Source organism: Furipterus horrens, unplaced genomic scaffold, assembly GCF_987537825.1.
Source record: "Furipterus horrens unplaced genomic scaffold, mFurHor1.1.pri manual_scaffold_12, whole genome shotgun sequence".
Lineage (NCBI taxonomy): Eukaryota > Metazoa > Chordata > Mammalia > Chiroptera > Furipteridae > Furipterus > Furipterus horrens.
This window is the reverse complement of record NW_028327182.1, coordinates 36386381-36458469: the sequence shown is the minus strand read 5'-3', so window position 1 is coordinate 36458469 and position 72089 is coordinate 36386381. Positions and strand designations below refer to the sequence as shown.

General features: G+C 35.6%; 2 pseudogenes; one reads left to right on the top strand and one right to left on the bottom strand.

The window, feature by feature from the left end:
- Positions 1-46400: 46400 nt before the first annotated feature.
- On the top strand, positions 46401-47354 carry LOC149996024 (glyceraldehyde-3-phosphate dehydrogenase pseudogene; annotated as a pseudogene).
- An 825-nt stretch (positions 47355-48179) lies between these two features.
- On the bottom strand, positions 48180-48816 carry LOC149996023 (large ribosomal subunit protein uL1 pseudogene; annotated as a pseudogene).
- Between the last annotated feature and the right edge of the window lie 23273 nt (positions 48817-72089).

Below are 72089 nucleotides of genomic sequence, written 5' to 3'. Positions count from 1 at the left end.
TAACTATTTGCATCCAGCTTCAAACCTCATTCACTCAGAGGGCACAGAGATGTCTGTCAGTCATGGCTCCCTTCTCATTTCCTGGGATGGCCAGCGGGAGGTAACCTGGAACTGAAGTAACTGAGTCTGTTACCACATGAAGCTTTTCCCAAGAATTTTAAAACCATTCGGTCTTTTTCCTCCTCTCCATTGTATTTGATTTTTTTTTCTACCTCACCTTGATTTTATTTTTACAAAATCCAGGAAGCACAGAGAGTTCCAGGTGAGCTGGACCCAGAGGGGACCACACCAAGACACATCATGATGAAAATGCCGAAGTTGAAGGATAAAGAGAGAATCTTAAAAGCAGCAAGAGAGAAGCAGAGCATTGCCTACAAAGGGGCACCTATAAGACTGTCAGCTGATTTCTCAAAAGACACTTTGCAGGCAGGAAGGGACTGGCAGGCAGTATTCAATGTGATGAAAAACAAGGACCTACAATCAAGATTACTCTACCCATCGAAGCTATCATTTAGAATGGAGGGGCAGATAAAGTGCTTCCCAGACAAGGTAAAACTAAAGGAGTTCATTATCACCAAGCCACTATTATGTGAAATGTCAAAGGGACTTACTTAAGAAAAAGAAGATGAAAACTATGAACACTAAAATGACAACAAACTCACAACTATCAGCAACTGAATCTAAAAAATGGAAACAAAATCCAACTAAGCAAACCAGAATAGGAACAGAATCGTAGGTATGGAAATCATTTGGAGAGTTATCAGCTGGGAGGGGGGAGGGGGAGAAATGGGGAAATGGTGCAGGGATTAAGAAGCATAATCAGTTGGTACAAAACAGACAGGGGCAAGTTAAGAATAATATAGGAAAGGGTGAAGTCAAAGAACTTATATGCACGACCCATGGACATGAACTAAGAGGGGTGGAATTGCAGGAGGGAAGCGTGGCACTGGGCATAGGGGAGCAAAGGGGAAAAAATTGGGACTACTGTAACAAGATATTCAATAAATTATACTTAAAAATAAATAAATAATACAAGTTAAACAGAAACGAAGTGCTAAACCATTTTTACTTTTTTGAAAACCTGAAAAGATGTGTCAGATAAGTTGCTTTGTCTCTCCAAAAGAGATTCTTCCTGCAGTAATTGTTTTTTGCTAAATAATATGAAAAGGAAAAAATTATGATGATATGAGAATTTTTAAACAGTACATTGACTGGTAAAAGGATGAATTTTCACTTGTCAGAGTGCTTTTATAATGAAAATGCTTTACCTTAAACATTACCAAAATGTGAATAAAGATGGTCATAGTGAGGGAGTTTGAATAGTAATTTTAGAAATTGGTATAGATGCAAACTTCTGTTTTGAACTAGGTTTATTGAAGCAATGCATAGTCTTATGAAAGCTTCATCTTTCCCTATGTATTTTATTTTATATTTAATATCTATAAAATAATATGTGATCATTATAACTAGTGAGAATGTTATTATGGTAATATTTAGGAAATCATCAAATAGGGACTGAAACTATGGACACAACACCATGTAAATTTTTTTTTAATGTGTGACAAACAGATTACAACATTTTATCAAAAGATGGAGGATCAGGATCCTCTCAACATTTCATGAAAGATAAGCTAGAAGTACTCTTGGAAATTAGAAAAGTTATCTAACAAGTCACTTAGTGTAAATCATTTTATGTATAGATGTTATTTTGGCTATTATTGTTGACTTTATTATTGTGTATGGGTTATGGAAAATATTTTTGTTTGTTTGCTTTTATCTCAACTAAAGCCAAAGAGTTAATTTAAATTTCCAATGTCTATATTTTTATACAAGAAAGATAAAAAGCAAAAGAAAAGAAAAATTGAGGTAAATAAAAACTTTTTTTTCTTATGACTTAAAGAGAAAGCTGGTAGGGCTTGTAAGAAGCTCAGCTCTAAGTCCTAATTACTGAGGGAATATATCAAATTGGGCGTCCAAGAAACATTGGATCACCAAAGACACCGACTTTGAAGGAGAAGTTGAATATTGTTTGGCAGCTGTATTTGACAGGAAATGAAAAGCACATCAATTTCTATGTCTGGCAGTCTTAGAAACATAGAAAGACCTGGCTCAGAGAGGACATATATTCGAAAGGCTCCGTCAACCCAAAATCACACATATAAAAGAAAAATGATCAATTTCTTTCTAGCACCTCTCCCCTCCATTCCCTGAGGCAGATAATATTAACAGCCAGAACTTTTTAAATACATTTTTTCAAAATAAAATATGTACAAGTATATGTATTATAAATATGTATTTATAAGACTCTGGTTTGCCTTAACAAAAAGGATAATATTGTAAAGATTATGCTGCAACTTGCATTTTTAAAAATAACATTATTCTGGTACATTTTTAGCTTCCCAGAACAATTTGAAGAAAATACACAGTTCCCAAATATCTCACACCCAGTTTCCTCTATTATTAATATTTCACATTATTATGCTACACTTGTCACAACTAATGAACCATGACTCATACATTGCTATTAACTAAAGTCTACACTTCATTCTGATTTCTTTAGTTTCCCCCTAATGTCCTCTGTCTGTTCCATGATAGCATCTGAGACACTTTGCATTACATTAAGTTCTCATGCCTCCTTAACCACCTCTTGGCAGTGCAAGTTTCTCAGACTTTCCCTGTTCTCAATGACATTAACAGTTTAAAAGATTACTGGTCATGCATTTTGTAGAATGTCTCTCAACTGGAATTTTATGGGTTTGTTCTTTGATTAGACATTTCATGATCAGTATTATAGAGTAGGACACTAAGACAGGACAACGTGAGTTGCAGTCCCGGTTTGCCACTAAATAATTATTGAATCGTGAGCAAGTTTCTATTATTTATTATTATATGTAACTATTTTATAACCTGAAAAATATATGTATATATGCAGGTGTATATATATATACATATTTGTGCATGTATATACACACACACATACACATGTGTCTAATTAAAATACTTATAGCATTGTCATTTTATTTACTGTGAACTCTTCAGAGTTGAGACAGCTTTTTATTTCATTTCTGAATCCCTGATTACTTATCAGTTTGGCTCATGACCTATAGAAAATTCTAAATTCTCAGTTTTAGAAAATATCTTCATTTCATGCATTATTAATCATAAAAGAATAAGCTTAAGACTAAACAACAGAAGCTTCTGGTAAACACATAAATCTTATAAAGAATTTCTAACAATATTATCTTTATTAATATAGAATGTGCAACCTGAAAAGATTGGATAAAGTCATAAATGCAGATGTCCAAAATAAGCTGTGTTAATGATTGGTGAGGACTTATGGCTGGCAAACTAAATGGGAGGTTGTACTCAACAGCCTAAGATATCTTCCAAATGAGTGATTCTGGTGAAAAAAAAAAAGCACATTGTAAGACCAAACACATTATTTTCAAAGCTATAGTCCCCATGAATTTTGAACTAATGAGAACTACTATAAATCAGTTTCAGTGGAGTTTAGCTATGTATATTCAATGCCTGTGATGTGTTCAGCAGTGCCCTGAGCACCAGAGGGATAAAATGAAGAAAGATGAAAGATTTTTCCTCAAGTTCATTGAAAAAATAAAGACAGCTATATGAAACAGATGAAATATTGTAATATTAGAGCTCCAATAATAGTACAGAAAAATAAAGCTATTTCTCCAGGGTGTTACCTCAAAGCCACTATTGTTCTAAACTTGAGTCATCTGAGAAAAAGCATGTCCAATTACTCATTTAATGAATATACACTCAAAGAAATTTCAAGGCATTTAAAAGCTGACAATTAGAAAATTGGAAATTTATAGATAACTTGATAAATTATGGGTAGTTCTATATTTTATACCCTACTTACATGTTTCTATTTATTTATGTAATATAAAATTAAGGTGAGATATATGTGTTTTAACTGTGATGTATTTTTCAAAAGAGGCACGCATTAATTTATTTTTCAAGTACGTAATTGTGAAACCTTCTATTATGTTATTTATTAATTTATTTTTATTGTTTATGCAGTTACAGTTGTTTCTGCCTTTCCTCTTTTTCCCCACCTCCTCCCAGCCTTACCCTCTCTTCTCACTACGTTAATCCCCATATTGTTGTGAGTGTTCATGGGTCATCCATACATGCTTTTGGTTAATTCCTTTACCATCTTGCATCTAGTTTCTGCCCCATCTCTGGATTCTGTCAGTTTATGTATGTGTGCTACTGTTCATGTTTTGTGCATTAGTTTATTTTGTGCATTAGATTGCACATATAAATGAGATCATGTAGTAAATGTCTTTTACTGACTGACTGGCTCATTTTGCTTAGCATAATATTGTCCAGACCCATCCATGCTGTCACAAAAGGTAAGGGTTTCTTCTTCTTTACTGCTGCATAATATTCCACTGTGTAAATGTACTAGAGCTCTTTTATCCACTGACAGGCACTTAGGTTGCTTCCAGATCTTGGCTATTGTAAGTTGCACTACTATGAACATATTTTTTTTTTTTGTATTGGTGTTTTGGAATTCTAAGGATTAATTTCCTGAATTGGAATCACTGGGTCAAAGGGAAGTTCCATTTTTAATCTTTTGAGGAAACTCCATATTGTTTTCCACAATGGCTGTATCAGAGTGTATTCTTACCAACAGTGCACTAGGGTTCCCTTTTCTCCACATCCTCACCAGCACTTATTTTTGTTGATTTATTGACAGTAGCCATTTTTAAATAAAAACTGTAATATAATTAATAAACATATAAAAATAAATGTAACAGTCATAAGAAATTTTAATTTTTATCTATGAAATGATAAATTAGTGAAGGTTAGACAATTCTTGATTTCATATCCAGTAAAACTGACATTTATAAAAAAGTTGCTCTAATTATGTTGTTTAAATTGAGGATTTTGTCTTTTATATCTATTTTTTCTGAATTCTGATTAAAATTGAGACAATACACCACCCATTTAAGAAGTTACTAAGTACAATTTTAAAGTTCATAGGTGTACATTTAAGCATCTCTTCTGAACTCTTAAAGAAGTAGGTAAAATTGAAGTACATGAAAGTTTGGAACTCATTTTCACACAAGTAAATTGACATACTTAAATTGCATTTTCAAAGCGTGATTCATTTTGTTGCTTAGTTCAAATTTTATAGTAATTTTCCAACTACAGAATTTGTAAGAACTGTATAATTCTCTTACCAGCAGTGGGTGTTACTAAGACCATATTTTTGTTCTGGCAGTGATGGATCTCCTATGATCAGTGGAAGACCTATAATTTGCAAAGCGAATGACAGGCAGCATTGAAAATGCACCACAGCATCCTTTTCTTGGTGAATTGGAAGCTTGTGGTATGAGAGTTTTCTCTCTTTAAGTTGTGTTTAATTTTAGTCTTTACATCAGGTTTGACATTCAGATTCAGAAGGTATAAATGAGATCTTTGTGTTTTGAACTAAAATAAATTCTTCAAGTGTTAGAGTAGTAAACATTTTTATTTTTCAAAGGATGGTAAGACATTTAATCAGGATACAGTTTCATCCTCATCCACCCTAGCTCAAGCCTTGGTCTTTCTCAATTGAAATTTGTATCATTTTTTTCTATTTGATGTATCTGGAAAACTGAAAAAAGAAGAAAAAGGAAGAAAGAAATGAAGAAAAAAAGCAAAGAGAAAGAAAGAACTGAAAAAGAAGGAAAATTTCAGCATATCATAAGAAGCAACATTTATTTTATTATTTTTCTTCCATAGGAAAAGTTAATTATTCTCTAACCTAAAATTGAGCTTCTCTTCCTTCTGTAACTGTTCAATTTTCAAGATGCAGCACAGGTTTGATATTCCTATGGACCTTCTACTGAGGAAAAAACCCTACCAAATCTCTACTCTTTTAACTTCTACAATGTATCTATTATTAAGTTGTAAATTGATAAACTGTTTTGCTCAGCTGGGTAATTTCATAAATAGTACATAATTAAATTATTAATTAAAATCAAAATACCATTATGATTACATTATAAAACTACTAGCTAAACCTAATCCTGGACTGACTTAGCTATTTAATTTTCCCATGCATAGATGTGTTTTCCCAGATGGATGCTGAACTCCCAAGAGTAAGGAGAGATGTTCAATACATCTATGTATTACAGATAGCAAATTAAATGTATTATACTTAAAGCTTCTTGTAGAGCCTACACAGTACTAGGCCTACTTAGTAGAATACCTACCAGAAGCTGATATATGGTTAATATTTAACAGTAAAAACAGCTGCATACACTATTATTAAAAATATTAGCAAACAACAGAAAGTATGTAACACAAAACATTAATTCCAAACTGCTGTGTTAATTTGCATTGGCAAAACATAATATACCCCCAAGCAGCTTTTATGACTTGACAGATGTGTCCCTGATTTGAGTGGAACATTTCTATAATGTAGGACATGTGAGTACTATTTTAAATTGCTTTGTTCTAGACCCTGGAGCAGTCATAATTTTTAGTTACTCTGGTTTCTCCAGGTCAAAATATGAGTAGCAATTCCTGTCATATGTGCAACTTATAGTCATATGATGATCTTAATAAACTAAGTCACGTCTGTGAAGACCTTAATTGCTATTACAATTGTTCAATATACAGAACAATAGTCCTGTATCATTTTCTGTTTGGGTCCTAGACTAAGAAGTTAAACTTACCTACCAGTCATTGACTGATTCAACTAATAAATATTGACTACCACTGCATGACTTGCTGTACAAATAGATGACTCTCAGATAACTCACATAGGTATTATATTGTAGGAACATAAAAAGTGCAATAAATGCACAGATAATGAAGCTATATAACACAGGGGAACAATTTTTAACATAATTCGAGTTGAGTTTGATTTTTCAGCTGTTTTAGATGTAAATAGGCATGCTGATTTCAAAACTGCAGTTAGTTTTCTTCTATCATGTCAAGTTATTTTCTGTACAGCTTATCTTAATACAACCACGCTAGGCTGAATCAAGCCTGGATCGAGGGACACACTAGTGCTCTCTTATGAGCTGAGAGTAAACCTCCCTCAAGTGGGGAGAGGTGGGGGATGACCTTGGACACCAGCGACAGGTTCATACTTGTCTAAGCTATTCAGTTACACATGAGACAGTGTGGTGAGAGGTTGTGTGCTGCTCTATATACTGAATTGCATTCTCAAGTATAGTCCAAGTTCCTGTCTGTATACAAGGAGTTAGCAGAATTAACTTTTTTATTTACATATGTACTTATTTCCTTTCCTTCAGATCATGTCTGCTCCTGCTATTTCTTGTCCTAAGTGCCTAAACAACCCTGATTTGTTTTGTTATATCTGTGACAGTTTCACCATTCCCAAAGAACAAACATCAGTGCTTTGGTCAGGCAAGTCTATTTCGCATATTTTAAAGTGAAACTTGGTGATCAAGATGTCTTGGGCCCATCACAAAGTATGGAAGCCGTGTGTTGAGAGTTTAAAAATGTGGACAAAGGGTACACGTGATAAATTGCAATTTGGTATACCTATGGTTCGGCGAGAGCCCAGAGATCATTCACGTGACTATTACTTTTGTATAGTGAAAATGTCAGGATATAACAATAAAAATAAGTGTAAAACAGAGTATCCTAGTCTACCATCAGCGAAGATACCAGTGCCTCATTCAGCTGAAATCCTGGTGCCAGTTTTCATTGAACTACCCTCTTTTGAAAAAAGGAGTATGGTGAAGAACTAAATGACAGCAACTATGAAGATTTTCAAATTGAAGATGACTCAATTCATAAGGGATTTGATCTGCATGGGTTGAATGATTTGTCACAGGATTTGGGACTATCCAAAAAGGCTTCAGAACTCCTAACATGAAGATTGCATGAGAAAAACTTGCTTGAAAAAGTAACAAAGATATCCTACTTTCAATCAGAGAAAGTGCATTTCTGCAGTACTTTTAAAGAGACAGTGGCTTTGTATATTGCCATAATACACATGGTTTAATGGAGGAATTGGAAATTCCAAACTAGAATGCAACTAAATGGTGACTGTTCATCGATAGCTCAAAGCAGAGCTTGAAATGTGTCCTCCTCCACAATGGTAATTTGTTTGGTGCAGTCGCAATTGACCATTCAGTTTGTTTTTGTGAAGAATATGAAAACATAAATAGTCATTGATCTGTTGTAATATCATAAGCACAATTGGATCACCTGTGTTGACCTTAAAATGGCCTGCTTCCTTCTTGGTCAGCAACACAGATACACCAAGTATCCCTGTTTTCTGTGTATGTGGGACAGCAGAGCTCATGAGAAGCATTGTGTGGAGTTGAATTGGCCTCCAAGATCTGACCTCAAACCTGGTGATCCAAACATTCTACATGAGCCACTTTTTGACAGAAAGAACATTATTTTCCCATCTATGCACATAAAACTGGGTCTCATTAAGCAATTTGTTAAAGCTTTGCCAACTGAAGGAGACTGTTTCAAGTATCTCATTTTGGCATTTCTTAGCCTGTCATTTGAAAAGATAAAAAAATACCTTAATATGTTTGTTTGGTAGCAGAGCTTTACTACTTGTACACAATTTGACTTACAGTAACATTAGATAGCCTTTATGTGAATAAAATAACTCTAAATAAAGTCTATTCAGGTAATTTTTTTCTTTATTTTCCTTTGTATGTACATTTTTTAATGACTTTTGGAACAAATGGAGGGTATCTTGTACCTTAAAAGTTCGACGTGATAGAGAAAAACTGCGGTCATTTTTGTATTCAGATGCCAAAAGTTAGTCAAAAACAAATGTCATATCTAACTCACCAAAAATTGTGTTTCCCAGTGTAATTATTCTGGGGGAAATTAGTAAACAGACTTTATTATGCATTACATTTTCAGAAAATCATTATAAATGCATACATGACTGCTTGATTATAAATGTTGAATATACCAGTAACTTGAGTGATAGCAGAGAAAGGGAAAATCATACTTGGTTTAACATTCTCATGTAAACAATTAGGCAATAGAAATCTCCAGTAGGGTGCTACAAGGATTTACGCTCTTCTAGAGTTTATCATTTTTGTTTTGGGAATTGATGGCAAGGTATCCAGTCTTATGCAATCTGTAGATGACAGAAAACTAGGAACTATTAAATATATTTTTGAGACAGAATTAACACTAAGCATTACAATAAAGACTAAAACAATAGACTGAAATCAACCAGAGGAAATTTAATAGAGATAAAAATCTCCATAACATAAGATTAAAAGTATCTGACTACTATATTTATAGCTAAATCACCATGGATGAGTTAGATGAAGAAAAATCTTAATGTGACCCTAAGCATTGGTGTGTTTCTGAAAAATCATTATGAACACAAATTTTAGTTGTACATATCATCCTGGGAATGAGATATATTTATTATCTAGTGTACATGTGCATATTGTATATCTATAAAATTTGCTTTTGGTAAGCTACAGTTTAAAAACATCTCTAACAAATTTGGAAGGGCACTAAAGGAGGATATAAAAAGAATGACGATGAAGTAGTTTGGGAATCATGGTGCCTCACATAAAGATAATGGTTGGTGATGGCATTTAAAACTGTGTCAAACAAAATACAATTAAAGAAACTGCATATTTCTAACAGGAAGAGAAGGAGATTAAAGGGAAACATGACAACTGCTTTCAGATATTTCAAAGGTTATTATGTTGCAGAGATTATTTGTTAACTATTGCTACAAAAGGCAGAGAGAACAAAAAATATAGAGTTAGTTAAGAGGTTAACTCTATATATTAAATGTTACAGGTGAAATAGTTTTATATTTTAGTCATTAGTCTAGCCCAAAAGAACCCAAAAATTATATATATTTTTAATTTTTATGTATTTATTGTTTTTCTATTACAGTTGTCTTACTTCTTCCCCCGTGGCACCCCACCCACCCCACCCCTTCTCCCACAGTCAATCCGCACCCCATTGTTCATGTCCATGGGTCATTTATACTAACAAACACTATTGAATACATGAATGAATGAAGAGATAAAGTATAAAAGTTTGATCTGATGAAAAACAGAATGAGGTATCTCAATAAGTAGATGAGATTCCTATGAAATATTACTGGTGTCAGAAAGTGGCAATTGGAGTGATTTTACTCTAAAAAAAGGAAATCAAATTTCCTAGTGAAGAATGAAAAAAAAAAAAGTATATTAGGATTTGTCTTAAAATTTAAATTACCAAAGTAGAAATTTTAGCTGATAGTCAACAAATTTTAAACTGGAGAAAGTATAAGCTAGTTTAGAATAAATCAAGTGTTGGCACATTTTGGATGTGTATGCAATTTTTCTAATACAATTATATAAAGATATTTTTTAGGTCATGTTTGACTGATAATATGATCATGAAAAGGATCATTTTTGAAAATACTGTACACTCTATCAACTACTCCAGGCTACTTTCTTAATTCTTTGATATTCAGATTATTCTCTTTGGAAGTGTTCAGAATGTTATACATTTTTTAAAAATATCACTTCTTTAAAAGTTAACTTGTTTAAACTTTCCAATTCTCATTTGTAAAGGCTTTGCACATATCAAGCATTCTTTATTATCTCTTTCATCTTTTTTTTTTTTTGGTATAAAATACTACACTTTTTGCAATACTTGTATTTAACTTCACAACCAATTTCCAATATGTTTTAAAGTGTGATCAGTTTGTCCAATATTTGACAATCAACAAAAACATTGTTTGATATAGAAGTTATTGTTATGCTGGAAATGATTGGGAACAATTTTATAAATTATATGTGCTTACTCACCTAGAAGTGATCAGTGAATTTTATAATGCTATGATAAATTTTATCTTCCTACACAACTTTAGACGAAAGGCATCCAAATAACATTTGTATAGGGAAGATCTTTACTAAAATAAGAATTAGTTAACCATTAATCAGGAGGAAATATCTATATTAGTAAGAAGTTTAACTTAATATAAAATTCTTTTAAACTTTAAGTTTGACCTTGCAACAGACACACATGTGCTATGCTTGAGTCAATTTTACCACTTGGTAACTGTATAGTTTGGTTAATACCACTAAATGTATTAAATGAGAGTTATTCAATTGCTTCTATTGTGTTAGATTTAATCTGTTGTGCTTGACTATTTATTTTGATGTTGTGATTCTAATACATAATTTATTAGTTAAATCTTTCAAATTGATGGCATTCAAAATTTTGAGCAAGTAGTACTAAAGGCATAAACATAAACTCTACTTAGAAATTTCTCCACTAATTAATATCAATCTATATTTAAAAACACCTAGAAGTTTATGTTTTTGCTATTATTCATGCTGATATTTTATATGTGGCAATAATATTAGTAGATATAGTTATTAGTTGTCAAATACCTATGTTTCAGACATCATGACTATTTCCAACAGCTACAACATATATACAAGATGTTTAATGTTATCGTCATTTTAAAAACTAAGAATATGAAAAGTCAAGAGTTAAGTAACAGGAAATTATCTCCCAATTACAAAATGCCAGAATCAGGATTCTAATCTGGTTCTGCCAGGTTTTAAATTTGTTTCTTTCGCTTTAGTATATCACCCCTTTGTGCCTCCAATGCTAAATTTTTTTCTCTTACACTATGTCTTTCCACATATTTTCAGGACTTAATATCTTAGAACTAAATTTAGTCTATCACATCCAACAGGAACCTTGCTGCTACTGTACATGGATTCATTGTATGTTAGACTCAATGTCTCTTTTGTGGTGTATCAAGACATTTCCATTTGAAAAAGACATGCCATTAAACATTTTATTTATACTTTTGGCAGTTGGATCTTTAGCTAACTGCCTGTGCTGTCTTTTTGTTTCATTTATAGCATAACAGAAAGGACAATGGGGCACCTGGGCAAGCGCCCACATTTTGGGATTGTGTTCTGTGCACAGCTTTTCTGCTGCCATTTTGGATAAAGAAAGGGACTTATTACAATAGTTATGACAGCAGATGTGATTTTTATGTGGTGGCAGCACCATTATATTTGTAGAGGTAAGTAATATCTAAGTTGATGCTAAAAATGCAAAAAGTACCATAATAATACAGAATATACAATTTCTAAAATTCCTTCTAATGTATTGTAAAGAAAGCTTCAGAGAATTAAGATAAAGTAATAAACATTTAATTTAGAAAGCAATACTTCACTGATAACTAAGTAAAAAATTATATCAAAACAGGTAGAGAATATATATAGTAAGCAAAGTAACCAGCCATAACTTTATTCTCTGTATATCCTTTCCTCATTGAAAGACATGAAAATTGTTTTTATTTCTATCATTCAGTACCATTTACGGAACATTTTATGTAAAAGTCACTGTACCGAAGGCTGTGAGAATTAAGAATTTGACTGTGATACAGATTCCTCTCAAGGGAAGACATAGTTTACATTCTAGAAGAGAACTTAGATATTGATTCTTATATGACAACATGTGCAATGTATAGCATAAAAGTGCATGCTCCACAGGAAGACTTCGGAAGGAGAATTGAGAGAAATTTATTTTTTTGTTTTAGTTCTTTGAGATATGAATGGAAACTGGTAAAAAGAATATACAAAGTCTGTCCAGAAAGTATCCATCCATGTACTATGAAAAACAGATACATTTATTGATGATAATACAATATACAAGAAACAGTGTTCATAAAACAATGATGCCTCAGTCCACTTCAAAGCAGGCATCTTGGGACGTCACACAGTTCTCCCAATAGCCATCAGCTGCCCCATCATATTTTCCTGAATGTCATCAATGGTCTGAAGTCTCTTCCCTTTCAAAAGTAATTTGAGTTTTGAAAAAAGCCAGACGTTTCAGGGTGCCTAACCAGGACTATCATGGGGATGACTTACCTGGGCAATTTAATGTTTCACAAAAAGCTGCACAAGATGTGATGCATGAGCAGGTACGTGTGTCATGATGAAGCTGCCAATCACCAGTTGCCCACAGCTGTGGCCTTATGAATCATCCAAATAGTTTCTGCAGAAGAATTTTCAGGCTTAACACATTTGATGCAGATTCATTGTCCTACTCAATCAGTCATTTTGAATGTGCTGAGCACACAGTAAACATGCTCACTCAATGGCTTCTACCATGCCCACTGACTAGTACAGTGAAGTCATCATTGTTCACACATGCACATTCCAGTCCACTTTCCTTGGCTGCCAGATTACATCAATGCTGCACAAACCATTCTTGTTATATTAACAATAGTGGGCCTTTTCAGACAGACCTCACTGAGAAAAGTGAAAAATGATATTTAGATATAGGAGTTAGTTGGCTAATTGACTATTTGGGTAGTTGAGGAAAATGGAAATGAGAAGAACAGATAGAAAATGAAATTGGAAGTGTAAGTTTGTGCCACTATAAACGAATTTGAGTGAAAGGTGAGTGTATTTTTTATTTAATAATTAAGAGATATTAAAGGTTTTAAAGCAAGTGATCTAATGGTCTATATTTGAAAAAATAACAGTAATAACTAATTAGTCTAGTATTTTAATTAGAAAAATGGACCCAGAGGTTATTTTGTCTTGACTCATATTGTCACCCACATGGTAGCTGTGTCATCTAGGAAATGTACCTTTCTTTTACATTTCTTTTTCTGTGTTATGTAAGATCAAGAGAATATTAATTGTATACCCACCTCACTGTAGTGCTATTGAGAATTACTTGAAAAGAATAAGGGGGTTCATTGGTAATGGGGGAAAATACAAGAAATAAATAAAGAAATAAAGAAAGAAAGGAAGGAAGAAAGAAAGAAAATGCATACATGTTGATTTATATAGAATGAGTACTCTAAAAATTGGCTGTAATTGGTATTTTTCATGTAATGTTTTACTAAGGTTTCTAGATATTTTTAGATAATGTGAGTGGGAGATATTTAAAAAAGAGATGAGACATTGGAAATAATTGAAAAGGTCTAAGGTTACTGTAGTTATAGGCCATGAGAACACATAGGAGATGTCAAATTTGCAGTTACAATACAGTCATGGGGGTGTAAAGTACAGACAGGGAATACAGTCAATAATGTGCTATGACATTACTTTTAGTATCAAATTATATACTTTATTAAATATGATTTTTACTAAGAAATAGTTCATGTACATGGTATAATTTTAGGAGATCCAGTAAATTATATCTCTTGTCCTTATCAATATTTGGAACAAAATAAGAGATGGACATAGAAGTTAAAAAAATAAATAAATTTATTCATTAAAAAATATTTACATAACTCTTACTCATACTTGATTCTCTTAAAGAAACTGGTGGTAAAGCAATGAATGAAACAAAAATTGCTTTGCTCCTGGAACTTATAGTCTGAAGAGGAGGGCTGGTGTCAAATGCTATGGGAGACACAAAGATACACTAGTCAAAACCTATTTCAAGACAGAACATGCTGCACTGCCCAGCTCTGAGGATGATGGCCAGATGCTAGTCCTAGGCATTGGCTGATTCAGGCCTGGGTATGCTTCAGCTTTAAAACCAAGTTCACTTCTGCAGAGCAGACACCAGCCATGCCTAAACAATGGCCTGACTGTTTCTGCCCACTGGATGACTGGCTCACTTAATGGGCTCACTTGGGATTTTCAGAAATGGTCTCAAGTCTGTATGGGTGTAAGAGAGTTCCAACTGTCCAATCCTGCAACCACATTTCTTTTAGAAGTATTGTGCACTCAAAAATCTGTTGCACTCCTAATTCAGTGACAATATCCCTTCCTGGAGGACTACCACTAAACAAATAAAGATAAAATATTTTACTGTTATATAGAAGAAAAACTATTGGTTAATGTAGTTTCAGATATGGGGCCAAGGGGGCTTCTTTACTCTTCACCAGTAAGTACACAGTCTTATGCACACAGTCTCAGGCAGTACGGACAATTGTAGGGACAGCTCTCACTGAAGTGTGGATAATATATACTGAGCATCAAGAAGATTAATAAAATAAATATAACCCAAGATTCACCACCAAAGAATCCACTTCTTCCACAGGGTTGGTGAGTAATGGGTGGAAAGAGGTAAGCAGTGCTACTTCAGTTGAAATCTATCCACATGAAAACATGATGCCAGAGGAAATGAGACTGTCTATTTACAAACCCATGAGGAGTTATCATTCCCCGTTCAAAATTACAAAAATAAAGTTTAAAAACATAAAGTCACTTGTCAGAAATTATGTAAACAGTCAATCTTGAAGCATGAAACTTTTATATATTTGAACATCTTTCACACATCAACACAAAGTATAGGGTATAGAGAAGTCACCACCTTTGCCCTTAAGATATGTCAATTAAGCGAGAGAGCCAAACATTTTGGTTGATTTCAATGTAGTGTTGTCTATATGATGTTTAATCAAGGATACCAAGGGAAGACTAAAGTATCATTGTCAACAATAGGTTGATGAAAGATTGTGTGTGGCTTCCCAGAAGAGGGGAGAGTGAGTTGAATCTTGAAGCATAGTAAGACCCAGCCTTATGAGTGCAGTAGGAGATGAGAGATGGAAGGCAATTCTGAGTAAAAGGAGCTGAGGCTTAGAAATAGGAGAGAGCACAGAATGTTGCAGGGTTGCAAATGCTTCCAAAAGACCAATGAATGTAGCACACATGAGGAAGTGATAAAATACAGGACTGTAATGCAGATAGTGACACTTATTCAATCAAGGACTTACTACATGCCAGACAGAGTATTGTGTGACCATATAACAGTGATGAATAAAACAAATGATTTCTAGGTCCTAAGATGATACCACATAATTGTGTTCTGGTTGGTGAAGGGTGTGTTTGTCTTGGGGCACAGTAAGCAGCATCTACTTTACCCTAGATGGCACGTAAATTGCTTCCTAGCAGAAGAAACATTTAACCTGAGAAACAAAGTGTGAGCAGGGTTTTACCAAGACTAATGTAGGAAAGAAAAATCCCAAAGAGAGGAAATAGGATGATCAAAAAAACAAAATAAAAGAGACTAGGGTATATCTTATGAACTGAAGAACACTGGAAAACAAACTGTGGAGCAAGAATGTATATTCAGTGGAATAATGATGTTCTGAGAAAAAACATATATAATCTATAGTACTTTTAGTAAATGTTAATTCTATAGTCATCACTTGTAAAATCTGTGACTATCTGAGAATTTTCCTTCCTAATTTACCAGGCCAAAAGACCACAAGAAGGGCCAATAACTTGACTATTCATATAGTTGTTTGGAGGATGCTTAATCAACCCCAATTTGAGAGTGATCATATAAACACCTCAAATTTCATGACTGTACTTTAATTCAACTGACTGTCGACATTTTTTAAAATTGTCAAAATGCAAATGTCTCTAGTATTCTAATATTTTAACCTTACTGATATTTGTAGCATAGAAGAAATAGACTAGTTATACTTAATGGAGATAGAGAGTGAACACATAAAATTTGACATGGTGCACCTGCTCTAATTTGTCAGAGCTGAGTAAGTGTAATTTTTCTTCAGAAAATAAGACCAGTAATAGGTACATGTGTTGGGCTTGCAAATCATATTATTAGCAAGAAGACTTCAAAACTAACCTCAGAGATGTAGGGTTTTTTTTCAGCTGTTTTCTTACATATTTACAAAAATTTTGTTTCAACATGTAAGCTAAATCTGACATGGTTTTTTTTGATGTCTTAGAATTAAATTTGAAGTCCTGTGAAAACATTTATTATGTACATAAATATTTTAAATACATATATCATATTTAAAAGATAAAATGTTAGAATGTTTTTCTAAAATAGAATGTAATTTATAAGGGGTTATATGTTATGTTTTAGTATGATATACTTAGAGGAAATCTCAATTCTCATATATAAAATGGTCTGTGAAGTAAAACAAAACTATGAGAGTAGGACAAAGAAAATAAAATACTGTTCTACATGTTAAAAGAAAACCATTTCAAAATATAGAATCATCAGCATTAAATTTTTGCTCTAAATCAGCTATACTCAATTTTTAATGATGCTCAGAATAGCAGCAACCCAGCTTCTTGTTTTGTTTTGTTTATGTGATGTTGTTATTTCACCATTATTTTGACAAGTGGAGTTCAGAGGGAGTTCACTTGGAGTTAACCACGTCTTTTGGAAGATGCAAGGCTGGCACTGGAAGCCACTGGGGACTCTATGCCTCAGTCAGGATATGAACATGCTTAGAACAATTTGAAATTTTCTATTTCATGTCCTACCCCTAGCTATCTTATTCGTTGGAACCTGTGATCAGATTATAGAAAGATTACACATTTACCTACATTTAATCTAAACTAAATAGATAGCAGAAGCCACATTAAGAAATTCGATTTCGTTGCTTTTAAGAGCCAGGTGAAAGGTAGGGTTGTATTTTGGTATATTAAATGTTGCCAAGCAACATAACATTGTTTTAATATAGTTTATATCTTTGAAGGGTAAAAGTAAGTAGTTCTTTCATTTCAAGGGGATACTTTCTATGAAATTTGCTCTGCAGATACTAGCATCTCGATGGGCAAGAGGTCAAGAAGAATTATAACAAAATGTGTGTTGGATAAAATCTTAGGGGAAAATATATTACTCCTAAAAGACATTTAAAAGTGTGAGACATTGCAACCCTGTCCTTTTTAATACAATGGTTACAATTTTTGTAACAGTAAAGTTAAACGTCATTCTATCTTTTTCAAGTCTTGTTCTTTTCATTACTATTTGAGGCCAGTAATTTTACAATATGTTGTAAGTAAGCTGATGATTAATGAGCATTTACAATTTAACAGACCTGGTTGTACTCTGTTTATTATTTCCAGGCTTCATAAAGGTCCACACATTTTTATACGACTTCCCTTAAGCACCATGGTGATGAAGAAACATAAAAGACTTTGTGATCTTTGTGACTATGTGAAAGAATAATTTTTTCTTTGTTATATAAATCACAATACAACCTTTAATTTGATTTTCATATTACATAGGAATTAGTTAGAGCAATATCACTTATATTACAAACTGTAGAACATGTTATGGAGTCCTAGAGATTCAATTTTTCACTTATGCTGATATGTTTCAGGTCTTACAAGAAAACATGGAGGTTGCAGGGGTTGGTTTTGTATTGTTTTGTTGTTTACAGACTGTTCTACAATAAATTAAATAGCACATGTTACAAATAAAAACAATGGTAGAAAAAAATTGGAAAACATGTAACGGCACAAAGACTGCCACAAGTGTAAGGTGAAACTGTTCCCATTTTAACTTTGACATTTTTTCATTCTTTTATTTGAGTAAGTAATTGAAGTGAAATGTTAATAAAATTTAATTAACTACACAATGAACTGTCTTTACTGTCTACTCTTGAATAATTTCTTTTTTACATAATATGTTTTTTCTTTGTTTAAAACACAGGAGAGCAATTAATCTTCCTTTTAGAATAAAAAGAAAAGGTATACAGAAGCTTTATATACCTTCAGTATAGAGTTGGAGGATTACAGGCATTTATTTATTTATTTATTTGGTGAAGGGGAACAACCCTCTTCTAAATTGACACCTGCAAGAGGCTTTTGTTTGGGCTATTGGAAGCCATTCTACGGCTGCATTCCTGGAGAGTATATAAAACTAACACTGCTATGTAGTTCCACTGACAGACACGCACCCATGCAAAGCAAGATGGATGGGATGTCGGCTTTTTCTATCATGAGATCTCCATTTAGTGACCCAGGTGAGGACTGAGAGAACTTGTCTCACAAGCTTGACAGGGCCAGATAGGGCTTTAAATGGAGCTTCAAATCTCATATAGATTTGAAGTCTCTGCTAGAGCACAAAATTTGTCATAAAAGACTTGTCAGTACAGAGTTCATTAAGGTAAAAGATGATAGTACTTTATCTGAACACAGTTGAGCTCTTCGCTGGTGGCCTGAGCTTTAGTCATAAGAGAGTCATGTTTTGTTTTCCCTTCTTAATGACCTTTTAAAATAATTTCATTAAGTTTTTTCTTATTCTTTAATCCTAACTCGAAAGTTTCTTACAGCATTTTCTCCCCAATTTTATTTCTTTGTTAAATTTGTAGGTGTGTTTGTGATGTCAATTCACAGTCACTTGGGACTTGACTGAGTCTTGAGGTGAGGTGTTAAAGCTACCAGGGCAGAATTGTAACAGGTTAAGGTGAAAGACAAGGCTTTAATCACCTGCACTGTGACTGCCACACTAGAAGTTCCATGGTCAACACTGAATTTTCTTTTACTCAGAGTGCAGAGATCAATAAAAGTATTCAGAAACACAAGGCTGTCTGGGGTTTAACTGAAACCCCGATGTTACAAATTCATGAAGAATATAATATCCAATCACAAATAAGTTTGCAAGAAGTTAAGTCTACCGTTCAAAATATATTATTTGATAGCAATTCATTACTGTTAATTTCAGCATAATTCAGATTTATTATGTCTTCATCAAAGACCATTAAAATTGTTAGGTCTGTTGGCATTTTTCTTTCTTTTTTTAATCTAAGGAGCATACCGTGAGGTCATCAGGAGAACAGCTCCTATTTTTTGTCATCTTACAGATGGGAAAAACAAAGAAAAAAATTAAAATTAGCTTTTCTTGTTTTAGAATGCTAGAAAATGGTGACAGATTTACTCTGTATTCCCAATTCCCAGCTTAATGTATTTAGCTTAAAATATAACCAAATATTAAATGACAAATCATGAACATGGTTATTCTTTATTCGGTCCGATGTCAGCCCTCGGTTGATAGCCTTCTCCAGGCATTGTCCCTTCCTAGTGTAGCCAGCATCCAGTGAATGGTCTCTGCAGGGGAGACCACACCATAACTCAGGACATTTAAAGTGTCACTTTAACTTAGAGTTTACCATGGACCAGCTGAAGTTTCTGTTGAGATTACATAGCAGTGTAAGTTCTCATTCTGCTGCATTCATTCTGCTTCCTTCCATTCCCCTCGGGTTTTGGCCCCAAGAGCACCGTACAATAATCTCCCTGCACCCACACTTTGTCTGAGTCTGCTTCCCAGTAAATCTGACCTATGGCATATTTAGAGCTTATGGAGATGGGAGTTGTGGCTCACCAATATTTAGTGCTTCCACTTTTCATCTCAATGCTTCTGAAGTACATTTATCTTTTTTTTTCTTTTAGAACATTGTTTTCAAATAGCTTTTGACAGAAACAGTATAAGGGTTTTCTTATTGAAGGTGACAATAAAAATAATAATATCAATTTGTAAATAAGCAAATGATAATGCTTTCCTATGTCATTTTAAATATTAATTAATAACAACTTTTTAAGGTAGTCATATTAAGTGCACATTGAAAAAGAGTAAGTAGCTTCACTCAGTAGATAGAACCACCATTCAGGCTTTACTCTAAGACAGCAATTTTTCAACCACTGTGCCGCAAGATGCACACTGGTGTGCCGCAAGAGTTTTTAAAAAGGGACAATACCTGACTAGTCAGGGGCACTGGCTTCTTTTCTCCTAGACTGTCAAATTAAAAAAGTGACAACAGCCAACACAACAATAGCTGTCCAGTGTGAATGAATCAAAATTATATCTATTTTTTTTATCAGATCAGCAATATATATATTTTTCTTAGTGTGCCACAAAATTTTGGTAATTAGTTTATGTATGCCATGAGGTGAAAAGGTTGAAAATTTCTGCTCCAAAACCATGAACTTGGGTCTCCTTTCATGTGTTTTATTCCCCCAGAGGAATGGTTCCTTCTATCAGATGCCCATTACTAAATGCTTATTGACTCAGAATTTTGCTCATGTTGTTTTAGTTTAGCGCAATGTATCCACTTTCTATTGCTGTGCAACAAATTTTACAAATTTAGAAGCTTGAAACAACATATATTTTTTACTCAGTTTCCATGAGTCCAGAGCAGAGCCTGACTCAGTCATCTTCTCAGGCTCTCAGCAAGGCTGTGTTCAGTGCATCAGGCAGCTGGGTCATCATCTGGAAGCTCAGCCAGGGAAGGATCTCTTTCTAAACTCCATCATGTTGTTGGCATAATTCATCTCTACAGGAGAATTCATTGCAGGTTCCTTCTACAAAGTCAAAGAAAGGAGAGAGACAGAGAGACAAAGAGACAGAGAGAGATGTTCTGCTTCCAGACTCTGACTTTTAGATCCTCTATAAAAGAGCTTGTTTGATTAGGACAGGCCACCCAGGATGATTTGCTTTTTGATTAATTTAAAGTAAATTGATAAAGACTTAAATTATATCAACAAATCCTTTTACCTTTGCTATTTTCTACTGGTTAGAAGCAAATTCCAGGTGTCATCACTCTCAAAGCAAGAGGATTATAAATGTCTGAGTCATTGACAGTCATCTTAGAATTTGGCTTACCATATGAAACAGAATTATATTTGTTATAAAGCCAAGGACAGTAATTTTTATGTTACAAATTATTATAAGGTTTTTAAATTTGATTCTTAAATTAGAGGTAACTACAGTTTAATAGAAAAAAAGCACATTTCAGTTAAGGAAGAGTCCAAGATCTCGATTTTATTACCCCGACATTGGAGCTCAACTAATTATAAGTTCAGGTTTTCATTGCCTCACTCTTTGACTTTCCATTTCAATTTTTTTATATGCTTTATTATGTTGTTACAGTTTCCCAATTTTCTTTCCCTTTGTTCTCCTCCACCCAGTGACCTCCCTCCCTCCAGTTGCCCCCCTTTAGTCCATGTCCGTTGGTTGTGCATATAGTTCTTCTCAACATCTTCCTGTCTACTCCACTCCCTCCTACTATGCTTCTTAATTCCTGTACCATCTCCCTTCCTTTCTCCCCCTTCCCCCTCCCTGCTAACCTCCCCCCATAATGTTCCCCATACCTATAATTCTTTTCACACTCTCGTTGCTTGCTTAATTTGCCTTTCTTTCAGTTCCTTAGCTTCTATTGTAGGTTGTTGTGATACAGTTTTCATTTTAATGTTCATTAGTTTTGATCCTCTTTCTCCTAAAGAAGTCCCTTTAACATTTCATATAACGGTGATTTGGAACTGATGAACTCTTTCAGTTTTACTTTGTCCTGGAAGCACTTTCTATGCCCTTCTATTCTGAATGACAGCTTCACTGGATAGAGTAATTGTGACTGTAGGTTTTTGCTTTTCATTACTTTGAATATTTCTTGACAGTCCCTTCTTGCCTGCAGAGTTTCTTTTGAGAGATCAGCTGATAGTTTTATTGGGACCCCTTTGTACATAATTCTCTTCTTCTCTCTTGCTGCTTTTAAGATTCTCTCTTTATCCTTAATTTTATACATTTCAATTATAATGTGTCTTGGTGTGGTTCTCCCTGGGTCCAGTTGTTTTGAAACTCTCTGTGCTTCCTGGACCTGTATATCTATTTCCTTCCCCAGTTAGGGAAGTTCTGCTTCATTATTTTTTCTCATAATTTTTCAATTTCTAGTTTTTCTTCTTCACCGTTTGGCAACCCTATGATTTGCATGTTGGCCCACTTATTGCTGTCTCATAGGTTTCTGAGCCTCTTCTTATTTTCCTCACTTTTCATTTCCTCTTCTCCACTGGTTGACTGTTTGTTCCTTCCCTATGTTCCAATTTGTTGATTTAATCCATGGTTTTCTTTCCCTCACCACTTATTTCCTATGTGTTTTGTTCATTTCAGCAGGACTAGCCTTCATTCCTTCCACATCTTGTTTAAGATCTGCTGTTAGGTCTGTAAGCATTTTTATAACAAAAGCTCTGAACTGTGCTTCAGAAAGATTTCCTATTTGCTGAGCCATTAGATTAGATATTTGCTGGCTGGTCAGCTGTGTCACTGGGATCTCTATCATGATCTGTGCCATCCTGACAGTTTTGTGTTTACCTTTGCTTCCTGGACAGGACTGTCACACCTTCTACAGGTAGTGGAGGTATGTGCACTAGTCACTACTGGGTGACCATCTTACCACACTGTGGCATTTTGTATGGGGGCGGGAGTCCAAGATGGATTCCTGCCATTCACTCTCTACTGAAAGACTGGGAGCCTCCTTCTTCATCCCCACCCTCTCTGGCCTCACAGTCCAAGGCAATGAGGGTCAGCTTTCCCCAGCATTGGAATCGCAAGCTGACGGGTCTGGTCTGCAGCTGGGGTGCACCCCAGATGCTTCTCACCTGCCCTTAAATATGGGTGCCTGTGCTTACCGCCATCCTGCCACCATTGCCACTGTGTCCACCGCCAGCACAGCTTGACCTCTTTGCCTTGGCTTTGCCCCTCCTACCAGTCCAGATGAGTACCACTTCTTTATAATTTCATTCACTGGACTTCCATTTATTTTCTGGAACTTCTGGTTATTTCTGGTTTTGCAGTAGTTGTATTCTTTCTTAGTTGTGGAGGGAGATGGAGCATATCAGTCTAGGCCTCCATCTTGGCTGGAAGTCTCCTGTGTGTGTTTTTTCTCTGTTTCAATTTTTATGTGATTCTACTCCCAGAGTAGGCAGTGCCCCAAATATGTTTCCTAGAGAAACACATTCATCTTGTTCTGTGTCACACATTTCTTTAACCCTTCTATTTTCTCTTACCTAGGTGAGCAATTGTTTTGCATATTGCTGGCTCAGAGTCAATCGTTCCTTCTTAGAGAAGACTGACCAAGTTTCTTTCTTTTTCATCCTTTGAAATGGTAATATAGTTGTACTTGTGGTTTATTGGACTAAAGTGCATGCTTCCTTTAATGCCCTAAAGAGGGCGGGGGTTATTTTAATGGATTGGTCATTGATCTTGGGCTTGGACACATGATGAACTTTGACCAAAGGAAAGGTATTGGATGTATCAGGAGTAGAAGCCCTTGGATCACCCCCTTGACTTCCTGCCATTCATCATGGGAAGAATTTGCTTCTAGTAGACACTGAACTGAGGTGGAAGAGAGAAAATTGGAGACAGCCTACACTCAACACATACCAGGAAGCCAAGTCAAGGTGATTGGCACACACCTTAAAGTGGAGCCATCCAGCATAATGCAGTCTATGTTGGCTTAACAATAACAGACCCATAGTCAAGTTAGGTGAGCATGAGAATAAAGGTGTGTGATTTAAGCCACTAAATTTTGCAATGGTTTGTTAAGCAGCATTATTGCAGCAATGGTTGAGTAAAACTTTATCAGCTCTTTATTAATTTACATATATATACATGAAGTTTCATTACTATATTGAATACATTATAATATAAGGAAAAGGATACCTAATAATTACTTATTATACTAATTCTAACATCAGGTGCTAATGTTTATATTAACATGGCTTAATGAATAGAGAACCTTGTCCCTAAGTAAATTCTATTAATCTATTAAATCTACACACAAGCATTACCTCCTCTGTGACTCTTCCACTAGCTTTTTTTCCCCCAAGTGTTATAGATTTAAGGATATTATGTTTATTCAGCTAGACTGAGTTTCTTTCTGTGCTTATGGTTAACAATGGTATTAGGGCAAGTATTGTCATTTACTATATTTGTTCTCTAGTAGGGCACTATTTCAGTGAATGCTATCTATGCATTAGTTCATTAAATATTTGAGAGCCTACTATGGGCAAGGTGCCATTCCAAATAAAGTGTTATTACTTACTCTACTCTGATGATAGAACTTCTTGACTCAAAACTTATTGTTAGTGATCACAGATCCACCTATGCTGTAAAGATTGCTAATGCCTATAAGACATTTTCAAGTATTGTGTATATCTATAAAATATTTTTAAAAAAATATAAAATTTTATGTTTTCTGTTGGCATAATCAGTAATAAAGATGTATTAAATGATAAAATAACTGAGTAATAAATAAAACGCAACAAAGATAGTATGTATTTTGTACTTTTTCTATTCCAAGTACTTTTCAAAACACTTTGCATGTACTTGATCACTTAATTATTACAGTAAAATCATTATCCTTGTGAAGCCCAATAAAATTGCTTAAAAACAAATAAATGAATAAGTTATGGAGCCAGTAAAACTTCTATTCTAGAGGAAAAATAAAAAATGAATATGTAGGATGCATATATTATAAAGGTGTCAATATAACATGCTAGGGAAGAAGTTAGATTTTAGAACCAGGCTATTTAGGATCAAATCTTAGTTTTTACTTATTTGCTGAGTGACCATGCACAATTTAACTCAATTACCTCATCTGTTAAATGTAAAGAATAGCATTAGCTATCTAATTTTTATGTAAAGATTAAGTAAGATATAATTACCTTAGAACAGTGCTCCTAGCAAACAAAGAAGAGCTGAATAATTCCAGCAATTACTATTATTTCATGGTCTTCTCAAAATTAATTGAGTGAATCAGTAGTCATTATAGACACTACATGGAAAAAAGAAATAAACATGCTCATGTGACAAAATAACCAATTATAGAGCAATACTTGCCAACAACAGTGCTTGAGAATTTCAGTGTGAGACTCACCAGGATTACACTATCTGGTCATACAATGTCATACCTGTGACATATTTCTCCTAATTGTCACACCACCCTTTTGTTCTTCAGTTGCATTTACACTCATAGATGATGATTGTACAGAAAATAATGAACTTACATTGTACAGCACTGTTTTAGCTCTGATCAACAACCTTATATTGTATTACCCCATTTTGTAGGTTGAAAACTGAGGGGAAAATGGTAAAACAATTTACCCAAATGTAGAAGAAATAGATCTGAATCATAGAATTTGTTGTGCTGATCTCCTCAAGAAGTTTATTCTTAATTTATGTTCCACAAATTATATTTTAAAACTAATTGATTTAATTTTTTATGAGTTTTATGTTCTTCACCCTCTACTTGCTACCCCAAACACACCTCCACAAAGTTTCTCAAATTATTGACATCTTGCCTTAGTATAACACTTTTGTTACAACTGATGAACCAATATTGATACATTATTATTAAAGACCATATTTGCAATAGGGTTCACTTTTTGTGTTGTGCATTCTATGGATTTTGACAACTGTATAATGATATATAGCCAGCATACAGTATCATAAAGAAGAGTGTCACCACTGTAAAAGTCCCCTGTGCTTATTTATTTACTGCCCCCCCCACTCTCTTCACACAGGGCAAGTGCTGATATTCTTACAGTCTTAAATTTTTTTTTCCTTTTCCAGAAGTCATAGAGTTGAAATCACAGTATATAGCTTTCCAGATTTGCTTCTTTCCTTTAACAATATACATTTAAGGTTCCTCTATGTCTTTCTGTGGCTTGGTATCTTAATTCTTTTTATCATTGAATAACATCCCATTTTATGATTATGCCACAGTTTATCCATTCACCTAACAAAGGCCATCTTGGTTGTTTCTAAGTTTTGGCAATTATGAATAAGCCTACTATAAATATTTGAGTTCAGGATTTTGAGTGGACATATCTTCAGCTCACTTGAGTAAATACTTAGGAATGCGATTGCTGGATTGTATGGTAAGAGGATGTTTAGTTTTGTAAATAACTTACAACCTGTTTTCCAAAGTGGCTGTGCCACTCTGACTGGTGTGTTCAGTGGGTTGGGCATGATTCTGCAAACCAAAAGGACACTATTTTGATTCTCAGTTGGGTGAGAGGCAACTTCTCACAACAGTTTTTTTCTCCCTTCCTTTCTCCCTCTTCGCCCCTCTCTCTCAATATAAATAAAGAAAATCTGTAAAGTGGCTGTACAATTTTACATTCCTACCAAAACTGTACGTGTGCTCCTATTGCTCCACTTCCTCACCAGCATTTGGTGTTGTCAGTGTTCTGAATTTAACCTTTCTAAGGGGTGTCTAGTGATATATCATTGCATTGATTTGCAGTTATCTAATGACATATGTGAAGTACTTTTTCATAGGCTTATTTGCCACCTATATATCTTCTTTGGTAAATTAGCTGTTCAGATCTTTTTTTTCTATTTTTAGCTGGGTAATTCTGGTCTCTTATTGTTGAGTTTTAAGATTTTTTTTTGAATAGTTAAGTAAATTTTTATCAGATATATCTTTTGCAAAACCTTACTCAGAGTCTGTAGTTTGACTTTTCACTCTCTTAGCCATAACTTTGTGGAGCACAACTTTTTAATTTTGATGAAATCCAACTTAGTTATTTTTCTTTTTTATAAATCATGTTTTTTGTGTTGTATTTAAAGAGTCATCACTGAATCCAAGATCACCTAGATTTTTCTCTGGTGCTATCTCTTAGATTTGTAGTTTTGCATTTTTCTTTTAGGTCTATAAAATGTATGAAGTAATATATGTACAAGATATATAATGTCTATATTTAGATTAATTTTTTTATATGTAGACATTCAATTATTCCAGCACCTTTGGTTGCAAAAGTTTACCTTCCTCCATTGAATTTTCTTGATCATTCCAGATTGAATTTTTAATCCTACATATAAATTACCATTTGAGCTAAGTGTATAAAGATACTCTTTATATTTGGTTAATGTCCATATAACTGTTTTGTATAATGCAAAACAGATATAGCATAATTTAATTTCTATAAATTTTTTAAAATGTGGTAAAAGTTTGTCTGCTTCAATATATAGTATTGTGGCATATGGGGAAAAAGAAAAGATCCATCTCTATATAAAGCATACTCAAGAATAAATTCTGAAAATATTAATTATGTGTGAATTTTTTAATAATCAAAACAAACTCTACTGAACCTACTTTAATTACAGAATATCTGATATTATATTTTTTATTTATTATGCTCTATATTCAATATTTATTAACATTGTATTGTGTGTCACTGTGCTAAAAAAGCAGGTGAGAAATAAATAAAATGTAAGAAAAAGAAAGTAGAGTAAGCTTCCTCATAAAGTTTTACAAGCTACTGAGCAAAACAAACATTAATTTTAAATCCCACAAATATATATTCAAAACCTTTAATACAGAATGTATAAGTGCATTTTTTTCATTGTTCTACAATTAAATTACATATCAAATCTTTACTACCTCTAATGCATAAAAATGAACTACACCTATCTGGGTAAATCTAATCATTTACTTCTCTTTTTTTCTTGAATTAATTTCAAGGTTTTTAGTTCTATTTTTTCCTTTCCTTGGTGTAGAGCCTTAAATAGGTGCGTGGGGGAGCTTCACTCTTATATTTTTGGAATCAACCATTACCTATCATTGTTTACTTGTCCCGTCACTCCTGGCACTCCCTGAGCTTTAGTCATGTCTTAGTTTGATCCCTAGTTTAACATTCTCTCCACCACCCTCTGCTAACATCCTTGAAGGTTCATCAGCTGACTTACAAGCTTTACAGATCACTGGGATAAATGAAAATGTGTTAACAAAAAAGGAAATATGTTAAGAACCTAGAAATTAAAGAAGAAAGGGTCTAGAAGCACATAACAGAGGAACCTGTTCTTTACTGAAGAATCAAGAAAAGTTTCCTTAAAATATCTGTGCTAGAAGTGCCATCTGAAGAATGAGTGTTTGCTAGCCCTAAGAGAGAGAGAAAGGAGATATGCAACATTCTTAGGGAGGAGAAACCATGCATGGCACATGCAAAGGAAGGAAGAGGAATCCTTGAGTTTAGAATTGTGAGTTTCCAGTGTGAGAGTGGGGTTATATTTGAGCATGCTGAGAATAAAAGTCTGCATGTTTTCTTTAAAGATCTTCTAAAAGAGATGGACAGTTTTATATAAATTAATCTCTGGCCTTTTTGTCTCTTCAACAGTAACTATTAATTGTTTATGAATAAGCGGTTCTGAGTTCTAACTCTCAGATGTTGACAACTATATTTTGGTAATGCTCACTTGTGGAAAGTTAATACAGGTCTTTTTTGAAGAACAGCATCTAGTCTTAAAATTTTCAATGCTCTTTCTGAAAGTGTGATTTAAAGACATCAGTTTATGAGGTTTCCAATTATATACCTTTTAAACCAGAAAAAGCAACACTTGAGCATCTTTTTTCTACATTAATGATGTAAAGTCAACCCCAAAAGGCCCCATAATTACGACACTGCCAAGTCCAAGTCAGCAACATGAGAACACATTAGGTGGCTAGCAAAATAATAATAATAATAATAATAATAATAATAATAATAGTTATCTCTTTGTGTACTATTGCATAATATCAACATACAAAATCATCAGTGATGGTTCCTGCTTTTATTAAGACTCGTGAAATATTTTGACATTGACAGCTAATATATCTCTAAAAACATGTTAATTGTTCTTTCAGTCAAAAGCAATCAGCTATTTAAAAAAGTTTTCTTTTAAGTATCCTACTGGATAGTTTTTAGGAAACTGATGCTTTGCCATGAAGTATTAGTCATCATGACTAGAAAGAGTTAAAAGAATCTCTAAGAAATATAAAGTTTTATTCCAAGAAGGAGTCTGTGCACTGAAAGACTGTAGCTTATGAAAAGAGCAAAAATAAGAAATCTTTTGTGGTTCTTAATTACCTTAATTTAAATTTAACACTTTCTTTGGTGTCCTTATTCCTGCTAAAGTCTCTCAGAAGCTGAAGTATATCATAATTAACAGTTTTATTCATGCATTTCATGTGTTTTCATTGTATGAATAAAGCCCTAAAGTTTCTAATTAGATGAATACAGTCTTTCCAACTGGTGAATTTGGAATGGCTCTTCTATTTGAGATGGCATTATAATTCTTAATAATAATATTAGCCATAATCACCATATTGCTCAATACCAGCATGTGATTCTTTTTAGTAACATCAAATAGTCTAACTTTTCCCATTTTCTACATAAAAACATTGATATTTTTACTGCCAACCATAATAGACCACGTATTTGGAACATCACATTTCTAGGACTGATGCCTGCATGTCATTATCATCTTGTATCCTTGTCCCTAATAAATGTTTCCCTTTGGGAGCCACATGGCACTCAATGCTGCCTGCAGTCTTTCCAAGAGGCAAATAATTAGCCACAAAAATAATTCATTTTCAGGGGGAATTCAAATTAGCTACTTTTCTCATTCATTTTTCAATGAGAATGTATACTAAGTCAAACTGAAGCAGTTTGACTCAGTTCCGAGCCTTCTTTTACTGCTTCAGGCATAAAAGATGGTCTTACCCTGGGATCAGATGGATTCATCCAGGTTCACTGATTTTGCCTTAAAAACTATTCTAAAGTAAGTTACACTCAACTTTTAAAGACAAAGAGCATATTAGATTAATTCATGGACCAATTATTATACAATTATATTAACAAGTAGTCAAATTATATATATAAACGTGAATTATATGTAAACTCTCCAGTAAGTTGATGCTTCCTTTTCCTACTTGTGGACTAATTTGGTATTTAAATCTATTTTTTGTGGGTTTTTTTTGCTCACTTTATGATGTTCTATATTATTCTTATTTCATCTACTGGCTAAATTGATCTTATCTTTTGTAGAGACACTGCCAATGATAGGATATATTGTAGCCCTTTAAATACTCTCTCAGAACATGATTGATTAGATGTTTCTTGCTATGATTACAATATTTGCAGTGTTTGGTTAAATCTTCAAGAACCTATTGGTCTACTTTTAACTTTCTTTCTTTTAAATTATTCTTTTCCTATCTCCCAGACCTAATTTTTCCACTTTTTGATATCTGTGCACTGTGTACTCTTTACTACCTTGACTTTTGCTGCCATTGGGTTCTTACCTTCCTCTCAGCAACTTTGGGTCCTCTATCATGGATGTGACTATCTTTTTTATTGCATCAGTAGCTTCTTTGTTGGGAAAGAACTCTCTTTATGATTCATTCTGATGCCTTATGTCTTTCCAAAGCTTTTTCTCTGTCCTTCACTGTTACAGGATAAATTATTTATCTAGCCCATAAGAAAATCTATTTTTGGGGGGTATAAAACAGCTAGCTTCTGTGTAGCTCTACAAGAAGATAGTTCTCATCAAGAAACTAAGAAAAACATGTATTTATATGCTTTCTGCTTCTTTAAATCAAAGTAGCCATATATCAAAGGCTATTGGCTGGCAGAAAAAAAGGAGAAATATTCTCTTAGCACTTTTATCTTTAAGTCACTACTGTCCATTAAATATAAGCAATAGGATTCTACAGGAAGCCATACAAAATGGAAAAATCACATGTATATGAGAATAATGAATATAAAGTTAAATTTTATTTTGAAATTCTGTATTTTCTGTTATACTTTTATTAACTTTTTTACAGTTTATTTCACTGAGGTGTTTTTGTTTGTGTGTTTGTATTTTCTTAGATGAACCTGCAGGCAAGGTAGTATTAATGTTGTAATAAATACTAAGGGAAGTTGAACTAATTAAAAGACAAATTTCAATGAGAGACCTGCAATTACCCTACAAGTAATAAATTACTATCAGTAAAAAATATATGATCAAATGTCTTATTGCTTGCCTGCCTTCCTCCCTTATCCTTCTTTTCTTAGCTTATAAGTGTGGGAGTCATTAATTCTGCTCATAATACCTCCAAGTGCTTGTTCTTCTAGGTCCGTGCTAGGAAGAATGGCTCATCTCCATGCCCACTGAACTTGGCAATGGCTCTGAGATCTGCTTTGACCATGCTTAACTTCTGGACATACTTAAAAGAGCTAATGGGATAATCTGCCATGTAATTTTTTTCTCTGTTAACGCACAAAGGAACAGAACCATTCAAAATGGTAGCTTTTCCATGAGTCCAGGACATGGAATAATGAAGGTAATTTGCAGCAAAGGCTCCAATTGATCTTCGATGGTTGAAAGTCAAGATAAACACTAAAAGAAGAAAATAAAAATAACTCATAATGAAAACACCACAGATAATCATTATCAATAATAGATTATATAAGCATTGTATTCACACAATCTCTTCTCTCTCTCACTGTCCCTCTCAATGAATAATAACAAAATGGCTTACCTTTTTATTTAGTAAGAACATCTTTCCAAAGAATTAAAATTATTCTACAATATAACATTAATAAAGGTCTTGCATTACATTAATAAATAAATGTGTGTGTGTGTATATATACACATATATACATACACATATATATGTATATATACATGTATATATGTGTGTGTATATACAGTAGTCCTGCTCTATATAGCAGTTCACTTATTGCGACATCACTGCATCACAGAAATACAAAAAATATTATATTTAATTATTTATCATGCATTTTCCACTATATCGTGGGATTTTGAGGTACTGTATACATATGTTGTTGAAGTTATGTAGGTTTAAGAGTGTAGAATTAATGTAAGGTTCCTACTTCGCAGAGGGGTCTAGAATGTAATACCTGCGATAAGCGAGGGAATACTGTATATGTATATATACACACATACACACATATTTTCACCCGAGGACATGCTAATTGATTTAAGAGAGAGGGGAAGGGAAGGAGAGAGAAAAGGAGGGAAACATAGATGGGAGAAAGAAATATTGATTGGTTGCTTCTCACATACACCCCAACCCAGCACTAAACCCACAACCCAGGCATGTGCCCTGACTGTGAATTGAACCTTGTAACCTTTCAGTTTATGGCACATTGACCCAACCAAGTCAGACCAGCCAGGGCCATTCTCCTAGATTTTAATAACTATTTATTTAATAATTATTTATTCTTGGTTTTTATTTGAACCTGTTTAAGTTTTTTAAACATTTGTGATAATAAACAACCATTGATAAGCATCCTAGCTTCAAAATATTTACAAAAAGCATAATTACTTTCTCTAATGATAAACTTCTACATGTAGTGTTTCTGAGACAATGCATTGAGGCTGAGCTGACTCCAACACCCCAATTTGGTTGGAAACTTCTCTGTCCAGCAGAGGTTTCAGGACCATTGTGGAACAACTTTATCCAGGACACTGTATTTTGTCTTGGGGGAATGGGAGTTGGCTATTTCCTCTAGTGAAGATAGCACAAGACCTCTGGTCCTCATGCCTTTTATCGAGAAAGGTATGTATGGGAGATACAAAGTCAAAATTCATAAATCATCAATTATGTTTTAGGCACCTGGATTACAGTTGACAGTTACTGATTATAGGTATCAATATAGAGGGCACAGTGACCAGTCTGTGTTAGGGTCTATTAAACATCTTGACACCACACTAGCATTAAGCGCAAGGTTTCATATATTCTTTGCTACAGATTGTTTATAGTTAACTAAGAGATAAGAAAAGCAGAGCAATCTCTAAAGTATAATATGCATTCTTTAAACTCAATTCCCATGGGAACCCTCTGAGTGGCCTTTGGTCCTGTCTGCCTCAGTCTTCCAGTTTTCTGTTGAGACTTAGAGGCCTCAAAGGGGGGCCTGGCTCATGGCTTGGGCTGCAACTCCCCAAACCACAAGGAGTGGTCCCCCACAATACATATGCAAAATGACATTTTCTTACATATAAACATATTTTCAAAAATTAAAAATTTTCACTTGTACTAACTACATGAGGATCTAAGTTTTTCTATACTTTGCTAAAAACAGGGAATTAGTTTTCCTTAGTTATTACGACTAAACATCAACATTGTGGCTCTACAGGAGACCCGGTTGGCCGACAATGGAACTATCAGAGAAACCAACTACACCTTCTACTGGCAAGGGAAGTCTCCGGACCAACCAAGACAGCACGGTGTTGGGTTCGCTGTGAAGAACACGCTTGTTAACTCCATAGAGCCACCCACAGGAGGCACAGAGAGATTACTTACCCTCCGATTGTCAACAACTTTTGGCCCAGTCAGCATTCTTAGCGCGTATGCCCCAACCCTCTGCGCCACCACTGAAGAGAAAGAACAGTTCTACCATGCACTGGACGAAGCGTTATCCAAGATCCCCAGAAGTAACGCTCTTTATCTCCTTGGAGACTTCAACGCAAGAGTAGGAGCCAACCACATGGCCTGGCCCACCTGCCTCAGAAACTTTGGGAGAGGAAAGATCAATGAGAATGGTCAGCGACTGCTTGAGCTTTTGTGTCACCACGGCCTGTGCGTGACAAACACATTCTTCAAGTGCAAAGAGATCCACCAGGTGTCATGGAGGCACCCCCACTCCCGCCACTGGCACCAGCTTGACCTCGTCATCACCAGAAGAACGGATATTGGCAGCACCCTCCTCACCCGCAGCTACCACAGTGCAGACTGCGACACGGACCATGCCCTCGTGGTAAGCAAGGTGCGCATAATGCCGAAGAGGTTGCACCACTCCAAGATGAAGGGCCGCCCACGCATCAACACCAGTTGTGCCAGCAACCCAGTTAAGACCCAGCAATTCATCAACAGGATGGAAGATGCACTCGGCGAGGGAATGGCGGCAGACAACATTATCGAATCCAATTGGTCACGTCTCCGCGACGCCATATACAACTCTGCCATTATTGCTTACGGGAAGAAAGAGCGGAAGAACGCTGACTGGTACGAGGCTCACTGGGAAGAAATGGAACCCGTGATCGAGGCTAAGAGGAAGGCCCTACTGGCTTACAAGGCCACGCCCACTCCCAGTACACTTCAAGCTCTACGGGCTGCCAGGAACAAAGTCCAGAAGACCGCCCGCCACTGTGCCAACACCTATTGGCTAAACCTGTGCAGAACCATCCAGGAAGCTGCCGATATAGGCAACGCACGAGGAATGTATGAGGGTATCAAGAAGGCAACAGGCCCAATCCCCTCCAAGATCGCCCCCCTTAAGTCCAAGACAGGTGAGGTCATCACTGACCAGGAACAGCAAATGCGGCGGTGGACCGAGCACTACCTCGAGCTGTACGCAACGAGGAACACCATAACAGACACTGCTCTTAACGCCATCCCAGACCTACCAGTCATGGAGGAGCTAGACACCCCACCTACTGCGGCAGAGCTCAGCAAAGCCATCGACCGCCTCGCTTGCGGGAAAGCACCAGGAAGCGACGGAATCCCTCCATAAATCCTAAAGAGTGGGAAACCAGTCCTGCTACAGCTGCTCCACCATCTACTCTGTCTCTGCTGGAAGGAGGGTTACATCCCCCAGGATATGAGAGACGCCAACATTATCACCATGTACAAGAACAAAGGAGACCGCAGCGACTGCAACAACTACCGGGGCATCTCTCTCTTCTGCGTCGTCGGCAAAGTATTCGCCCGGGTCGCTCTTGCCCGCCTGCAGACCCTTGCTTCCCGCGTCTACCCAGAGTCCCAGTGTGGCTTCAGAGCTGGCCGATCAACAGTGGACATGATCTTCTCCCTACGCCAGCTGCAGGAGAAGTGTCACGAGCAGCATAAACCACTCTACCTCGCCTTTATCGACCTCACGAAGGCGTTTGATCTGGTCAGTCGAAGCGGACTCTTCAGCTTGCTACGGAAGATTGGCTGTCCACCACATCTGCTTGCTGTGGTCATGTCCTTTCACGACAACATGCACAGCACGGTGTCCTACAACGGCGCAACCTCTGAGGCCTTCCCAGTCAGCAGCAGAGTAAAGCAGGGCTGCGTCCTCGCGCCTACGCTGTTCGGAATCTTCTTCTCCATGCTCCTCCAATACGCCTTTAAGGACTGCAGCAAGGGTGTCTTCATTCACACCAGATCCGATGGCAAGCTCTACAACCTGGCCCGTCTACGAGCCAAGACCAAAGTCAAAGAGGTGCTCATCCGTGAGATGCTCTTCGCCGACGACGCAGCCTTGACATCACACTCCGAAGAGGGACTCCAGCAGCTAGTCACTTGCCTTTCCCACGCATGCAAGGAGTTCGGACTAGCCATCAGCCTGACGAAGACGAACGTTATGGCTCAAGGCACGGGGACTCCCCCATGCATCACCATCGACGGATACACCCTGGAGGTTGTCAACGACTTCACTTACCTCAGGTCCACCATCTCGAGCTCTCTGTCAGTTGACTTGGAGGTCAACCGGAGAATCGCCAGGGCAGCCACAGTTATGGCCAAACTGAACCGGCGAGTGTGGAACAATTCCAGCCTCACTGAGAAAACCAGACTGCGCATCTACCAAGCCTGCGTACTCAGCACTCTCCTCTATGGCAGCGAGACGTGGACCACCTACGCAAGGCACGAAAGGAAACTCAACAGCTTCCACATGAGGTGCCTGCGACGCGTCCTGCATGTCGCCTGGCAGGATAAGGTCCCCAACATCGAGGTGCTGAAGCGAGCCAACATGAGCAGTTTGCATGCAGTTCTTAGTGAGAGACGCCTCAGGTGGCTCGGCCATGTCAAAAGAATGGATGCAGGCCGTATTACCAAAGACCTCCTCTACGGCGAGCTAGCAGAAGGCCAGAGGATGACAGGGCGCCCAAAACTGCGGTTCAAAGACATCTGCAAAAAGGACATGACACAATGCTCCATCAATCTCAACACATGGGAAGTTCAAGCAGACGACCGCCTAGCCTGGAGGCTCACGGTCAGACAAGGTACGTCACTCTCAGAGGCTGCGCGCAACGAGGAGGCAGTCCAGAAAAGATCGAGGCGGAAGCAGCGTCAACAGCAGCAACAACAGCCATCTGCCTTCACCTGTAACAAGTGCGGCAGGGATTGTCACTCCCGAGTCGGACTGCACAGCCATTCTCGGCGGTGCAGATAGACTCTCAAGAAGTTACGCCATCGTCTCTCGAGACGGACGGCTGCCGATGACGATGAGTTATTACTAATTTCATTAATAAATCAGTTTTAGATTGTTAAATTTATTTGCATTTGTTTAAATAATGGTTTGACATATGCATTTTTTTATATTTGCATTTCTCATTTGTTTTGTATTTTATCTACAATAGGCATTTTTGTTATGTTTTTGCAAGTATAATAATGTATAACACCACTTTCCTAGGGTGAGCTGGTAAGAGGAAAATTTCTTCTTTTTAGAAAGAAAATACTGAACATGAAAGTGAAGTTACTTAATTATATTATCTCTATGCTAATGCAATATAAACAACAACTTCTCCCTTTAGGCTATAAAATGAAGACAATATAAATTGTGTTTTCACTAATATATCTTTTAACTGTCTCCAAGAGATTTTCTGAAGACAAAAATGGTTTACATTTTTACGATTGCTGGTAGTGTCATATTTTTATTTGCTCAAAACCAGTATTAAATTATCAAAGCAAAATGAATTTGTTTTAATTTTTATAATTAAATTTAGTAACAGAGAACTATTTTCTGTCCAGAGAAAGAAATCACAACTATAAAGCTGCCACAGTGTTATTTAATAAAATTCAAAGCTGCTCATTTTCACTATATCATTAGGCATAGTATCAAATAAAGTTATAAGAATAACTAAATTGTGACAATGATTCTTAGAAATCTAGGTTTTAATAATATGATTCTTTTTTATGTGTGGCTATAATATAAACAGAAAATGTAAGTTGAAGAAAAATTTTAAAAATTGAAGTAAATTTGGGTAAATTGCTTGTATTTTCAAAGCTGTTTTGAGCAAGATAAATAAAACAAAAACATAAGTCACAAAAAAAATTTTGTCTGAACCATGAGTAAACAAGAGAGACCAGGATACTTATATATTATGAACTATAGCTACATCTCAATTCTGTATCTTGATCAAAAGATCACAGCCTCAAATTGTAAATTAATTTCATAGTGACTACTTATTTAAATGAATCGAATTCCATAAGTAGCAGATAGAGATGCAAACATATTTATATAGAAATATAGATATAATCTTTTCATTCTCAATTACTTCTTTTATGAAGTACAGCCATGCTAACACTTGTTATACTATGCATCCCTGAAAATCACTGCCCAAGCCCTGGTCTAGTATATCTCTTTGACTTTCTCCATCCTTCTTTCTGCTTTTTCTGTACTTCAATGCTAGAAATAACTTGTTTCTCAGGAAAGGATCTGGGTCAGATTTAAGGTAGGGGAAGAAACTGATTAGGCCAAGTCAGAATCCTCTTTTGCAGATGGGTCACAGAAGCCATTCATAATGGCTGTTCTGTATTAGTATATTATATTCCTTTAATTGTGAAAGAGCGTGATTATAATTTTATACCCAAGGAGATCTCTAAATATTGTCATATAAAAAGACAGAATAACTATTTTACCTTCTACCTTGAGAGTTCAAAATGTGCTTTCATATCAAAGGCCATGAATCAGAATGGGAATAGGAAAGCTAATAACTTCTATAGAGTATGTACAAAATGGTAAGCAAACGAGGAAAAAAGCATTTCAGAAACTAAATCTCCTCATCTGTCTTCATTATCTTGTTAACATTTAGAATTTAACACATCTATAGGAGAATATGTGAGAATTAAAATAATTATGCAGAAAAATAAGTAAAAATTAAATAAAATGTTGTTATTAGTATATTAGTTGAAAAGAAATAAACTAAGCAAAAATAACCAGCAAGCTGTATATCTTTTTAAAAAATCTTTTAAAAAGGTTTATTTCTTACTCACACAGAATCTGCGGCAGTCTGGGGACTTTGGATCCATGTACTGACGCAGAGACCCAGGATTCTTCTTTCATGGCTTCATCACTCCACAAACACAAAAGTGAAGAATTTGAAAGATATTTCTTTTCTTTATCATGGACATAAAGCACATATTTCCTGTTCACATTTCATTGGCCAGAGCTAATCTCTTCGCCTCATCTAATTCAAGAAGGTAATAAAGTATAATTTTCTATGTGTAAACAATGAATAAATATAAAATAATTTGTGGTGCATATCTAGCACAAGTTCAGCCCAAATGGAAAAATTGTTTAATTAAAGTGAGGATTTATGCATTCATAAAAATATCAAACTACCTAAAATATATGGAAAACAATACTTAGAATTATTTACTAAAATATCAACAATGACTCTGGATGGAAGAATTGTTTTTTATTTGTTTTTTATTTCAAACTATTTTTGCACAGTATTTTAGAATTTTCAAATAGAAACAACTGTAATATATACAGATACATTTGAAATGTGCACATAATTATTTATATATATGTATCTGTGTAAAAAGAAAGCATGCCTTTATTTTAATCTCTCTGTTTAATTTATTAAATAAGAATGTGAACAAATGCTTTTACTTATTTTGATTTATTCTGGACAATTGCCTTTCAAATATATAGTGGCTTATAAAAATTACAATTTTGCTATCTATGAACTACTTAATTCATTCATTTGTTCAGTTACATTTATAAATGTCTTCTTTATGCCAAGCATTATTCTTATACTGAGGATTTAACAGTGGGAGAAAAATTGAATGTCCATGGAATTCACATTCTAGTGAGAAAATGTCAAAACATAAATGAGAAAAATCAGCCCTGGCTGCTGTGGCTCAGTGGATTGAGCATTGGCCTGTGAACCAGGTGTCACTAGCTCAATTCCCAGTCAGGGCACATGACCAGGTTGCATGCCAGGTCCCAAGTTGGGGACACATGATAGGCAACAACACATTGATGTTTCTCTCCTCTCTTTCTCCTTTCCCCTCTCTCTAAAAGAACAGATTAAAAATTAATTAATTAATTAATTAAATTTTTAAAAAGAAAAAAGAAAAGTCAGTAAAATATATGGAATGTTAAAGATGAACTTTGATCTCTGTTATCATAAAACAGGCAATAGAGATAGATGTGCAAAGGTAGTAGAGGGAGGTAATTCAATGTTAAGTTGTTTGATGAGGAAAGTTCTTTTTATTAAGTTGATTTCTGACTAAAGAATTTAAGATTATAAGGAAGTCAAGCCATATGAATGTCTTTGGAGAAAGCATTGCTGACAGAGAGACCAACAGGAAAAAAAATACCCTGAGTCAGAACAGAGATGAATGTTTTAGGAATAGGAATGAGACAGGTGAGCCCAGAGGAGTGCCCTGGAATCAGAGGTCAGGCATGCAGTGGTATATTATCTGCGATCTTGAGTTTAGCTTTTTGAGTTGAAAAGTTCTAAAAGTATTTTAAGAAGAAGAGATTATATGTATTCTGGATCACTCTGGCTGCTGTGTGGAAATGTAAAGAGGACCAAGAGCAGAAGCAGATGATCAATTAGGAGCAAGAATCCAGACAGTCAATGATAATCACACCAACTAGAGTAGTGGCATTGGAGGTGGTGAAAAGTGGTCAGATTATTGTTTCATTTTGAAGGCTCAGTCCAAAGGGCTTGCTGATGTATCAGATTTAGAATATGAGAGAAATATTTGTTCACATGAAAGAACAGAATTTTCACTTACTTCGAAGAGGAAGACTGTGAGGACAGGCTTGAGGCAACAAGGGGTATTTTGCATAAGCTAAGTTTGGAGTTATTATAAAACAACCAAGTGAACATGTTCAAAAAGCAACTAAATACACTAGTCTTCAGTTTCATGAGAAAAGAATTGCCCTAATACTGCAATAGTAGTATGAATTAATATATTTATTAGACTTATTATACACCAGAAACTGTTTTTTGTTATGTGTATGAGTTATTTATTTCATATAAAATTCGTATAAGGTGGAGGCCATATTATTATCAACATTGAAAATGACACAATTGAGACATATAGAAGTTAAGTATTTGTATCAAGGACAAAAATCTAGTAATGTTTAATAATAGACTGTTTCTATTAGCCCTACTGCCTGGCTATCCAACTCTCTTGGTAATAATTATATAGCTAGTGTTTAAAGCCATCTAAATGGATGAGATCCTAATAAAGTCAGGCAAGAATGGAATACATCCAAAACCTGAGCCCTAGAGCACTCTAGAATTAAAAGTTAAGGATGTTGAGAAAAAATATTGGCACTAAAGGTAAAAATAAAGAGCATTTTATAGAAAAACAAGTTGTACTGTCTTGGAAGTAAAGATGTAAGCAATTAGATCACAATATACTGATAAATCAAATAAGAACAATTTAAAATTGAATTTTTGATTTAGTAACATGGAGAAAATTGGGAACTTTGACAAGATTACATCTAGTGAAAAGATAAGAGAGAACTTCAGAGGGAAAGTAAGTGAAGACAGGGAATGTAGAGAAATTTTTTGAAGTTGTGTGTAAAGAAGAACAAATAGAAGGGATATTAGGGTCAAGAAAAGAACTTCTGCTTGTTTGGTTTTCAAGTTAGGAGAATAAGCCACTATCTCTATACATTCCTGGGGTGGCAAATACAAAGAGTTGTCAGAAGTGGAGGAAGTTATCATGATACTTTGACTCATCATCTAAGAATAATTCAGAGCTGAAGATACAGAAAAAAGAATGAGTGGGTGAGAGAATAGACTGGGGTTCTCTACTCTTTGAAAGCTGGACAACATTTTCGATCAACCTCACTCCTAAAAGAAGTAATATAAATTATACTACTCAGAAATGCCACTCACAATCTAACAGATGAAAAGTTTGACCTTAAATTATTTGGGGGAGGCCATGAGAAAAACAAACTCACCCATGCTTTGCCAAAACATAATTTTTAAAAAAGGTACAATTCTAACGAAGAGTAATAATACCAGTATTAAAAAAATAATATATGCATTCAGCTTTTGACCCAGCAAGTCCACTTCTAGAAAATATTGCCAAAAATATTAAAAATCCCATGCATATGGTTATTTATTTTTGTCCTGTCTGAGGCCACCTGGCATGAGTTATGAAGAAATCTTCAGATGGCTTCTATTTGTGATAGTCTTAAGGTGCCCAGGATAGGCCAAGCTTCAAACTAAGGTCAGCTGCCATTAGTGCTGTGCTTGCAAATGCATAGTGACATGTTCAGGGCATGCTGAGGCCAGACACTTCTTGTTTGAGAGATTTTAGGAAAGACCAGCCATTTATATGGGAAAATCACTAGAAACAGCTTAGGTGGGCCTAAAAGTTGGTTGTGGCAGGGTCTCAGAGAATCACCAAGGTAAGGAGAACAGTATTAGCCAGATTAATGGAGACACAGATATGGTGCTAGCCTGTTGGCTTTGTGGGGGAAGAACTCAGAAAAGGAGCAATGTCCTCCACCAGCACTTTTGTCTGGGAAAAAGCTACTCCTCCCGGTCTCATCCTGATGCTAGGCAATTCAGTTCCTCTTCATATGTCCCTCATGCCTTTTGAGCTGATACCCCAGCTCTGTAACTCAGAGTGAATGAGTCTGAATTAGTCTATATGAGTCCCTTAAAAATAGTATCTAGGTCTCCAATAGCACTACCTTTCACTTAGCCACAATTGTGATAATTTTTAGAGCCAGAAGTTATGGGGACTTCTCTTCCTAATACTTGTACCCTGGACTGGGGGCCTGATGTGGCCCTGGGACCCCTCAATCCTCAGGGGACTTCCATAGACAAGTTACCCTTCCTGATTTTTATCCACTACAAATAAATGGGGGACCAACTCATTCAGTGTCTCTGCCCTTCTACCAGTCTCAGTGTGGCTTCTTTTCTATATCTTTAGTTATTGGACTTCTGTTCAGCTAGATTGCACATGGTTCTGAATGATGGTTGTTCTGTAGTGTAGTTGCAATTTTAATGTCTTCGTGGGAACTTCGGAGTGCCGCGTTTTTCTATACCACCATCTTAACTGGAATCTTCTATTTATTTTTCTTATAAAATTTTAGTTTTTATTTCTATTATGGCAAAAGTGTTTTCTTATATATACAGGTCCTTTTCATGTGTTTTAAATGTGATACAGTTATTTGTTCCTTGTGCCAATTTTTCTGTCATGCAGTGGTCTTGATTTTTAGGAGTTCTTCTTATAGTAGATATATTGGCCTCTGTCTGTTGCATACAGTGCAAATTTTTCCCCACCAGGTTATTTGCTTTGTAACTTTGCGTGCGTTTATTTGTTTGTTTAAATTTTTATTGCTGCCAGTTTTTTTAGTCATACTTAGGAAGCTCTTTTCTATGCTCAGATTTTAAAGTAATTAATTTATATTCTCTTCTAGTCTCTTTATGGTCTCTCTCTCTCTCCTACTCTAGCTGTTTGCACTCTCTCTCTCTTTTGCGCTTTCTCTTTCACTTGTTCTTTCTTGCTTCCTTCCAACTGACAAAGCAAAAATTGCACCTGCCAAAGTTAAACAGACAAGGATGATTTTTTCAAAGCAATTCAATAGGAAAGAGAAGCTCACTTCCACTAAAACAAACAGCTAGAAAGTGTCTAAGAATGTAAGTGAAGGATCATAGGCCATCTGTATGTACTAACTGACCTTAACAATACATAAGAGGGAGGTAGGCATTAATAAAGGTATTTATAATATACAAAAATTTAAAGAATTAAATGATGATATGAAGTTATTTAAGTTTTTAAATATGCTTTTCTCCTAAAAATTATTTCTTGCTTTGCCTCTAATGATAGTTTTAATTGATATATCAAAACATCATCCTTTCTTTTATATTTTTATAAAGGTCAATAAAAAGACAAATAAGTTAAATGCAAAATTTATGTTTATGTTGCTGAGAAATAAAATAGCTAATTAGTAATTATACGCTACTGTTGATCTGTCCAACCACATTTTTAATTTTTAAGCATCAATCAAAAAAATGAGAAAAGTTATAGCTTTTTCTGTATGAAAATTGAGACAGATTTACCTGAATAAAAAGGGCAAGCCCTTATCTTTCTGCATAGGTGATTTGAAGGAAAAACTCAAAAAAAGAATAATCAGATATGTAATGGATGTGGTTCTCTGAATATTTGCTGTCTTTAAATTATAATGAATCTATAGAAATTAAATTACTAACACATCTTAATTTATTGTGTAAAATAAAATTAATATAGTCAAACAAAATAAATAACAATAAGAGGTAATAATAACCATATATTTAAAAATATGGAATTGCTTTGGTCCATTTTCTTCTTGTCTACAAATAATCCAAGCTAATATTCACACGTGAAAAAGCTGATGTGCGTTTGTGTGTTCAGTGTTTTAAAAAAGAAAAAAAAAATACTGCTGAGCAAGTGCAGAACATCATTTTTAGTGTTTAGAAACTACATTTATTTAAGAGACACAGTAGTCAACTTAAGGGAGAACCTGTTGACCGTCATCGTCGTCGTCGGCAGCCGTCCGTCTCGAGAGACGATGGTGTAGCTTCTTAAGAGTCTATCTGCACCGCCGAGAATGGTTGTGCAGTCCGACTCGGGAGTGACACGGTATCTGTCTCCTCCCGTGTTGAATCGACATCTTGCGATGACGCTGGAGTGTCCTCTCCAGTGAAGCTGAAGCTACAGAGCCTCGAGAGACGATGGTGTAGCTTCTTAAGAGTCTATCTGCACCGCCGAGAATGGCTGTGCAGTCCGACTCGGGAGTGACACGGTATCTGTCTCCTCCCGTGTTGAATCGACATCTTGCGATGACGCTGGAGTGTCCTCTCCAGTGAAGCTGAAGCTACAGAGCCTGGGAAGGGTGATATGGAGGGTCTGCTGTTGCCCATGCAGCAGACCCCCCCCCTCTCTTCGCAGCTGAAGGATCCAAGGGAAAGACGGAGTCAATACAGCTTGGCTTCAGGTGCGCCGCAGGATTTGCCGGTGTTGACTACAACGTCAAACTGCCTTAGGGACTCCGGCTCCGGATTTTCTGTCGGGGTTTACTCCCTTAGCCTTTCCCCTGAAGAGGTATGCCGCAAGGCAGCGGAGGTTTTTTGGAATCAGAGTTTTCCTTCTCTGATGTGCCCTGACTGGAAGATCGAACCAGCGACACTTAGCTCACAGGCCGACGCTCAATCCACTGAGCCAAACCAGCCAGGGGAACCTGTTGACCAACGATGAGATAATTTGAGCATAAATAAAATAATGAATCCAATTGATTGAAACACGTTGACTAAAAATAAACTAAAAAAGACCTGGGATGTAAGGAAAAAAAATAAACTAACAAGTAAAATAGAATCAGAGGCACAGAAACAAGGAATAGGCTAACAGCTGGAAAAGGGGTGGGAGTAGATTGGGACTGGTTGAAAGAAAGTGAAAAGATTAGACAAAGAACATACATGCATGACCCATGGATATGGACAATGGTGTGGAGATTGACTGTGGGGAGAGGTGAGCAACGAGGAAAAATTGGGACAACTATAATAGCATAAACAATAAAAATAAATTAATTAAAAAAGAGAACACTGATGTTCTAGTTAAGTTCGATGAAGAGAGCTGATAATTTAAGGCAATGTGTGATCCTTGATGTAATAGAATTTAAATGGCCACAACATATTTGTCCCTCTTCCTTTCTATAAGTAATGAAGTTTTCTTTTTTCTTTTTCCCTTTCCCATGAACCTTGTGAATTTCTTTGAACAACAGACTGCAGCAGAAGTAAGATCGTATCTGTTCGCAGGCAAGGCGTTTGGCTTGAATTTTAGTTTCCTCAGCCAGGAACCTTCTGCTTATGCCCTTGAATCTCAACAGCCATGTTATAAGAAAGTACAAACTAGACTCCCAAATGATTAATGACCACATGGAAGAAGTTCCTATGAGGTTAGAGACCATTTTGGATAGTCCAGTCTCAGTTAATATCCCAGCTGAATGCAACCATATGAGTGAATTCGGCGTGCGTTATATACAGCAAACGGACCAACCAGATGAGCTTTGGCCAAATTCCAAACCTACAGAATCATGTAAAATAGTAAATTGTTGTTGCTTTTAGCATCAACATATTAAAATATTTTATGTATCAAAAGATAAAACATCTTATGATCTATACAAATGAACAAATCAAAAACAATTTTAAACAATATTGTTCCGACGCTGGGTCAATTTGAATGTTGACTGTCTATATAGAAATCATATAAAAATTTTTTAAATTTGAATAAATTTTATTAGTATTATACATATGTAGGATAATATTTTTATATCTAGGAGATCTTTGCTTGAAGATTAAAAATTTAAGTGCCTTACTCTCTGTAACTTATTTCCAAATAGTTCAGACAAAAAGGAAAGTATATATATACTTCAAACAGAAAAAGAAAGCAAATGTGTCACATGCCAAAGTGTTAAACATTGATGATTCTAGGTAAAAATTCAGAGGATATTCATTCTGTTATGCTTTTAGCTATTCTGAAGTTTTATTTTTTTTTCAAAAAAAAAGGAGAAAATATGAATGAACAATGAATATATTTCAATGTAAAAGAGCATCTATTAGTGAATTTTTTAATATTGCATATTTCCCTTTTCTGATTTATTTGTTGTTATAAAACACTGTAATGTGACAACCTACATTTTCTTATATATTGTTATTATGCATGTTTTATTTACAATATACTTACATATTATTTTCATTCCTTACTCCTGCCAAATCATAAGCTCTAAAGGAACAGAATTTAGCAGCTGATACATATCAAGTACTTAGTAAATGTTTATTGAATTAATACATATTGACCTTAAAGAGTCTATTTAATAGTAACAATACAATTCTGTTAGAATAATAATTGATTTTAAAATATTCTAGATTATAGAATAAATAATATTTGTTTTTGAATGTCTATCATGTCAGGATTATCTAAGATATTTTATATATAATTTTTTATATCACTCAATAGCAAGCAACAATACCATTTTATAATAAAGAAACAGGCTCAGGAATTTTATGTGGCCCAAAGTCATCTAGATAATAGAAAAACATCTAAGCACTATTCTTCATTCCTCCAATAATATTTTTTTAGTTCTTATTTAGACACGATGGTGAAAGTCAGAGTGAACTGTTTTGGCCATATTGGATGCCTGGTCACCAGGGCTGCTTTTAACTCTGGCAAAGTGATTATTGTCACTATGAATGACCTCCTCACTGATCTCAATTACATGGTCTATATATTCCAATATGATTCTGCTCATGGAAAGTTTGAAGGCACAGTCAAGAGTGAGAATGGGAAGCTTGTCATCAACGGAGAGTTCATCTCCATTTTCCAGGAGTGGGACCCACACGAACATCAAATGAGGCAATGCTGGTTATCAATATGTTGGGCAGCCCATCGGTGTTTTCTCTACCTTGAAGAAGACTGGGGCTCCCTTGAAGGGTAGTACCAGAGGGTCATCATCTCTTCCCCTTCTGCAGATTCCCCCATGTTTATGAGGGGTGTAAGCCATGACAAGTGTGACAACTCCTTCTGTACCAACTTCTTTGCTGCCACAGCTAACGTCATCCATACAACTTTGGCATCATGGAGAGACTCATGGCAACAGTCCATGTCATCACTGCCACCAGAAGACCATTGATGGCCCCTCTAAGATACTGTGGCATATTGGCCAAGAGGCTTCCCAGAATATCATCCCTGCTTCTAATAGCATTGTCAAGGCTGTGGACAAGATCACCTCTGAACTAAATTAGAAGTTCACTGGGATGGCTTTCTGTGTCCCCACTCCCAGTGTGTTGGCTGTGGATATGACCTGCCACCAGAAGAAAGTTGCCAAATACAATGACATCAAGAATGTAGTGAAGCAGGCATCAGAGAGTCCCCTCAAGGGCATCCTGAGCTATACTAAGGACCAAGCTGTCTCTTGAGAATTTAACAGTGACACATACTATTCTGTCTTTGATGACTGCATAGAAGTCAAGCTCATTTATAGTATGGCAATAAATTTGTCTTCAGAAACAGGGTGGTGGACTTTATGGTCTACATGGCCTCCAAGAAGTAAGAGCTTCCTGGACCACTAGCTCCAGCAAGAGGAAGAGAAGTCCTCAGCTGCTGGAAATTTCTAGCCACAAATAAATGCCCCAACACACTATGAATCTTCTGACCTCCACAATTTCTATCTCAGACTCCCTGAAGAAGTAGAGGAGCTTAGGGACCCCTACCTTGTTGTGCACCATCAATAAAGTTCACTGTACCCAGCAGGAAAAAAAAAAGTTAGGTGACAAAATGTATAAAGCTGATTATATAGAATCTAATTTGTAATATTACCACAGCATGTAAGGATTGAAAATATATTATTTGTCATTCTACATTTCTGCATTTCACTTCAAATTTTATTAAAATATTCTAATTCAAAAAGGAGTTCTAGGGAAAAAAGGTATGGTTTTGTAAAACAAAACAAAACAAAACACATATGTACTGCTAGTCTGATATCCACTCAAAATACTGATTCACATGAACAAAGCAATCGCAAATAAAGAAGCCAAGATGACAAGAAATGAATAATAGAATTAAATGAGAAAAAAGTCTTTTTTTAGCAAGAGAGATTAGTCCTTGACAAAAGCAAGATGCTACTAAAAAAATGTCTTAGTTGTTGGAGGCAGAACAATTACCTCAACTAAATAATTTGGAAAAGTTGCTTAAAAATAATCTAAGCAATTGAAAACTTAACCTTTAATGTTATCAACAAATATTACTTTTCAAAAATATGGTCATAAAATATGTCATAATTTCTACAATGATACAACAATTTACACATATAAGTATTATTATTATTATTATTTAATGGTAGCAGTATGGTTTATTAAGCTGTACCTTAGTACAGGTGTTAGAGCTTGCCCATGGTGCTTTTGATGTGCAAAGTCTGGAAATTCTTTCAGTTCTTTTTTGAACAATGACACCAGGGAATTGACAGCTAAGTAGATATTGAACACAAGCTCATCATCTATCATCTTCACATGGCCAACAGCCACCACTAAACGTAGCACCTTCTTAATCTAAAACTTGATTGTGTATTTCACTTCACTGACTTTGGCCACCGTGTTCTCATTGTGAGCCAACAGGTAAGGGAACTTGCCAGACTTATTCAGGCCAGGGCCCAAAATTTGTGGAATCTGCTTGATCAAAGGCTCTGAAACTAGAAATCATATTTCTTGGTCAGCTTTTTGGCCAGTTTCTTATTCTGGTTGAGTTTCTTCAGCACCTCAGTGTCCATATGAGGGACATCTATAACCTTGGCTTCATCACAGTGCTTCTGGTCCCCAGAACACAGATAGAGAACTTGTGGTGGGGAGTGAACTTAAACCTGACAGTATCTGAGAAGTGTTTGTCCTTCTGAGGATCATAGCTCTTCAAGCTCATCTGCAGCTTCACTGTTTCCAAAAAATTCTGTGCTTGTGTGGGTTTCCATGCAGGACTTGGTGCACCACCTTATCAAGGGTGTCCCAAGGAACTTGGCTGCTCATGACTCCTCCCACCACAGAAACTGGAAAAGGGCTAAATATTTTTTACTTATGATTTTTTCCTCATGCCAAAATCCAAGTACACACTTGTTCATAAATGTAATGATTTACCCTCTAGTGAAGACAATGCAAGTGTTTTACAAAAGTGTTAGACATTTTTCATTTCTCAGTATTACACCAACAAATAATGAAAACTAAACAGAGCCAAGAAGAAAGTTTATAGTTACTGAAATAATTTGGGGTATCACCTTGCTAGATGTAATACAAGTTCACGGCAAATGAATGTGCATAGTGGTATGTATAGTGATTCTATATTTGATTATGAAGAGAAATATATAATTAGTGTGCTGCAGAGGAGTCAAAATTATCATGATAGTAGATACAAAGATTAACTGTAATACGGTATTCTAGATAGGATACTAGAACTGAATATAGATAATAGGTAATTAAGGAAATTTGAAAAAAATATATTCTAGTTAACAATAATTTATTGATATGTATTAATGAATTGTGGCAAATGTAGGATACTTATGTAAGATATTAATAATAAGGAAAATTGGTTTGGAGTGTATAAAAACTTTCTGTATTTCATAACTTTTAAATGTTTCAGAAATTCAAATATGTTCTTAAAAATTATTTGTTAAAAAGAAAACAAAAACAAAAATGCAGTATTTTCTTTGCCTAGTTGGGTGCCTATGTGTTTAGTTGTTGCTACCTGTAATGTGTTTTTACTTAACAAGAATTATATTTGTATCTTAAAGAATATGTAAAGTAGATTTTAAAACACAAGTAATGGCTATGAAAAGATTTTGATGCTTAAGAAAAATACACAATTTATCTGTGCCTTGTAAGAAAAAAAATAGCACTTTCCCCAAATATATTTATAAAAGTAATCCAGCATTAACTATTGAAAAGGAATACAAAAGGCATATTTTTAACACAGTTTTGAAAGTAGAGGCATTTTTTGCCAGCTCACAAAGTTTTGCTTCAGATCTATAAAGGAGAAAATGTTATGTAGTTTTAGTCTGTGATTTTGATTTTAAAAAGTAAGTATGAAATATTATTAATGAAATTGCAATTATATTAATCTAAAGTATAGTCAATTTTCCTTTAATTTTTTTTGTTGTTAAAGAAGAGTTGAGGTATGCAATATAATATTACTTCTTGTAAAAAAAAAAAGAAAACAGTTATAGTTCTTATGTTTTGTAAATGCCTATGAAACCTTTGCACTTTTGCATTTCAGTCAAAATATTTTGTCATTAAACTCATATGTTTGCAGTAATGTCAGCAATATATATAACAGGATAATAATTGAGGCCAAAGCTGTTGTTCACACTATTCTAACACATTCTTACTATTTATGTCTTTAGATTATTTAAAATTTCCAATATATAGTTTTCTCATCTGCTAATGGCAATAATAATGTCTGCTTTCTCTACTTTGTAGAATGTTACAAAGCTAAATAAGATCATGTAGATGTATGTGAATTATGAAATGAAAAGCATCAAATGTATTATTTTTCCATTTTGGACTGCCTTTTCTCTTAATAGTAAAAAGGGGAAATTGAAATTCAGAAATGTAAGCAATTACTATATAAAGTGGTTCTCACATTTATCATCTGGAATTTTAAATAGTTTCTGATGTAGCCTTGCTCCAACTGGTCACATATTTCCCAGTGTTTGATTTAGTTGAATGGCAGAATTTTTTGTTCCAGTACAATACCATCTATCTTTCTATAACCAAGGAGAAACTATGTCTGGCTTATAGCAAATGATATAAAATTCTTGATATCTAAAAATCAACAGTTTACTTTTGAAAACACACATTAGTATTTACTAGGCATTGCCATACAGTATCTTCAATATAATATATATAGTAAAGATAGATATAGATAAATGGAAGAAAGGAAAAAAAGAAGGAAGGAAGAATGGAAGAAAAGAAGGGAGGAAGGAAATCATTCATCTGTAAACTGTCTTATACATGTACATTCTGTGTGAATTTCTTTATATGTAATTATGCACTAAAGGCAAGTAAGCAAATTACTCTATTTTTGAGTTTTACCCCTAATTGTATTATTGATGAAAATAAGCCATTAGGAAAAACTATTCTGGCATTTTATGTTTCTCCTGGGAGAATGGGGATTAAGGAATATACTTACCAAAAGGAAAGAGGAGGTAAAAACTAATTAGTAATTATAGCTTAAATATTTACAAATGAAAGCTACTTTGTAGCCTTAAAGTCTTAACAAAAAAAAAAAAAAAAAAAAAGAAAGAAAGATAGAAATGTTCACTATGAAGATGTTCATTTGGAAAAAATGTTGTTAAACATGAATCATTCTGTATCTTGTTCAAAATCTAATTAATTATTTAAAATTAATTTAAGACCAGTCTGTCATAGGTTTTCCTGTAGAAATTTTTGATAGTTAATCAAATAAGTTGGTATTCTTTATCTATTTTATAAAGTATCAAGTCTAGCGTTGATAATCACTGAGATAGCTTCTTCTAGTGTACAAATGATTCATTTGAAGTAGGTTAAGTGCTTTGGAGAAACTTTATTAACTTTTCTAGGAACCAAGAGTATCATTTAATAAATGGCTACTGCCTTTTCCCATCAAAAATGGCCCATTACAACCAAGTCATGTATCATATGTCAGGTAAATATAGTTCTTACTTTGTTGATTGAGCTGAAAAGATTAAGAACCTTTCCAAAAGAGGATAAAATGAAGCAGTAAAGAATTGGGACTAAAAATAAAAATTATTCTACTGCCACCCTATAGAGCTTAGTAAGTCATTAGCTCACACTCCCTCATATTAGCCCATTTCACTTCAATACACTACCATATTTCACAGCATTTATCAATCCACAAGGAGAGTCAAAGCAGTAAGAAAAGTTCACTTCATTGTCATCAGAGGAGCCCATTACAACTTCTAGTATATCCCAGTCTAAATCAGTGAAGTGCAAGGCAAGCAAAAGAGTCACTAGGTCACTTCTTCAGGTTGTGTCTTTTCAGAATATTTTATAACTTACAAAGAATTACCTGAAATAGATGATCACGATCATTACATGTCTATCATAAAAGTGCTAAATGGACATGTACTACATACATTTTATAAAATAGGATGATGTTTTAATGATACTGAATTAATGCGATACCAGTGGCCTCATAACCTCATAAACGGATATAACAATTTTGTCATTTCACTGAGCCTATGCAATACACACACACACACACACACACACACACACACACAGAATGTCTGTCTGGAAAAAGTCCAGCCATTGTTAAAATAGCAAGAATGATTTTCACAACATTGGTGTAATCTGGCAGCCAAGGAGACTGGACTGGAATGTGTATATGTGAACAATGACAACTTCACTGTACTACTGAGCATGTGTACTGTGTGGCTGCTACATTCAAAATGATTGAGCCAGTAGAGCAATGGATCTGCATCAGATTTTGCATTAAGCTGGAACATCCCTTTGTGGAAGTCATTCAGATGATTCAGAAGGCTGCAGCTATGGACAAATGGTGATTGGCAGTTTTTTTGTGAAACAGAAAATCATCTAGGTGACTCAGCCTGTCTACAGCTCAAATGTGATATCCCAAGACTTCTGGCTTTTCCTAAAACTAAAATCACATCTGAAAGGGAAGAGATTTCAGACCATCAATGGGATTCAGGAAAATATGATGGGGCAGCAGATGGTGATTAGGATAACTGTGTGAGATTCCAAGGTGCCTAATTTGAAGGGGAATGAGACACCATTGCCCCATACACAATATTTCTTGTATCTTCTTCAATAAATGTCTCTATTTTTCATATTACATATATTAACTGACTGGATACCTTTGCTGGACAGAATATATATATATATATATATATATAATATATATATATATATATATATAGTTGTAATTTCTGTGTTATTATATATTCATCTATATTGAACAAATTTTTTTAATTTTAAAACACATGTACTTAAAGCTGTTCAGAAACACTAGAATTCCATAATGTCTGGTACAAAAGGTGGAATCCCTGATGACTTAAATCTAATAGTTACATTTATAATATAAACTATTCAATAAGTTAGGTGATGAGACTAAAAAATAATCATTTAAAGTTGTATTTTCTATAGATAACATCAGAAGCATGCATTTGATTATTTGTTTCTGATTCAAACAGCTTTTTTGTTTCTTTCTTTCTTTTTCTTTCTTTTTTTTTTTTTTTTGGTAGATCGATCTTACTCGTCAAAACTGTCAAGGTCGATGAAAACAAGGAAAATCTGAGATCTGTTATAGTAAAGAAGGGCCTAATAGAAAATAGCAACTAAATGTAATATGATATCTTACAAATGATTCTAGAACAGAAAAGTGACAGTAGATACAAACTAAAGGAATATGAATAAAGTATGTATTGTTGTTAAAACGATGTATCAATTTTAGTTTATTAATTGTACCAAAGTATCATACTGAACTACAATGCAAATAAAAGAAGAAACTGGATTTGGGGCATATGGGTACCCATTGTACTGTCCTCTTGCTTTTTCTGTACATCTAGAACTGTTTTTTTAAATAAGTATTAAAAATAGAAAAATAATGTATAAATTTTCTGCTCAGATGTTTTATAAATGTAAGTTAATGAGATGAGATTTTTGATGTTATGCCTGTAATTATTTCAGTGGCACTTTTCTAGAAATAGTTACTATAAAAATCTCTCCCCTGGCTGCTGTGGCTCAGTGGATGGAGCACCAGCCTGTGAACCAAAGGGTCACTGGTTCAATTTCTAGTCAGGGCACACACATGCCTGGTTGTGGGCCAGGTCCACAGTTGGGAGTGCGTGAGAGGCAACCACACATTGATGTTTCTCTCCCTTTCTTCCTCCCTCCCGTCCCTTCTCTCTAAAAGTAAATAAATAAAATTATTTTTAAATGTCAAAGTTTGGGAATGGATACATGAAAAATTTATGTATAAAATAAATATCAAGCTTCAGAATATATATGTTATATATATGTAATCTAAACCATGTGAATAAATTATGTAATGTATAAGTTTGAGCATGTGTGTTTGTATATATAAATATATTTTTAATGATGAACAATAAAATAAAAATAAAAAATTATTTAAAAATTATTTACCAATATAGAGAAAGAACTGTAGAGGATGGTAATAGAAATGTTAGCTAAACCTCTCAATCTTAAAATTTTGAATTTGGGACAAAATAATTGCTCAGATAATTAAAATGACTTAAATAGAAAATAATCCATAAGATTATTTTTAGAATTTTTACCAAATTTATTGGGGTGACATTGGTTCCTTTTTATCCAAAACCTTTCCAACAGTTGTTATTTCTTGTCTTGCTGGTAATAGCCATTTTAACAGGTGTGAGGTGTTATCTCATGGTGATTTTTTTTTTTAAAGTATATTTTATTGATTATGTTGTTACAGTAGTTCCAATTTTTTCCCCTTTACTCCCTTCCACCCAGTATCTCCCTCCCCCAGCATCCCCCCCCAAGTCCGTACCCATAGTTCGTAAAAAATAACTATCCCTCCCTCTCAGATATTAAGACCCTTTGTAATCTTGTAAAGGACAATGGGCGAAGGTCTCAAGCTCCTCTAGCTGCTTCAAGCTGGACATGGTCGTCGTCCTACCTACCCTTGGGTCCAGAAATCCCTAATAATAGTGGGGGTGTGGAGGGGAGGGTGGCCTTCCCACATGGGGAAGGATTGTGCAGACTCCAGGTCAGTTGGCTGTCTCCGGACAACAGCGTGCTTGGTTTAGCAGGTTGGCATCCTTGTTGTGTTCTGGGGGGAACAGATTTGGCAAAAAGGGTTAAAAAGCATCATTCAATCCATAACTACTAGGTGACAAAAGGCAGGGATTAATTTTTCAATGTTCCACATTAGGAGAAAAAAAAAAAGGGGGGGGGGGCTTCTTTGGAGGAAGGTGTGCTAGGCACATCTCGCCTGTCCAAAACCCTTTTGCCCATTATATTTAGTTTGGGCTGAGGGAAATAGTTTATGTTTCCCCCTTCTCAGACCTCTGGGCCCTTTCTGTCCAAGCCATTAGGATAGAAAAGAGAATTCAGTTTTAAAGTGAAGCCCACAGACCACCCTATTCTTCATCAACCCAGCCATTTAGTTCAGCCAAACCGTTGAGTCTCAGGAGGCAGCGCTGCAGAGAGGATTAAGTGAGCCTTTTGCGTACAGACAATCACTGAGGTAATGCGGTCATAGGCTTATGCCCTTTGAAAACAGAAAACACATGTTAATTTATGTAACATAGCCAACAAACAAGTCTCTAAATCTGTAAGACTGTCTTATTGGGAAGACATCCAGTTGCAAGGCACTTGACATTCTACTTGCCTGCAACTTGAATCTCTTTGGTGATATCACAGATATGGTTTAATTTTCAAGTGAAACCATTTTTTAAGTGGGAAGAAACTTTTAAGACGGTTAGCTGCCCTACTTTACAGTCTGCCACTGATCATTGTGATTTTCCTTGAATAATGATTTTTCTCCCTAAGATTACTCTCCTTGTCTTTAAAGGGGCTACATTAAGTCCATTTTTAATTTATCCTGTTCGTTTGCATAAACATAACAAGAGCAGCAAATGATCACTTATGATCTTTAGTTCTGTTTTGCTGGAACTTACCCAAGGAACATTTAGGGTGGCCCTCAGTCTGCTCTTCAGGGCACAGAAGCTGGGCCACATACCTGGCATTTATCCTTGCCTGTACACACCTGTCCTTTCCAAGTCTTTCTGGTTTTCCATTGTGCCTTAAGGTCCCTTCTAGCCATCTTTCAGGAAAACAACCTTCATTCTTTCCCTGGAGAGATTGCTGTGGACCGCACAACCAACCATGGCAGCAGGCCTTTTATTTCGCGGGCTTTTATTACCTTTGAAAGTCATTCCCAGTCATTCCCATGCCCATTTGCTTGAAATACTTTTTTCCATCCCTTTACTTTCAGTCTGTGTAGATCTTTTTTTCTAAGGTGGGTCTCTTGTAGACAGCATATATGTGGATCATTCTTTCTAATCCATTCAGCTACCCTATGTCTTTTAATTGGAGCATTTAATGCATTTACATTTAAGGTTATTACCGATAAGTACTTATTCACTGTCATTTTTCCCCTTTGTACTTGTGTTCTTCTCTGTCTCTCTCTGTTTCTTTATCTTCTTAGAGCAGACCCTTTAGCATCTCTTGCATTGCTGGTTTGGTGGAGATGTATTCTTTTAGCCTTCTTTTGTCTTGGAAGCTCCTTATTTCACCCTCCATTTTGAATGAGAGTTTTGCTGGGTATAGTATTCTAGGTTGTAGACCTTTGTTTTTCATTGCTTGGAATATTTTTTGCCATTCCCTTCTGGCTTGTAGTGTTTCTGCTGAGAAATCTGATGATAGCTTTATTGGGGTACCCTTGTATGTTATTAGTTGTTTTTCTCTTGCTGCTTTTAGGATCCTCTCTTTGTCTTTGAATGTTGCCATTTTAATTATGATGTGTCTTGAGGTGGGCCTGTTGGGGTCCATCTTCATTGGGACCCTCTGTGCTTCCTGGACTTGCGTGACTCTTTCTCTCGTCATGTTAGGGAAGTTTTCTGTCATTAGTTTTTCAAAGAGGTTTTCTATCCCTTGCTCTTCTTCTTCTCCTTCTGGAATTCCTATGATACGGATATTATTACGTTTCATGTTGTCCTGCAGCTGTCTTAGAACCTCTTCAGTCTTGTTCAGTCTTTTTTCATTTTGTTGCATTGTCTGGGAGTTTTTGTGTAGGTTGTCCTCCAGCTCGCTGATCCGATCTTCTGCTTCCTCTAGCCTGCTTTTAATTCCTTCTACTGTGTTCTTCAATTCAGAGATCGTATTCTTCATTTCCTCCTGGCTCTTATTGATAGCTTCTATGTCCTTTTTCATGCTCACGTAATTTTCTGTGAGTTCCTTGTAGTTTTTCTGGAGTTCTTTGAAGTTTCCGCTGAGCTCATTCAGCTTCTCCATAATCCATGTTTTGAATTCCATATCTGATAGTTCGCTCCCCTCTATTTCATTTAGCACTCTTTCTGGGGATTCTACCTTTCCTTTTGATGGGAGGTTGTTTCTCTGTCTCCCCATTTTTTTGACTCCTATTGTTTGTTGGTGCTTCCTAGAATGATCTGCACTTCCTGGATCTGCCTCTGGTGGCGTCAGATCATGTACTAGTCTGGCCCTAGGCAGCCTGTTGGAGACTTCCAGGGATCTACTGCTGTTGTCTGTCTTCTTTGATTGTTAATCTGCTCAATCTGTGATTAGCTGTCAGGCTTAAGGACTGTGGGTGTGGCAGCTTAATTCCCGTCGGCAGGGCTTTTGCTTCCCCTCAGGCTGACGCCACTTGGAGGGGAATGGTCTACCCGCAGTACTGGGGATGAGTCAGCACTGGGACCCAGTCGGCTGCTCCTCCAGTTCTTCCCTCAAAGCCACCGTGCCAAACTCTCCCCAAGTGTCTCCAGTCCTCTCTGCCTTCCCTCTGCTTGAGCCCAGGGTAAGTGGTGGCCAAAATATTTTCGTATGTGATCCACTTAAGAGCTCTTTTTCTCCTGCTGTTTCTCTCCGGCTAGCAAGAAACCCTGTGGCTTTTCGCTTTTCACAGCTGATACTGTTTTACTTTCCACTCTGTTGCTGTAGGCTGGGAAGCCCAGCTGGGGGTTTAGACCCTGCCCTTCTCAGGGGGAATCCCCGGCTGCTGAGCTGTTTCTCAGTCCCTTCAGCTGCCACCCATGTGAGCCCAGCCAGCCCTTCCGCGTCTCCGCACTCCCTACCGGTCACGTTGTGATGTAGCGGCCTTTTCTGTCTCTCCGTGGTTATAAGACTTCTTTCCAGCTAGTGTTCGTTGGTTGTTCCAGATGATTTCTCCAAAATTAAGTTGTAAACCCAGACTGGTCCTGGGAGGAGGTTAGTGTAGCTTCCATTTACTCCTCCGCCATCTTGGATCTCCCTATCTCATGGTGATTTTGATTTGCATTTCCCTAATAGTTAGTGTAGTCTATCATCTTTTCATAAATCTGTTAGCCATTTGTACATCATCTTGGGAGAACTCTCCATTTGGGTTCTCTGCCCATTTTTTAAACTGGATTTTATTTCTTTTGTTGGATTGTATGAAATCTTTAAATATTTTGGATATTAACCACCTACTGAGGTATTGTTTGCAAATATCTTCTCTCATTCAATTGCTTACCTTTTATTTTGCTGATTATTTGTTTTTTTTGTGAAGAAGCTCTTTAGGTTTGCTATAGTCTGATTCATTTATTTCTGTTTTTAATTCTCTTTTGTTGTTTTTGTTGTTGCTATTGTTTTTCTCACCAGAGGATATATTTTCACTTTTTATTGATTTTTTTTTCATTCTCACCCCAGCACATTTTTTCTATTGTTTTTAGAGAGAGGGGAATGGAGAGAGAAAAACAGGGGCATGAGAAAAAAGCATCGATCGATGCCTCTGGTTTGTTTCTCATGCCTGAACTGAGGGTTGTATGTGCCTGGACCAAGTATCAAGCTCACAGCCTAGTATGTGCCCTGTTCAGAAATAAAACTTGTGACTTTAAGTTATCGTACAATGCTCCATCCAACTAGCCACAATGGTCAGGGTTAATTCTCTTGCTTTTGAAGTCAAATTCACAAAATCTTTTCTAAGACCAAGGTACATAAATTTAGTACATGTTTTCTTCTATGTAATTTATTGTTGCAGGTCTTTGATCCATTTGGGGTTAATTGTTGTATATGGGGGCAAATAGCAGTCTAGTTTTTATTCATTTCCATGTGGCTTTCCATTTTTCTCAGCACTATGTGTTTGAGTCTTTTCTTGCCCCAGTGTATATTTTTTACTTCACTGACAAAAATTATATGTATATATACACACTTTCACTATATATATATATATGATAGACAGAAAATAGATAGATAGATAGATAGATAGATAGATAGATAGATAGATAGATGAGGGTCAGTCTGGAAAAAGTAGAGCCATTGTTAATATAACAAGAATATTTTGCATGTCATTGATATCCCTTGAAAGAAAGTGGACCAGAATGTGCATGTATGAACAATGATGACTTCACTGTAGGGTTGTAAACACCGTTGAGTGAGAATGTGTACTGTGTGGACATTGCATTCAAAATGACTGAGCAAATAGAGCAACAAATCTGAATCAAATTTTTCAGTAAGCTTGAACATTCCTCTACAGAAACTATGGATCATTCAGAAGGCTACAGCTATGGGCAACTGGCAATTGGCAGCTTCAACACAACAGTCCGGCTGCTCATGCATCACATTTTATGCAGAGTTTTTTTGTGAAACATCAGATCACTTAGTTGACTCAGCCCCCCAACAGCCCAGATTTGGTGCCCTGTGACTTCTGGCTTTTCCCAAAACTAAAATTACCTTAAAAAAGAAAGAGATTTCAAACTGTTAATAAGATTCAGGAAAATATGCTGGGACAGCTAATGGCAGTTGGGAGAACTGTGTGAGGTCCCAAGGTGCCTACTTTGAAGGGGACTGAGGCATTATTTTATTATTCATAATGTTTCCTGTATATTGTATCTTTTTCAATAAATCTCTTGATTTTTTATATTACATGGCTGGACACCTTCTGGACAGGCCTTGTGCATATAGAAAGATAAATAGATAATAGATAGATAGATAGATGGATAGATAGATGATAGATAGATAAATGGATAGATAGATGATAGATAGATATTTATTTTGGGGTTTTCAGTTCTATTTCTAGGCCTGTGTATCTGTTTTTATGCCATTACTCTGCTATTTTAATTATTACTGCTTTGTAGTATAATTTTAAGTCAGGGAATGTGATACCTCTGCCTGTTTTTTGGGTTTTTTTGTTTTGTTTTTTTAACTCAAGATTGCTTTGGCTCTTCAGTGTCTTTTGTGGTTCCATACAAGTTTGTTTCTTTTTTGTTCTATTTTTTTATTAAATGCCATTGAGATTTTTCTGGGGGTTGCATTAAATCTGTATATTGCTTTGGGTAATATAGCCATTTTAACAATATTGATTCTTCCAATCTCTGAACACAGAAATTCTTTCCATTTCTTTGTGTCTTCTTCAATTTCTTTTAATAATATCTTGTAGTTTTCAGTGTGTAGATCCTTCACATTATTTGTTAAGCTCACTCCTAAGTATTTTGTTCTTTTTTGTTGCAATTGCAGAAGGAATCATTTTTGTTTTTCATTTTTTTATTCAGAAATTTCAGTTTTAGTATCTAGGAACATAATCGATTTTTGTATGTTGATATTTTTATCCTGCAATTTTCTGTATGTATTTCTTGTTTCTTATATTTTTAATAGAGTTTTAGGTTTTTATGTATAAAGAATGAATGAATATAATGAACTGTAATGCAATATATAAAAGATCAATAAATTTATAATGACACTCCCCATTGTTAGTTGTTGAGGCACCAGCTTATTATTTTAAAAATTGATGAATTAAGATAAAGAATCAAGGATTTGTCATCTTCTTCCTTCACTGATCATGTTTGATTCATCCAAGTAGTTTAGGTCATCAGCAATTTAGCATAGTGATTAAATGCATAATAATAGAATTAAGAGATTCATTATTTTGTCACTACTCAGAAAATAATTAGGCCTTGTTCATCATCAATAGCTACTTAATCCAACGGTTGAATGTTTGAAATAAAACTATAACAATTGAACAATGTGATGGTTTAAGGTGAATATTATAATGGATGAATTAATCTGAAAACACCTAAAATTACTGACTAATTTTAGCATCACAGAAAAGTAGAATGAGCAGACATCATAGGCCTTCTCATATAATCAAATAAAAAATCCACAATACTCTAAGTGGCTCACAATTATTTATGTAGGCTCTTCAATAAAGAATCTTTATCCATCTTTCTTAGATTTATTTCTTGATGAAACTTTGACTAATACAGGAGTTAATATCAGTGACAGCCCCAAGAAAGTGTCTTTGGATTGCTCACATATTTATGAACCCATGGTAACATTTTTGTTAGGGAAAATGGCTTACTGATAATTTTTTACATGCATGGTCACAATTACTCAAATTATCGTCGATGGTGGGAGTATGAGGTTTCCCCTAGAAGGCAAGAGGACCTTGGAGAACTAATTTAAAAAGTCATTGTAAAATTTTGAGGTCGCCATTTTTTTAGGCCAAGATTAAGGTAAGAAATGATGGATGTTATGGACTTATGCTCTCTGCTTTCCATGGGTTCCTAGATTGTAAGGATAGATGGAACTGCTTGTTAGAAAGTATCAGTTACCTCTCATAAGGTCACAGTTAGCACAGTCTTCATTAGAATCATAATTAAAAATTACAACCTTAATATTTGGTTAATCTGATTTGTAGTAAATGAGTGTATTTTTATCTGTTTTACTTTTCCGTATCTATGCATTTTTTATTTTCTTCTTATTGTAGAGAAAGCATATACAGTAGTCCCTCTCTATATCATGGTTCACTTATCACAGCCTCACTGTATCGTGGGATTTTTAAAAATATGATATTTAATTATCACAGATTGTTCGCTATATCGCGGGATTCTGTGGTACTGGATATGTATGTTGTTAAAGTTACGTAGGTTTAGGAGTGTAAAATAAATGTAAGGTTCCTACTTCATGGGGGGGGCCTAGAACTTAATACCCATGATAAGTGAGGGAATACTTTAATATGAGATTTACTCTCTTAAATGTGTTACTATACTCTGCAGTATTGTGAACTATCAATACAATTTTTTCAGCAAAACTCCAGCATTTTTTTCCATCTTCAGTTACTGAATCTGAATACCCACTGACCAGCAATATCTCACTTCCCCCTCCCCTAACCTCTGGCAAGCACCCTTCTATTTTCTACTCCTATGAGTTGTATGAATTTGACTACTTTAGATACTTCATTTAGGTGCAGTTTTTCATATAACTGGACTATTTCACTTAGCATAATTTCCTCAAGTTTCAATAATTCTGTAGCATATGAAAGAATCTCTTTTCTATTTACAGCTAATTTATATGTATGTGGGGAATCGCATTATTCAGTTTTTTAACACTGAGCCATGCTTGTATCCCAGGGACAAATTATATTTAGTCATAGTGGATGATCCTTTTAATGTCCTGTTGAACATTTTAAAACATTCAGTTTGCTAGTATCTTATTGAGGAGTTTTGCATTTAAATTCCTCAGGAACATTGGCCTGCAGTTTTCTTTTCTAGCTGTGTTTTTAAATGACTTTGTTATCAAGGTAGTGATGGCTTCATAAACTGATTTTGGAAGTGTTTACTCCTCTTCATTTTTTTGTAATAATTTGAAAAAGTTTGATGTTAAATATTTTTTATATATCTTGTAGAATTCATTTATGAAGCCATATGGTCCTGGACATTTCTTTGTTGGCAGATTTTTAATTACTAATTCAATTTCCTTTCTAGTCATAGAGATGTCCTGGTTTTTCATTTCTTCATGATTCACTTTTACTATGGAATTTAAGAAATTATCAATTTCTTCTATTCTGTAATCTAGGAGTTTATCCAAAATCCTGGTATATAATTATTCATCATAGACTTATGATCCTTTGCATTTCTGCAAATTTTATCACATGTGCTGATTTAGATGGCCACCCTTGCAATCAAGATGTAGAATACTTCTAATACAGGGATTTCTTGTGCTGCCCTTTTAGAACTATAGCTACTTCTCTCTCCTTTCCCTAACCCTTAGCAAATGCTAATCTGTTCTTTTTACCTATAATTTCATCATTTCAAGTATGTTATGTAAAAAATAGCACAATGTATGTAACTTTTTATATTGATTTTTTTAGTACAATTCCCTTGACATACAGTACAATTTTTGCATATGTCATTTATTAATTTCTGTTTATTGTTAATTAGCATTCCATGGTATAGACTCACCACTGTTTGTTTTACTGTTCAACCACTGGAGAAAATTTTGGTTGTTTCCAGTTTGGGGCTATTGTGCATAAAATTGTTGTAACATTGATATATAGGTTTTTATGTGAACATAAACTTCCATTTCTTTGGAAGTGTCCGAAGTGTAATTATTGGATAATATGATACTTATACATTTGCTTTTGTACAAAAGTACCAAATTATTTTTTAGAGCAAGTGTATCATTTTATGGTCCCACTAGCAAGATGTGAATGATCCAGTTTCTCCACATCTTCACCAGCATTTAATGTTAATATTATTTTTAAATTTTATTTTATCCATTTTCATAGGTATGCAATGAGATCTCATTGTGGACTTGATGCATCACCCTATTCCATCAATCTCTGTCCTATCCTTTCACAAATACAACACAGATTTCATTATTGTAGCTATAAAGTAACCTATATATTGGAAAGAGTGATTTCTCCCAATTGATTTTTTCTTTTGCAAAATTGTTTAGCTATGCTGTGTTCTTTGCATTATCATATAAATTTTATGATATGTTTATCTAATCTTTACAAAGCCTTGCTGAGTTTTGATAGAAATTGCAATAAATTTAAATATTAAATTTTGGAGAATGAGGATTTTTCATTCACCTGAGTTTTCTAATCCATAATTTTTTTCTCTTTTTATTCATGTTCCCTTAATTTAAGCTACTATTATATCTTTTTTTTTTTTTTTGGTTTTTTAATTACAGTTGTCCCCTTTTCCCCTAATTTCTCTCTATTATATCTTTAATTGTAATGTTTATGCAGTTCACTTCTGTAATAATGACTTTATTGGCAGCTGATATTTCCAAATTTTCATGAGTATATTTTATTGATTATGCTGTTACAGTTGTCCCAATTTTTTTCCCTTTGCTCCCCTCCACCCAATACCCCTCCTCCCTCCAGCAATCCAACCCCCCTTAGTTCATTTCCATGGGTCATGCACATAAATTCTTTGGCTTTACCCTTTCCTATATTATTCTTAACTTCCCTCAGTCTATTTTGTACGTACCAATTATGCTTACTAATCCCTGCACCATTTCCTCATTTCTCCCTCTCCTCCCTCCCTGCAGATAAACCTCCAAATGATCCTTATACATATGATTCTGTTTCTATTCTGGTTGTTTGCTTAGTTTGTTTTTGTTTTTGTTTATTGAAGTTTTTTTTTTTTTTTTTTTTTTAGGTTTTGTTGATAGTTGTGTTTGTTGTCATTTTACTGATCATACTTTTGATCTTTTTTTTAAAGTAAGCCCCTTTAACATTTCACATACTCGGGGCTTGGTGATGATGAATTCCTTTAGCTTTACCTTGTTTGTGAAGCACTTTATCAGCCCTTTCATTTTAAATGATAGCTTTGCTAGATAGAGTAATCTTTGTTACAGGCTTTTGCTTTTCATCACATTGAATATTTCTTGCCAGTTCCTTCTTGTCTGTAAAGTTTCTTTTGAGAAATCAGCTGACAGCCTTATAGGAAGCCCTTTGTATGTAACTCTCTTCTTTTCTCTTGCTGCTTTTAAGATTTCTCTTTATCTTTAACCTTTGGAATTTTAATTATGATGCATCTCGGTGTGGTCCTCTTTTTTTCTAGCTTGTTTGGGACTCTGCTCCCTGGACTTATATGTCTACTTCTTTTGTCAAATTTGGGAAGTTTTCCTTCACTGTTTTTTCAAGTCAGTTTATTCAATTTCTTGCTCATCCTCTTCTTCTGGCACCCCTATGATTTGGATGTTGGCACGTTTAAAGTTCCAGAGGTTCCTAAGCCACTTCTCATTTTTTTCCATTCTTATTTCTTAATTCTGTACTGGTTCATTGTTCATTTCTTCCTTATATTCCAAATCATTTGATTTGAACTCCAGTTTCCTTCCCTTCACCATTGGCTTTGTGTGGATTTTTCTTCATTTTACTTAGCATAGCCTTCACCTCTTCCCTTCTGCATTTGTCATACTCAAGCATATCTGTCAAGTCTGTGAGCATCTTTATCACCAGTTTATTGAACTCTGCATCTGTTAGGTTGGCTATCTCCTCATTATTTAATTCTCCCACCAGGACCATGATCTGTTCCCTATTTTGGATCATACTTCTCTGTCTCCTCAACCTGACAGCCTCCTGTGTTTGCCTCTCTGTCTTAGGGAGAGCTGTCACATCTGTTATGTTGTAAGGGGTGGAGTCTTAGGCATTTGTCAGTACAAGGCAACCTGTTTCACCACAGTGTGGTACTGTATGTGGGGGAGGGATCTGAGAGGGAACAATACCACTTGCTCCACACATGCCCCTTTTCCAGGTACTTTTTCTTCTTTCCATATGGGACTGGCACCCTTCTAGCTGTTGCCTTGGTTGTGATTCCCAGAATGGGTGGGTCTTCAGATGTTCTAGGACCATGGGGGCTCTCTAAGCAAACAGACTCTGCTGAGAGACCAACAGTTTCTTCCTCCACCCAACCCCCAACTGTTTTTCACAGTCAGAAGCAATGAGGCTTCATTTTCTCAGATGCTGGAATCATAAGCTGCATAATCTGCTTTGCTGCTGGGACTACTTCCCAGGTGTCTCCCTCCTACTTTTTTTCAATGTGTGACCATGTTTTCCACAGGCCAGCCACAGTTGTTTTCACTGACACATCTGCCACACTGTGTTTTCTCTGCTGTGGCTCTGCCCATCCAACCTGTTTGGATGAGTATTGCTTCTTTATATCTCTGTTTGTTGGACTTCCATGCAGCTCAATTTTCTGGAACTTCTGGTTGTCTCCAGTTTTGAGGTAGTTGTATTTCTTCTTAGTGTGAGGGGAGACACAACATGTCTACCTATGTCTCCATCTTGTCTGGAAGTATGAAATTCCCAAACTTTTAACAACGTACCAGATATCACATTAATATTTTGCAAAGATAACAAACTAGCATGTACAATTTAAAAACTTTTTTTTTCTCTCTAAGCAAATGCCTCCTTTCATTTCCCTATTTCTGTTGAAGGCATAATTGCTCCAAGTTATCTGGTGCAACATTCCTCTCCCATACAAAAGCATTTTCTATTCTTTGGCCCCTCATATTTACTTGATGTCAGATTCTATTGAATAACCTTAGATATAATTTTTCACATGTCTTGTATTTTCCTTTCAATTGAAGCAACTTTATTTTAAATCTATTTTACAACTTTCTGTATCATCAATGTAGGCTCTTAATTGATATATGCTTCAAATATCTCTTTCTTTCAACCCATTCAAAATATAACACCAAATTTTCATTCAAGATAAACATGTTTCTCTGATGTCATAATACAAAAAATTAATGGTGGCACTATTGGTTTTAAAAAGGGAATCTGATCAACTAATTAGCATCTTTATATTTCTTCGATTTAATAAAGCATTTACCAAGAAGAAAATTAAGACTGAATGGAATCTTAAAAACAATCTATGTCTCCCTCTTAAGTGTTTTTATTAACAGCTCATTCTTATTAAAATCTCTGTAGTCTGAGAACTGGGAAGAAGAAAAGGCAGAAGAAAAGAGTGTGAAGTGTATGGTGTGGTTTTGTTTGTGTGTGTGTATGTGTGCATGTGGTATTAAAGAAGAAACTGTTGGGGAGCTGGACTGGATCATTAAAAAGGAGAGAGATAGGAGGATCAAGATGGTGGTATAGGTAAATGCAGTACTCCTGTCCTCTCACAATAGCATCAAAATTACAAATAAATTAAATTTTTGTAAACAAAATTGCAAAAATTAGCAAACATCATTCAAAACCACTTAAAATCTAGTGAAACAGAAGTCCTATGACTAAGGCTATAAAAAGGAAGCAACATAGAGACAGGAAGGGGAGGCAGAAATGTGATTGGGCTGACCCCACATCCACATGGTTTGGATAAAAATTGGGAGGGCCATCGTGGATACAGAAGTACCCCCTGAAAAATGACAGGTTCCATCTGCATGTCAGGCACCTCAGCTCAAGTTTTCTTTGTCATAAAGAGAGGTCCTCATAACTCCTGGCTGTAGTAAACAGTTCAAACTATGGCTGAGTGAGAAGGATAGGTGCTACAATTCTAGATGTTCCTCTTAAAGGGCCCATAGAGACTAACTCAGACTCATTCACACTGAATTCCAGAACTGATGCATCAGGGACATACAGAGAGGAACTGAGTACTTGGGAAACAGGGCAGGCTAAAGTGACAGGTTTCTCTCAGACAGAAATGATGATGACAGAGGCCATTGTTCCTTTTCTGGGCTCCATAGAGTCAGCAGGTGGGCTCCTTGTCTGAGTTAATTAACCTAGCTAACACTGTTCTCCCAGCTCCCACAACTTGCAGGTCCAAGTAAAGCTTTTTACAGTGACTTATCAATATAAGTTACAGGTCTCAGCTTATGCTTCAAACTTCCCCCAAATCTTTCAAAAAAGCAGCATCTGATCTTGGTGTGCTTTATACATCTTTGTAATTGACCCCAGCCTGAGCACTAGCAACAACCAACCTTGATTTGCAGCTTGGTCTCTCCTGGGCAATTCCAAGCCCAGTATAAGTAACAGCTCTCTGAAGGTGGCTTTGTAGCTCATTCTGGTTGGCCCTAGGCAGGGCACAGGTTGTGGCTCACCTTGCTCTGTATATCCTGAGAAGCACCGTAGCCAACTCACCTGCTGGACAGTTTCATACCATGTGGAAGCACCACCCAACCACCTTCACAATCAACATACTCAAGGGACTAACTCAGCAGGACCAAGAGCCCTACTGAAATAAGTCCTATCCCGTGGGGTCAGCTCCTGCATAGTCTATTCTTTACAGGGGACAGAGCCAGTCTACCTAGCAGATAGCCTGGGAGTAAATCCCAATGAGGTACTGACAACAATAAAGGCTCAACTGCAATAGGAGGGTGCATACAGTCTACACAGAGGGGAGTGTACCTGCAATGCACAGCTCAGGTAATAGGGGAGGCTGTGCCATTGGACCCTACAGGATACCTGCTACATAAGGCTACTCTGTGAAGCCTGGAAGATGTAGCAGCTCAACCTAATACATAGAAACAAGCACAAGGAGGCATGAGAAGACAAAAAAAAAGAGAGTCTCAAACACAAAAATATAACAAAACTCCAAAAAAAGAACTAAACAAAATGAAGAAAATCTACCAGATGCAGGGTTCAAAACACTGCTTATAGCAATGCTCGGTGCACTTAGGGAAAGAGTAGATGAACTTAGTAAGAACTTAAACAAAAAGATAAGAAACAAAAATACAAATGCAAACATAAAAAAGAAAGTCAGAAATAAAGAATACATTAACTGGCAAAAAGAATGCATTACAGCCCTGGCTGGTGTGGCTCAATGGATTGAGTGCTGGTCTGCAAACCAAAGAGTCGCCGGTTCATTTCCCAGTCAGGGCACATGCCTGGGTTGTGGGTCAGGTCCCCAGCTGGAGGCATGCAAGAGGCAACCACACATTGATGTTTCTCTCCCTCTCTCAATTCCTTCCTCTCTCTCTAAAAATAAATAAATTAAATCTTTTTAAAAGTCTATTAAAAAATAATGTATTACAGAAATTTACAATGAAAGATAAAGCAGAAGATCAAATCAGAGTAATAAAAACAAAAAAAAAAGTAAAAAGATGAGGATAGTATAAAGAGCCTCTGGGACAGGTTCAAGCATACCAACATTCACTTCATGGGGAGTAAGAAACTGAAAACCTGTGTAAAAAGAAAAGATGAAAAAATTCCCTAACCTGGTGAAGGAAATAGACATACAAGTCTGAGAAGCTCAAAGAGTTCCAAACAAGATGAATGTCAAAGACTGCCACATCAAAACACATCATAATTAAAATGTCAAAGGTTAAAGATGGAAAATCATAAAGGCAGCAAGAGAAAAGCAGTTATCTACAATGGTGCTCCCATAAGACTGTCAGCTTATTTTTTAATAGAAACTTTGCAGGTCAGGAGGGATTGACAAGAAACAATCAAAGTGAGAAAAAGCAAAAATATACAACCAAGATTACTCTACTCAGCAAAGTTATTAGTTAGAATCAAAGGGCTGATAAATACCTTCTTAGACAAGAAAAAGTTAAAGAGTTCATCACCATCAAACCAGTATTAAAGGAAATGTTAAAAAGTTTTCTTTAAGAAGAAGAAAAAACCAATCAAAATTAGGAATAATCAAATGGCAATGAATACATATCTGTCAATGATTATTTTCAATGTAAATGAATCAAAAGACAAATGGAGGCTAAATGGATTTTAAAAAATAATAAAAAAGACCAGACTCTTCCATATGCTGCCTACAAGAGACTCACTTCTGATTGAAAGACACAGAGACTGAAAATAAAGGGATTGAAAAAGATATTTCATAAAAATAGAAACAAAAAATGGGGGTAACAATACTTAGATAAAATTGACTTTAAAATGAAGGATATATAAGAAAAAACAAAGAAGGACCCAGAAATTCCACTTCTGAGTATTTATCCAAAGAAACCCAATCATTGAATCAGGAAGACAAAAAACATACATATGTTCATTGTAGCATTATTTACAATAGCCAAGATGTGGAAGCAACCTAAGTGTTCATCAATAGATGAGTGGATAAAGAAGTAGTGCATATCTACAATGGAATATGACTCAGCCATAAAAAAATAAAATAAAATAAAAACTTGCCATAAGTAATATGGAGAATTTATAGGGGATTGTGCTGAATAAGATAAGTCAGACAGCAGAGGAAAAATGCCATATGATTTTACTTATATGTTGAATCTATAAAGCAAAATAAACAAGCAGAACAACACAGACTTACAGATACAGAGAAAATGTTGGTAGTCGCCAGATTGGAGGGGGATTAAGGGATGGGTGAAAAAGATGAAAGGATTAAGAAGTACAAATTGATAGTTACAGAATACTAATGGGGATCTAAAGTACATCATGGAGCAGAAGTGTGCTCGCCCACTCCCCAACCCTCCTCTTGAGTAGCATGGGCGCGCACAGGGAGGTGCCCTCATCCACTGGCCCAGGCACGCAGCAAGGTCGCTGGCCACTGGCCACATGTCCCGGTGTCCCTGGTCCACTCCAATAGGCGCCAGGCTGGTGCAAAATCCACTTGCGCAAGCTCTACTCATGTCCACCCAGGGGGGTGCAGAATCAGCGGACAGCTGCAGCATGGAAACAGCAGGTGGCAGCGACTCACAGACACCCACTTCCACCATGCACAAGTGTCGGGGGCCCCACCCCAAGGGGTGAGAGACCAACTCCTGGGGCGCAGCTCTGCAGGCCTGAGGCTAGCACGCAGGACAACCTGCATGCGCATGTGCACTTGCACACGAGCACACCAGCAAGCTCCATCAGATGCCAAACGAATGTGCCGGCCACTACGGGCACGCGGGTGTTACCTGGGCTGGCGACCAACACCGCACGCAGGCACACACCACTGCTGCAAGGATCAGGAACCTCTGGCCCCCTCAATAGACCATCTTTGGATCCAGAAAAAGAAGATGGCACACAAAGGCTGAACTGAGTAAAACCTTTCTTTTTTATTTTAATTTTTTAAAATTTTTATTTCATTTTAGTTTTTTTATTTGTATTTTATTTTATTTTTATTTTTTAAAATGTCTTATTTTAATTTTTACGTTTATTTAAAAAAAAAATTTTAAACTATCTCTTTAATTTGGTTCATATCATCTCTCCTCATACTTCCTCTTTAATTTTTGTTTATTTTTTTGTCTGTTTTGTTTAGTCTCCCTTTCACACTAAATATATAGCATATAACAACTATATAAATCTAATACTATACAATTCCACCTTCTTACTATATTCTGCATTCTTCACTCTTTTTCTTTTATTATTATTAACAAAAATTGTAAATGTTACTTTCTGTCTTGAAAACTCTCGACACTACTTGCTACTATTATTAATCTATCATCCCCTCTCTCAAAAATCATATCTTTCCTCATTAAAAACAAATCTTATCTATTCTTCCTATAGTATAAAAGCCCTAACCTCTCTACATTTATATTGATACTGGCTCATTTGCTGATGATAGTGGGATAGAGGGTGGGGGATATTTTTGAGGGTGTGGGTTTCCTGCCTGGGCTGTGTGTTTATGTTTTTAACAGCATCTCCACAAAAGACCTCAAGACAAAGTGGACAGAGTGACTCGCAATCAACTAGCCAGAGGGAAGGCCCCACCAAAGAGGATCTGAAATATAACCAGACAGCATAAACAATGACATAAAGGGTATCCCAAAAATATCAGGCTCAGGAGATCAAAGAGACTGCACCACTGAAACCCCCAGATTTTCTATAAAAAATCTCATACCACAAAGGTGGGAAGTCAGAGCAGACAAATCCAAAAAACAAAAATAAACAAGAAGAATCCAACATGGTAAGACGCAGAAACAACCTCTCAATGAAAAGAAAAGAGAAATTGCCAGAAAGAGAGGTAGATGGAATAGACATAGACCAAATGTCAGACATGCAATTCAAAACAATAAAGAAGCTCAATATACTTGACAACCTCAGAAACAATTATGACAACCTCCAAGGAAGTCACCAACAGCTCCAAGAAAATTACTGGGAACTTATAGAGAACTACACCAACATAAAAAGGGACATAGAAACTATTGACAAGAACCAGGAAGAAATGAAGAATACAATCTCTGAACTGAAAAACACAGTAGAATCCATCAAAAGCAGGCTAAACAAAGCAGAGGATTGAATCAATGAGTTAGAGGACAATGTAGAAAAAGATTCCCAGACAATACAACAAAATTAAAAAAGATTGAAAAAATACGAACAAGATGTAAGGGAATTACAGGATAGCATGAAAAGAAATAATATCAGGATCATCAGAATAAGAGAGGGAGAAGAAAAGGAGCATAGAATTGAAAAACTAATAGGAGAAAGACTGAAAGAAAATTTTCCCAACCTGATGAGAGAAAAAGTTATACAAATTCAGGAAGCACAGAGAGTTCCAATGAAGAGGAACCAAAAAAAACTCACTCCAAGGCACATCATAATTAAAATGTCAACATTCCAAGACAAAGAGAAATTCCTAAAAGCAGCTAGAGAAAAAGAGCAAATAACATACAAGAGAGCGCCGATAAGGCTAGCAACTGACTTCTCAACAGAAACACTGCAAGCCAGATAAGAAGGGCAAAAAATATTCCAAGCAATGAAAAACAAAGGCCTACAACCAAGAATACTCAACCCAGCAAGGATCTCATTCAAAATGGAAGGTGAAATAAAGAGTTTCCCAAAGGAAGGCTAAAAGAATACATCTCCACCAAACCAGCATTGCAAGAGATGCTAAAGGGAATGTTTTAAGAAAAAGAAGAAAAAAAGAGGAGAGGAACAGAGGTACAAAGGGAAATGAATAAATACATGTCAATAATAACCGTAAATGCAAATG